The sequence below is a fragment of the Bos indicus x Bos taurus genome, chromosome 8, assembly GCF_003369695.1.
Source record: "Bos indicus x Bos taurus breed Angus x Brahman F1 hybrid chromosome 8, Bos_hybrid_MaternalHap_v2.0, whole genome shotgun sequence".
NCBI lineage: Eukaryota > Metazoa > Chordata > Mammalia > Artiodactyla > Bovidae > Bos > Bos indicus x Bos taurus.
The window spans coordinates 67,028,894-67,086,491 of NC_040083.1; the positions used below are offsets into that span (position 1 = coordinate 67,028,894).

Below are 57,598 nucleotides of genomic sequence, written 5' to 3' on the forward strand. Positions count from 1 at the left end.
TTCTTTGCAGCCAAAGATGGAGAAGCTCTATACAGTCAGCAAAAACAAGACCAGGAGCTGACTGTGGCTCAGACCATGAACTCCTTATTGCCAAATTCAGACTTAAATTGAAGAAAGTAGGGAAAACCACTAGATCATTCAGGTATGACCTAAATCAAATCCCTTATGATTATACAGTGGAAGTGAGAAATAGATTTCAGGGCCTAGATCTGATAGATAGAGTGCCTGATGAACTATGGAATGAGGTTCGTGACATTGTACAGGAGACAGGGATCAAGACGATTCCCATGGAAAAGAAATGCAAAAAAGCAAAATGGCTGTCTGGGGAGGCCTTACAAATAGCTGTGAAAAGAAGAGAAGCAAAAAGCAAAGGAGAAAAGGAAAGATATAAACATCTGAATGCAGAGTTCCAAAGAATAGCAAGAAGAGACAAGAAAGCCTTCTTCAGTGATCAATGCAAAGAAATAGAGGAAAACAACAGAATGAGAAAGACTAGGGATCTCTTCAAGAAAATCAGAGATACCAAAGGAACATTTCATGCAAAGATGGGCTCGATAAAGGACAGAAATGGTAGGGACCTAACAGAAGCAGAAGATATTAAGAAGAGATGGCAAGAATACACAGAAGAACTGTACAAAAAAGATCTTCATGACCCAGATAATCACGATGGTGTGATCACTGACCTAGAGCCAGACATCCTGGAATGTGAAGTCAAGTGGGCCTTAGAAGCATCACTATGAACAAAGCTAGTGGAGGTGATGGAATTCCAGTTGAGCTATTTCAAATCCTGAAAGATGATGCTGTGAAAGTGCTTCACTCAATATGCCAGCAAATTTGGAAAACTCAGCAGTGGCCATAGGACTGGAAAAGGTCAGTTTTCATTCCAATCCCAAAGAAAGGCAATGCCAAATAATGCTCAAACTACCGCACAATTGCACTCATCTAACACGCTAGTAAAGTAATGCTCAAAATTCTCCAAGCCAGGCTTCAGCAATATGTGAACTATGAAGTTCCTGATGTTCAAGCTGGATTTAGAAAAGGCAGAGGAACCAGAGATCAAATTGCCAACATCTCCTGGATCATGGAAAAAGCAAGAGAGTTCCAGAAAAACATCTATTTCTGCTTTATTTACTATGCCAAGGCCTTTGACTGTGTGGATCACAATAAACTGTGGAAAATTCTGAAAGAGATGGGAATACCAGACCACCTGATCTGCCTCTTGAGAAACCTGTATGCAGGTCAGGAAGCAACAGTTAGAAGTGGACATGGAACAACAGACTGGTTCCAAATGGGAAAAGGATTCCATCAAGGCTGTATATTGTCACCCTGCTTATTTAACTTCTATGCAGAGCACATCATGAGAAACACTCGACTGGAAGAAACACAAGCTGGGATCAACATTGCCGGGAGAAATATCAATAACCTCAGATATGCAGATGACACCACCCTTATGGCAGAAAGTGAAGAGGAACGCAAAAGCCTCTTGATGAAAGTGAAAGTGGAGACTGAAAAAGTTGGCTTAAAGCTCAACATTCAGAAAACGAAGATCATGGCATCTGGTCCCATCACTTCATGGGAAATAGTTGGGGAAACAGTGGAAACAGTGTCACACTTTATTTTTCTGGGCTCCAAAATCACTACAGATGGTGACTGCAGCTATCAAATTAAAAGATGCTTACTCCTTGGAAGGAAAGTTATGACCAACCTAGATAGCACGTTCAAAAGCAGAGACGTTACTTTGCCAACAAAGGTCCATCTAGTCAAGGCTATGGTTTTTCCTGTGGTCATGTATGGATGTGAGAGTTGGACTGTGAAGAAGGCTGAGCACTGCAGAATTGATGCTTTTGAGCTGTGGTGTATGGAGAAGACTCTTGAGAGTCCCTTGGACTGCAAGGAGATCCAACCAGTCCATTCTGAAGGAGATCAGCCCTGGGATTTCTTTGGAAGGAATGATGCTAAAGCTGAAACTCCAGTACTTTGGCCACCTCATGCAAAGAGTTGACTCATTGGAAAAGACCCCGATGCTGGGAGGGATTGGGGGCAGGAGGAGAAGGGGACAACAGAGGATGAGATGGCTGGATGGCATCACTGACTTGATGGACATGAGTCTGACTGAACTCTGGGAGTTGGCGATGGACAGGGAGGCCTGGCGTGCTGCGATCATGGGGTTACAAAGAGTCAGACACGACTGAGCGACTGATCTGATCTGATTGGGGTCTGGATGCCAGGTTATTTTATAGATCAGAGAGAAAGAAGCAATGAGTAACTAAAATCAAAAGGCAGAATAGAGTGGGAGACGCAGTTGTGAAGTAAACCGAAAGGGTCTTCAGTCTTGCAAAACATCTCCAAGGGAATGGCCAGCCTTTGGAAGGGGTATGTTAATCTCTTCTATTCACAGGTGGGCAGGGACAAACTCTCTCTCTGCAAGTTGAGCAAAGGCACTTTAGTTTACAGTCAAGCAGAGGGGCAGGGTCCTCCAGGAAAGCCATTGAATATGATTATAATAATAAAAGCAAATCAAAGAAACAGTTTCCCACATGGAATCAGAATTGGCTTCCTCCCTCCAACACTATCTTGTAAATAGTTTCCAAATACATGACAGCTTGTCTTTCACACTCTGAAACAGTGCAATATGCTTTTTGAATGGTCAAATGAGCGAATACATTGGAGAGGAAGATAATAAAGTGAGAGAAATGATGGCACATAGTGCCCTATGTTAATATTCAATGGAATAGGTTTTATATTTGTTTTCAGAGTTTTTTTTGAACTTGAGGTCTCTTCATTCAGCGTTATGAAATTCCTGTTGACTTTTTCTTGTATGAAGTTGCCTTTCTTCCCTCTCCCTCCTTTCTTCTCTTTCTCCCTTAAATCTTGCCTTTCTTTGGGTCCCTCTCCCTGTCGGGGAACCCTCCTCCCAGCACGCTGGTCAGCTCCTCTCCCAGCTTGCTGGTTTAGCCCCGCCCACGCGGAGCCCAAGTCACGAGGCTGCGGGCGGGGCGCAGCCAAGGGGGCGGGGGCTCCACAGCGCGCATGGGCGGAGCGGGGAGCGGGCCGCCCCAGCTATATCTGCGCCTGCGCGGTGTCGCTGCGGGGCCAGTCGGGACGGAGGAGACAAGATGGCGCTGCGGGCGATGCGGGGGATCGTGAACGGGGCCGCGCCTGAGCTACCAGTACCCACCAGCGGGCCCCTGGCGGGGTCTCGAGAGCAGGCGCTGGCAGTTAGCCGGAACTACCTCTCCCAGCCTCGTCTCAGTAAGTATCAGAAAGCAAGACGAATCCTGTCTGCTCTTAGCCCCTTGCTCCCACTCACCTGCTTAACCAGAGGGGTGGGTGGGGTGGGGAGGGTTGTTTTCCGATCTCGCGCCCCTCTACCCCGACCTCCGCGTCTCTCTCTAGAAGGAGATTTTCAGTGACTCTTAATTTCCATGCCAGCGGTGGACTAAGGGGAAGAGCACCATCGGGAACTTCTTCCTGGGTTGGTGGGCTCCGGTCTGTTGCCTACCCTGTGCAGCTTCCCGAGGCTGGAGCCTGCTTAGGCGCTTGCTTCCTGTCCTGGAGGCAAGGCCGCTCCTTGCAGCTCTCCTGATCTTCTGCTGGCCTCTTTTGGATCTGCAAGGGTCAAGGGAACGCCCCTCCTCATCCCTTTGCCTCGGGTGTGGACCTCAGGGCAGGTTCTGAGGTCCTGCCGAGGGAGACGGTGTAGTGTCATCGCTGACGTGGTCAGGCTTTTCTCGGATGGAGGTCAGTCCCACAGGCAGAGGGAGATGTTGTTCGGTGAAGAGGCAGCCCCGCAGGAGGACATCTAAATACCAGCGAAAGCCAGAGCTGAAAAGTACCCCGCAGGTCATCCTAGTCTAAGCCTCTCATTTTACAGTGAGAAGCCTAAGGTTCTGAGAGAGACAGGGCTTGCCAGGCTTTAGACACCTAATTACTGACAAAGCAGGAAAATTCCCGATGTCTTCATTCCTGCTGGAGCTTTTTCCTTACCATTAACTTGAGTGCAAGATTGTCTTAAGGAAGACAAGCAGTTTTGCCTGTATATGTAGAATATATGCAAAACATATGCAGAGGCATGTTTAAAATGTTATTGTGAAAAAATCCTGATAACCAGGCTTAAATGGACTGCTCAGCCATTCCAACAGAAACTAATCATTAAGATTGTGTATCATCAGACCTTCTTTAGGCATTGGGGATGAGCCCTGAAAGTATACTCTTTACAATTTAGGAAAGCACCTGATGTTTCCCAACACTAGTTAATTGCCAGAGTGCCTATTTGTGGGTGGCTCTTGGGTTAAAAAGAATTTCAGATGAAGGGTTTCAGTCTGGGCGCTCTCCTCCTGACTAATCCCATCCTGATCAGTCACTGGGTCATGTGACAGCACTGCAGTGTGAAGAAGGAGGAAAGACTTGATCATAGGTTTGCTGAGATGTGCTCTTTTTTTCTTTTTTGGGATATAGTTGATCTACAACGTTGTGTTAGTTTCAGGTGTACCGCAAAATGATTCAGTTATATGTATGTATATATGTGTGTGTGTGTGTTTCCCTTTTTAGATTTTTCCCATTATACTGTTATTAAATTAATTTATAATTATAAAATCATAAAGGTTATTACAAGATATTGAGTATAGTTCCCTGTGCTGTACAGTATGTCCTATTGGCTAATAGTATATAAATTGTAATTCCAAACTTCTAATTCCCCCCCCCCACCATGTGCTTTTTATAATGGCAATTATTTGCATTAGAGAATACCAGTTGGGAGTTTGTGTGAGCTGAAGTAAATATTTCAAGAAATTGACAGAAGTTGCATTCATAAGAATACATTTGTGCCTAACAATTACAGATACTCTCAGTAATTGCATTTGTATGCTTTGATGTTCTTTGGGTGGAACAGATAAGACATTAGTGGTGCTTCTAGGAAAAGATTAGAAGAGGCAGTAGTCATTTTTCCATATAATTATTCACTCAGTCTCAATTCAGAGTATCAACTGAAACGTAGTTGAAAGAGTACTCCATGAGTAAGGTTGTGAGCTCTTAAGGGAGGTATGATTTCTGGACAGTCTGTGTGTGCTTAGCAGTGGCTGAAAAACTTCAGGAGATGAGATTCCCCCTGATAAGATGCAGGATTGCAACACAATGCTTAAAACTGAAACTTTGTGGTTCAGGAATCCTTTTTGTATCCTCAGTGCCTAGTCCAGTGCTCACACATAAAAGGCATTCTGTTTTGTAATTGTTGTGTAGCTTGTATTTAAACCCCTTATTCTAATAGTTTAGTGTTTGAATCCTTAATATGGATGGAACAGGAGTAGGGAGTTGGTGTACTTGGTTGGAGTTTTCCTTCTATGTCTGGATTATTCTAAAAAGCACAAATGATACCATACGTATGCTAATAGCTAACAGCATTTGTCATTTTTTTCTTACATTGCTACATTCTTGATTCTGGTTAACACTTTAATCACTTCTGAATAAATATTGATTAACCTTGTCACTTTTCTAATTAAAGATGTTACCATCCTAAGTGAAAAGTTATAGTTAATGTGTGTTTTTTGAATAAAGGAGTGGAATATTGGCAGTTCCACTGTACAAATAGGATGCTGGTTGAAAAATTGGGGGATTATGGGGCTGTTAACAAGGTCTGGAAAATGAGATCTGCAGACTTGAAATAATCTTGAACACATTGGTTAAATTTCTAGTCACAAGGAAATAAAACTTGATTTTCTTTTATACTTTGAGCAAGATTCAGTAATACACTTAGAGCTTTTGGATGTTAAACATTTTGATTTAATCTCCTGTTTCTTGAGATCCTAGGTCCGCCTGTCTTGCAGTTCTTATGTCATAAAGTAAACCTAACCTCAGTGAAAAGTCCAGTAAAGGAATCATTGGCCTGGCCTTTTTCTAGAACCTCTCTCTCCTTGCCCCCTGCAAGGTGTGGGTCTCTACTTTTCTTGCACAATAGATGATGATGATTCTGGTTTTGTTTTGCTGGTAAGGAAGAGGCTGAAGGACTAGATCCCATATTGTGCAATGGTTGTTGAATTTTCTCTTTGAAAGTTTCACAATCATTAAGAGTGTTAGATCTGTTGAACAGTCTTGTATCCTGTAGGAGGAAGAGGATGTCATCTGACCAAGTATGTGCTTCTTAAAACCTTTGTAGATTTGGGGTTTAAGATGTTGTCTAAATATTTATCACCTCCCTAAATATTCAGGATCAAAGATGTAACCATGTCTGCTTTGTTGTCAAAAGTTCTAATCATTTCTTGCAGACCGAAGTTCTTGTTTGTTTGGAATTTTCAAGAGAAGAGTGGTCATTATAATTGTCAAACACAGGCATATTTATGTAATTTGTGAATGGATTTTGATATTTTGAAGAAAGCTTAGTGTCTTTGGCAGCTTTACTCTAAACAGTTGTCTTTGCTTTGGGCTGTTAATAGTAATGGTGAGGTGTGTGTGCGTGCTTAGTCGCTTCAGTTGTGTCTGACTCTTTGCCACCCTATGGAGTATAGCCCACCAGGCTTCTCTGTACATTGGGGTTCTCCAGGCAAGAATACTGGAGTGAGTTGCCAGGGAATCTTCTGACCCAGGAATCGAACCTGCATCTCTTATGTTTTCTGCATTGGCAGGTGCATTCTTTACCACTAGTGCCACCTTGGAAGCTCAATAATGATGTGGAAAGCTGGGCAAATGTTGAGAGATAAAAGGTGGTGTTTGATGTTGTTTTCTCTGCTTGTCTTCCCCGCCCTCCCCCCACCACCGTTTTTTTATTATGGAAAGGAGCTATAGTTTGTATATAAACTGTCTTCTCCCCGTTTGTAGTCTAATGCTAGGAACTGTGTTATCTCCATATTTTTAAATTATACTGGAGACTAAGGGTTATAGAGTACAAACTTAGAATTAGGAGAAGGGGGCACAAACAAACAAAAGTAATTTTAGCCCTCGCTCTTTGATTTAGTAACAGGTCTCTCAGAGATGTAGTTCAAGTGTGGAATGTGTATGTCAGCCTTGCCTGCCTCCCAGTGTGTTGTTGTGAACTGAAACAAGGTAGCTTATCTGAAGATGTTCTGCAAGGGTGGAGCAGTTTGTTTTGGTAATATATTCTGTTTAGTTTGGATTATGCCATGTATTAGTTTATTTTGTATCCAACTTTAATTTAAATCAAGCATGTTGCTTAAACTCTGCTTTTTATCTGAAGTGGTCTTCTGGTGCTTACCAGTGAGAGAAAACTGCTGAAGCATCTCCATCAGTTTCTCCCTTTTCTGTTTTAACTTTTCTAATGCCTGCACTCCATTGGAGAAAGATTATTTTTCAGTAATGACACAAGAGTGTCGCAGATCACAGAAAAGGACCGGTTCAGTTTTAGAATCTGAGCTGTAGCACAGAGTTAAAGAAAAAGTGACTGGAGGTGGACTGTATACGTTCAGATCCTTAGGGAAGTTACTTAATTTCTGGGGGGAAAAAACACTTGGAATAATAGTCATTAGCTCATAGACCTGTTATGGAGATTAAAAAAGAATTCCTGTCGAGTACTTATTAAATATTATTGGTGGTTTTGGTATTGATCAATTTGAATGGTTCTTGGCTTTTTTGAAGGCTACGTACATTGTTTTAAATTTTGAGACTGTGATGAAGTAGAATCTTGTCTTCTATAATAGCAATCAACTTGATTCACTCTTTCCAGGAAAAGCAATCATTAGTGGTTTTTTTCTTGGTCATACTTTTGTCTTGTGACTGGCAAAACTTCATAGTTTTGAATGAGCTTGAAATTAAACATGAGATTCTAAAGGATCATTGTTGAAGAGGTTAAAAATTCAAAGAAGTTGCAAATTTTTTCCAGAAAGTAAAAGAGAATTTCAGAACCTGAAGCGTTTTACTGATGTTACAGTCAGCAGTTGCCTATAAATCTCAAAACTGAATTCCCCTACCCTCACTGGCCCACTCTCTCCTCCTGTTCCCAACTGTTAAGGTTTTTGAAAAGGTCAGTGTTTTAAAAGCCAGGTGCTAAGAAAATGTGTTTCTAATGTAGTTCACTTTGCACATCCTCATAGCAATTCTAGAAAATCATTGAAAATCAATATTTGGAATCTTAAAATGAGAACAACGAGGGAAAGAATCTAAAAAGAGTAAATTGTGTGTGTGTGTGTGTGTATGTAACTGATTCACTTTGCAGAACATCTGAAACTAACACAACATTGTAAATCAACTATATGCCAATAAAATTTTTTTCAAAATTATATACACAAAAGTATTCTTAAAAAATGAGAAAAATCAGGGAATTCCCTGATGGTCCAGTGGTTAGGACTCTGCACTTTTAGCTTCCTGGCCTGGGTTCAGTCCCCGATCAGGGAACTACAGTCCCTCACACCAGGTGACACTGCCAAAAATAAAATAAGACAAGGAAGAAATTGTTTCAGGGGTAGGAATTATTTTTAAAACAGTAGGGAGGATGAATCAGTAGTATGTTAACTGTTTTTCAGGTTGGTGGCAGTCAGTTATAACATGTGTAGTATTCTCTACCTGGTCTGTAGCTGTAACTGTGATGTACAGGCAAAGCGAGGGAGGAGGGAGGAGGGTTCAGGATGGGGAACATGTGTATACCTGTGGCGGATTCATGTTGATATATGGCAAAACCAATACAATATTGTAAAGTTAAAAAAAAAAAAAAAGAAGAAGAACCTATGAAAACAATGCATTGAAAGCGCTTTTGTATTTTTATTCTTGTATAAAGTTATTTGCTGGCTATTGTTGGCCTCTAGTTCAGTCTGTTATTTAAAATCTAATATATGAATTATTTGGCTTGAATTCATGTTTGGGGCCACGTTGTTATCTGTATGGATGTACAGCCTTGAATGTGAATAATTATTGTAAACTATATTTTACAACTTTTTTTCTGACTGTATTACATTTTGTATTTGGTCGATTTAATCATATCATAATTTAATGAATCTGTTTATTCTTTTTTTTTCCTCCAAATATCTGTGCTTTAGATACAGTCACCAGGATGAATTTCCACGTATGCTCGGTAGTCTTGTAATAAAAAAGTGTTAAAAAAAAAAAAAAAGAGTCCAGAGGATTACCATAAAAGTAGTAGAAAATATAACAATTGAGATCTTTCTAATAATCTCGAATTGCTTGCTTGCTTGGGTGTACAGTCATATCCTACCTACTCTTTGCGACCCCATGAATTGTAGCCCACCAGCCTCCTCTGTCCATGGGATTTCCCAGGCAAGAATACTGGAGTGGATTGCTGTTTCCTCCTCCAGGGGATCTTCCTGACACAAGGATCGAACCCACATCTCCTGTGTGTCTTACATTGCAGATGTATTCCTGACCACTTGAGCCATTTGGGAAAATCTTGGAGGCATAATTAACTTGTTTACGTGGACATCCGTTCAGGTTGTGACTTCCTTTTTATCGAAGGTTGAAGAAAAAAAGAGTATGTAGGGACTTCTGTTCGGAGAAGGCAGTGGCACCCCACTCCAGGACTCTTGCCTGGAAAATCCCATGGATGGAGGAGCCTGGTAGGCTGTAGCCCGTGGGATCACTAAGACATGACCGAGCGACTTCACTTTCACTTTACACTTTCATGCATTGGAGAAGGAAATGGCAACCCACTCCAGTGTTCTTGCCTGGAGAATCCCAGGGATGGGGGAGCCTGGTGGGCTGCCGTCTATGGGGTCGCACAGAGACGGACACGACTGAAGTGACTTAGCAGCAGCAGCAGGGACCTCTGTTGATCATTACAGTTATAAATGTATTCAAGCAAATATTTGGTGTCAAGAGGTAAATGTCCTCAGAATGAAAACAAGTGTCCTGATAGTGCTTGCCTGCTCTCTCTCTCTGTTTGTACCAGAGCACTGCTTCCTGGCTAAAGAAATTGTGTCTTTAAATTCTGAAGCTCCTTGAGTGATCAGACTGCTTGTTTAAATGGTTTCCTTATTCTTGGGCATTTACATTCATGCAGAAATTTCTGTGTAAGACCTCATAAGAAATCACGCAAGTGAAAATTTCCCAACTAATTAACAGCTTCTTATAAATTATTTCATTTGTTTTTTCAGCTTTTCTGATTATGAAATTTAGTTAATTCTGACATTGTTGGATTTGCTCTCCTGAGTTCTGATTTATACATGATTACTATTAATTACACTTGGCAGGTATGGAGCTGTGTTGTTCACCGATGGCTACATCTTTTCTAAAATGAGGGATTTGGGTAGCTTGATGCTATGCATAATTTGCAGTAGAAAATGTAAGCTTCTACAATGACAGTAACATTTGACTTTTTTTTTTATAGGATACTTGTATGTTCTCTGGCCTTTTATCCCCCTTCATAAGCTCTTTTTTCACAGTTTTTATGGTACCATTTAATGATGGTTTTTTATCTTAACAGACTACTTTTTCTCAGATTTCTTTCATGAGTTTTGTCACTTTTGCTTAAAAGGGGTTCCCTTCCTCTTTTCTGTCTACTTTGCTAAGTGCCACCTTTTCTATAAAACCATTTTTCTTCTAAATAAGAACAGCTGCACTGTCTTCCCCATGCTCCACAGATCTCTGAACACCTCTGTTAGAATCCTTAACTCCCCTCCTCCTCATAAAATTGTGGACTCTTAGAAACTCTCTCTCTTTGCCTTTGTTTTTGTAGCCTGGGTCCTTGAAGCAGTGTCATTTATAGTAAGAATTCAACATGGTTTGAGGTTTGCCTGGTGGCTCAGACGGTAAAGCGTCTGCCTACAATGCGGGAGACGCGGGTTCGATCCCTGGGTCGGGAAGATCCTCTGGAAAAGGAAATGGCAACCCACTCCAGTACTCTTGCCTGGAAAATCCCATGGACGGAGGAGCCTGGTAGGCTACAGTCCATGGGGTCACAAAGAGTCGGACACGACTGAGCGACTTCACTTTAACTTTCACTTTCAACATGGTTTGGGTTGAATGAAGGGGAATTATGAAAAGTTGTACAGATAGGGGCATATTTATGAATTCAGTGAAAACTTTCATACTGTTTGAGTTGCTCCATTTAATAATGGATGTGACAAAGTAGAGGATTTTTGGTAATACCAGAGAGGTAATAGAGACTGTGTCCTGTTTGACTGGCACTGACTGTTTCTGTTTCTTTCCAGCATACAAGACAGTATCAGGAGTTAATGGTCCACTAGTGATCTTAGACCATGTTAAGGTAATGCCACTGTCCTTATCACCTAACCATTTATGCAGTTAAAAGCATAGTACTCAAAACTGTAGTTTTTTATAATTAAAAATGACAAATTTTAAGCCATTCCTTGGTCTGAATGTCATTGCTACATAGGAGATAAGAATTTTAGAGCAGAAGTCAGAAGATAGGATTCTAGTACTGAATCTGTTGTGGATTCTGCTTGTGGCCTTGAGTCCCTTATCTGCAAAATTTTTAATTTGTTTAAAAAATTAAATTTTAATACAATTATTTTACTTAATTAAAATTAAATTTTAATGAATTAAAAAATTTTTAATTTAAAAATGTAGTTCTACCTCCTAGGTTTATTAGGGAAATAACTGTAATATTTGTAAGTATGTTTTATGACTTGTAGGATATTAGATATACAGTATCTTATGGCTCTTGTCACAGTATTATAACTACTTGTTACATATTTGTTTTCTTTTCTCTACTAAATTTTAAGGTCTTTAAGTGAATAAACAATGAACTTTATCTTTGAGGACCTGACACTGGTGTTCAAGTAATGAATAAACGACAGGTTATCTCAACAGCGGCTAAAACCATAAAGTGAAGAATAGCTTTTACCTATTCAGTTTGTTGAAAGACTCTTTTGTTACATTTTTTTTTTTTTAGCCACACCTATATAATAAGAATTATCTTAGAAAAAGAGGCATGTAATACAGTTTATAATTGAGTACCTTGGGTGAAGCCTCCTGAGTTCTGTGATTAAAATATCTTCAGAGGAAATAATTTGTGTAATATGCCCAGTAATTCTGCTTTGGTTGTTGTTGAGAGTGGATTGGGGAAAAGGTACCCATTTATTAGTTGGTTGAAAGAAGTAATGACGAAAGTATGTTTGGCATGTGGCCCTTCTAGATGCAGAAAGTAATCAAAAGACATTTCCTAAAAGAGTGCAAAGTGCATTGTCTGTTCAGCTTTATTTAAGTTAATATTTTTATGCATGACAGGGTACCTATACAAATCAGATTAAGCATGTAGCTTACTCCTGGCCATAGCTAGTATGCAATTTGATTCAGAGCTTCAGTATGTAGCACTGAAGTTGTACATGTATGCAGATGTCCATTAATGTTTTGTGAAAGGATGGAGCATACACTTTTCTTTTTTGAGAAAGTATTTGGAACATTATTTGTTTTAAATACTTTGTTTTATTTAAATATTTTAAAATATTTTTATTTAAAATTTTTTTAAATAAAATTTTTAATATTTTGTTTTAAATATTTGTTTTAAATACTTATCTTTGTCCTTTATTCTTTTTGATATACTTCTTCTTAGATAAAATTGGGGGCTTATATTTTAAAAATATGAAGCATAAACATACTTTCAAACAGTCTAAAAATACTCATGTTTCGAGTATATTAAATGTTGAACTCAGCACCAAAAATATACAGTACAAATATGTAAATGTCTAATTGGTAAGGACTGTGAAGGGTAAGTACAAGATACTATGAGAGTCAGTAATGGGAAGGACTTCGAAAACATCTTGGAGGAAGTAATTTTAAGAAAGCTGAGAAAGTTTTATTGAATGTTTGGGGTATAACTCCAACTGAGGAAAAACTGGTAAATAAAGCTTAGGTAGTTGTAAGAATTTATATGCCATAATGCATATACTAGGATCAAGGAATATATAATTTTATACAAATTGTATCAGAATAGATGATGGAGACTGCTATATTTAACTCATTTTCTGAAGGTAGCACATCTTTCATTCCCAAACCAGAGAAAAGATAGTATCAGAAAAGAAATAGTAAAGTTATTCTCACTCACAGGCACAGATTCCAAACTGTGAGCATAAGTAATTTTATCCGGTATATTTTTGGTATTTACTGAAAAAAGCATAAGCTTTCTCTAGCTTAATCTATGAATGACCTGAATTATACTGACATTTTCTAATATCAAATCATCTTTGTATTACTAGGATAAATTCGACTCTGTCATAATTCTGTTGACTTTTTAAAACATGTTCTTGCTAATATCCACTAAACATGCTCTTGCTAATATCCACGTATTGGATATTAGCAAGAGCATGTTTTAAAAAGTCAACAGAATTATGACAAAGTCGAATTTATCCTAGTAATACAAAGATGATTTGATATTAGAAAATGTCAGTATAATTCAGGTCATTCATAGATTAAGCTAGAGAAAGCTTATGCTTTTTTCAGTAAATACCAAAAATATACCGGATAAAATTACTTGCTTCTTTACAAAACAAAAAAAAAGAAGAAAAAGAAGGTGGTTTTAGAAGTAAGGGATAGAACAAACTTTCAAAATCTCTTAAAGGCTATCCACCATAACCTACCACAAACAGCATCCTTAAGGGGAGACTCTGGGAACATTCCCATTTAAGTCAGGAACAAGATGAGGGGGCCCATTGTCACCACCACTGTCCGTCTTTGTTTATCCTTTTGCTTGAACCCTGATCAGTGTTGCGGGAAAAAGAAATTAGGGGATATAGGGATTAAAAAGGAAAAGGCACAACTATCATCATTTCTTGGTACTATGATTAAACGGAAAACACAAGTCATTCAGTGGACAGACTGTTAAAAACAGTGGTGGTAAACAGTGTTGCTGGATACAGAAGATCAGTCTGTAGAAATCATTAGTGTTTTGTATGCCAGGAGTAACTACTGGAATAACTAGTAACTTTTTACAGAAAACTGTGAAACTTCGTTGAAAGACATAAAAGAAGACTTCAAATAAGAGGAGATTCCATACCCATGAATGAAAAGACTCAGAATTCTCCCCAGGTGACAAAATCAGTTAGAAGCAGATAATAAAGATTTGGTGCAGGAGTGAGCAGGCATTTCAGTGGAACAAAATTAAGATTCTTAAAACCAGCTCTTCTCACACCTGAGAATTTGACTTGATAAATGATAAAGGCTACATTACAAGTCACTGGGGGCTATTTGTGTTACTCAGTACATAAGAGTTGGGGCATTTGGCTTCCTGTATAGAAAAGAAAAATGAGAAAAATACAGTTACTTACCAGAAATAAATCCAAATGGATTAAAGACCTAAACATGAAAAATCTATCAGAAGACAATATGGAAGACCATTTTTATTTGTGATTTTAGATTGGAAGGTTTTCCTACAAAAAAGAGGCAAATCATAAAGGCAAATAAGTCATTTTATTGCAAAAACTTCTGTATGATTAAGATTACCATAAATAAAATTTAAAAAACAGACTGGGAGCAGATACTTGGAAAAGGATTAATATTCAGAATCTATGAGACTTATCTAAAAGTAAATTAGAATAAGCAGATTCAGTTGAAAAATGAGGAAAATATGTTAATAAGCCAGTTACAGGAAGTGAAGTCAGAATTGTCAGTGAATATGAAAAGATGCTTAGTAGAATCAGAAAAATGCAAATTGAAAGATACTATTCTTTATTTTATCAAAATGGTAAAAATTAAAGTTTGATGATATAAGATTGGCAAAGATGTAGGGAAAAGATACTTTTCTATGCTACTAGGAAATTGTAAAGATTACTCCTTTGCAGAGTAATTTCGCAGAAAAATGGACACAACCTGTAACCTGCCACTAGGTAACTAAATACCGTAGGGAAACTTAGACCCACTTGCATGAGACGCCACATGTGAGAATGTCCATTGCAGTATGTTTGTACTAGTATAAATTTGGAACAACCTTGAACACCAGTGATAGAAGAACAGCTGGATGAAATGTAATATCAACTTGACTTTATCTTAAATATTACCATGACGGACCCAAAATATTCAGGCAAGTGGGAAAAAACCAAATTGCAAGATGATATGTTTAGTATGTTCCCTTTTAGGCAAATGAAACATTAACGGTACATTTTTGGAAACATGCAATTTAAAATATTAAAATGGACTAGAGGAATACACTTCTGGTTAGGAGAAGTGTATATTGAGGGGGGTATATTAGCATTATTTATAATGAGTAATTATTTTGTTGTTTAGTTGCATTTTATTCCTGTTCTCCAACAGCACAAGATGATTAGTGATTAAACAGCCCAGAAGCAAGCATCATTGCTGAGTAGAGGGAACATAGTTGTTAGTTTTATCATCTTTCTATAGTCTGAAAACTTAAAAATATACATGGAAGAAAAAAGAATTAACTGCTGTGTTTCCATAGAATCAAGATTCTTCTTTCTATGCCTTTTGCTGTGTTTGCCAGAATGTGTGCCAGCAGTGAGTGTTTTAAGGACTTAAACTACCTGAGGATATTGTAACCTCTTGATGTATACCTGCATGTATAGGGGATGTGTAGGGATTGCACAAGCATGTGTGCTGTGATAGAGCCTAGAGAGCATTTGGCTTCTAGAACATTGGTTTATTGAGCCTTTGTTTTTTTACTATTTAGTTTCCCAGATATGCTGAGATTGTGCACTTAACACTACCTGACGGGACGAAGCGGAGTGGGCAAGTTCTAGAAGTTAGTGGTTCCAAAGCTGTGGTTCAGGTAAGCATTACTTGAAAAATCTGGCCAGTTGAACATTTTTCTAATCACAAAAAAGCATAAGAAACACCAGTAGTGTTTTCTGGTGATTATCACATAAGTATACAGATCTTCCTTGACTTACTTGTGGGGTGACAGCTTGATAAACCTGTCAGTAAGTTGAACATACCATTTAAGTTGAAAATGCATTTAGTACACAGAACCTACTGAACATCACAGCTTAGCTTAACTTCCATTGAAGGTGCTCAGAACACTTAGATTAGCATGCAGTTGCATAAGACCGTCTAGTGCAAAGCCTATTTTATAATAAAATGGTACATATCTAATGCATTTCTACCACATGACCCCTCTGTTTCTTTAGAGATTGGTTACTGACTGTAAGGGAAGAAAATGAATTTTTCTTGTTGTCTTGCCAAATGTCTGCCACCTATGTGCATTCTAGCCCAATAGCTCCACTGGTAAAATGGCTTTTTTTTTTTTTTGATTGGTAAAATGAAGCAGATAATCACATAGAAAGACAGAGACAAAAAAACAGAATTCACAGCTTGTGGGTTGAAACCAAAACAAGATCTGAGTCTGTGTCTGTAAATTGTCTCTGATAAGTTTAGTTTTTAATGTTACTGACTAGAGAAAGTGGCAGTTTTCTAGAATAACATATTGCCCTAAAAAGTAATATGGATGGCATCACTGACTCAATAGACATGAGTTTGAGCAAGCTCTAGGAGATGGCCAAGGACAGAGAAGCCTGGCGTGCTGCAGTCCATGGGATTGCAGAGACAGACACAACTAAGCGACTGAACAACAACTAAAAAGTAATCTAAAGCAGAGGTCAACAGAATTTTTGTAAGGGGCCAGATAGTGCATGTTTTTAGGCTTTGTGAGGTTTTATCTAAGGTCTCCTCTGTTGCATGGTCTTTACACTTTCTTTCCCTTCTTTTTTTTTTTTTTAAAGAAAACCACCCTTTAAAACTGTAAAAACAAACAAACAAACACACACACACACACACATTCTTAGCTTGCTTAATAGGTTTGGCCTGCAGGCATGACCCTGGTTAAGAGGTGGAGGTTTGGTTCATCACCTATCATGAACACTTCTTTGTTAGTGATAGTAAAAGTAGTATATACATTTATGTATTTTACTTTATAAGGGCCATTTAAGAGGCAAATAAATTTTAAGCACTTATGATCAAATTTCTTTTACTCTTCTGTTTTCTTTCTTGATAGGTATTTGAAGGGACTTCAGGTATAGATGCCAAGAAAACGTCCTGTGAGTTTACCGGGGATATTCTCCGAACGCCAGTGTCTGAGGATATGCTTGGTAAACAAATACTGTTATTCATTCTGAGCAGAGATCTGTTTACTTTTTAACATACTTCCATGTAGTTTTTTTAAGTGAATGTTTAAAAACACAGTTAAAAAAGTGAATATTTGAGTCATTGTATTCTCTGTACTGCCTTGTCATTGTTTAACAGGTCGGGTATTCAATGGATCAGGAAAACCCATTGACAGAGGTCCTGTTGTCCTGGCTGAAGACTTCCTTGACATCATGGGTAGGGACAGAAAATGGATTTTGTGTTTAGAGGAAATAACATCTGTCTTATACCTTTGTCAGAGAAAGGATGATTTTTATGATACTTAAGTAGATAACCAACATGCTTCATATTTAATTAGTTATTTTGTTAATTATTTAGTAATTTTATTTTTCCCAGAGCTTATCTTAATTTTTTATGTCAAATACTACAAGATATTGTAAAATATTACTATATATTACTATAATATTACAATGTATCTGAAATATAAGTAGTAGAGCCATAATGGCTTTGAAATTAGGATTTCTCTCTTGCTACACTATATAATTTATTAATCTACAAAATATTAATGGAAAAAAGTTTCAGATTTCAAAAATAACTCATTTTTTGAGTAGAAATAAATGCTTTATATGACTGTAGTCTTAAAATATATATGTATCAATGTTCTCTTTTGGAAATGCATTAGGCCAGCCAATCAACCCTCAATGTCGAATCTATCCAGAGGAGATGATTCAGACTGGCATTTCGGCCATAGATGGCATGAACAGTATTGCTCGGGGGCAGAAGATTCCTATCTTCTCTGCTGCTGGCTTACCGCACAATGAGGTGAGAACTAGAATTTATTTGATGTGAAATTTAAGAAGAAAGGATCTCCAAATGTTTCACTGTTAGTGAGAAACCAACTAAAGGATTTTCAAGGTAAATACTCAGTGTTACTGTTTATATCATCCAGTTCCATTGACTCTCTTATCCATGTGTATCTGACTTCTTCCTTACTCTTAGGAATCTTTGCAAAAATTGCAGAATAATTTTGTTAGGGAAAGACCTTTAAGACATCCCAATTTCATTTGTGATTTAATTCCCAAAAGTGTAGGATAAAGGTTATTTTGTTATAGAAAATATTATTTTAGCTTTCAACCCTGTCCTTTTATACTCCCCATCAGATTGCAGCTCAAATCTGTCGCCAGGCTGGTTTGGTAAAAAAGTCCAAAGATGTAGTGGACTACAGTGAGGAAAATTTTGCGATTGTATTTGCTGCTATGGGTGTAAGTATAATCTTTTCCTATTTTAGAATGAAATGTAAAATTGCTTATGTTCTTAAAACAGTGTAGAAAAATACACATGTATCATTCAATTTATCTCTAGGTAGAGAAGTTTCAACTTGGTATTTTGGGCAAACCATGGATTAGTATTTAGCAGTTGACTGGAATATAAGAATAATTCTCTTTGTGCCCAAAGCTGACTGTTTACTCTCTTGGCTTTTGTGAATGTTTTGGGAGTACCTGAAGCTTTAGAAGAAGGAGCAGTGCATATCTATAGCTTGGCCTTCATTAGAAATAAATGCTGGGGGAAAAAAGAAAAAGAAATACTGAGAATCTTGCGTCTCTGAGCACTGATGAAGTCATTGCTATTTAGGTAAACATGGAAACTGCCCGGTTCTTCAAATCTGACTTTGAGGAAAATGGCTCAATGGACAATGTCTGCCTGTTTTTGAACTTGGCTAATGACCCAACGTAAGTAAACAAATATGCTGTTTCTCTCTGTTTACACAGGCTTCTGGTCAAAAATATTACCTTAGACTAGGGAGGTAAAACATAATGAAAGCTTCATGGGCCTAGGAATAAGATAACCATATGTAAATTCCAGCTCTGCTTTTTGCAGGTCACTTGGTTTTGGGCAAGTCATTTAGGCTCTGAAGCTCAATGTCTTCTTTTGTAAAATGTGATAAATAATACTTGTCTCACAGAGTTGTGCATATTAAATGAGATAATAAGTTACTTAGCACATGGCCATACTCAGTAAATGACTTTTTCCTCTTGCCTGTAAAATCTGGCCCCTGTTGTTTCCTCCTTTCTCCTTCTCACTCGCTTCCTTTCTTGCTAGATTTTGAGAACTATGTAGTTCTGAGAAATTATGGGGCATTTATAAAATAGTCAATTTAGCTGTGTAGCACTGAGTAAATACATAAAAGAACTCTGCCTTAAGACTTTTAAAGTAGTAATTGCTTCACCTTCCTCAGTTTGTGTAAAACTTTAAATGGGAGATTGTACTGTTATTTCCGGAATCATTTTATTTTGTTTTTGGCCTTTTTGTCTGCGTGACATAGTACTTAATGTTTCATTTCAGTATTGAGCGAATTATCACTCCTCGATTGGCTCTAACCACGGCCGAGTTCCTGGCCTATCAGTGTGAGAAACATGTATTGGTTATCCTAACAGACATGAGTTCTTATGCTGAAGCACTTCGAGAGGTAATTTTTCTCTTAATTACAGTAGGTTATCTTGTTGCTCTGCAAGTTTTCATTTTTTTTTAATCATTTTTTAAAATTAATTATTCATATGTTAGTGTAACACCTTAATCAGGAAAGAAAATACTATTTTTGTCAGCCTAGTTGAAATGATTGAAAATGAGATTTAAATTATTAGCCTGTTTATCATACTGTCACTGTCTCCATTGATTAAGACTGGATTCTCAGGACTTTTCCTGGTGGTCCAGTGGTTAAGAATCCACCTTCTAGTGCAGGGGTCGTGTGTTTGATCCCAGGTGAGAGAACTAGGTTTCCACATGCCACGGAGCAGCTAAGCCCGTGTGCTGCAACTAAGATGTGACACAGCCAATGAATGAGTGATTAAATAAATACTAAAAAAGAAAAAGATTGGATTCTTAAAGAGAGTGAATCATGCAAGCTATTTAATCAGCTACTCTACCAGGAAGTTCTGTCTCTCTGGACAGTCCATTTTTAGCCCTTTCCAGGAATTTCATTTTCAGTGATGTAAATTTTTATTTATTTACATAAATAAAGACTATACTCTGGCAGAACCCTCTTCAGAACTTTTTTCCCTTCAGAAAACTCAGTATTTAGAAACAATATAAGATTCTAGCATCCAGAAGTGTGGGGTGTGTTCTGATGCAAGTTAGGAAATTTTGAATGAGTTGCTCTTTTAAGTATGTAAAAAAGAGAAAAAGACTTCTGAAGAGACTTGCTATATAAATATCTAGCTTCTTAAAATTCCTTAAGATCTGTCACCATATCTCACTCTGCTTTGGTGCTTTTCCATTGAAGGACTTTTTTTCTCCCATCCATCCATCCACACTTACATAAAAGGCAGTGAAAATAAGTATTAGTGAAAATTTTTAAGAAAGACAATTTAAAAGCCCTTAAAAAAAAATTATTAGATTCAACAGACAGCTGTTCTGTCAAATAGACACTTAAGTTTTCTATATGTTTATCTTGCTTTCTACATGATCTCCTTTGATGTTCAGTTGCTAAGTCATGTATGACTGTGACCCCATGGACTGCAGCATGCCACATTGATAAAAACTGGTCTGCAGGCCACAGTTTGAGTAGCTCTGATGGAGCGTACTCTTGGAGGTACCGAAGTAGCACTTAGCAGTTGGGCTTCATGCTTTAGGGTTCTTAGTGGTTGTAGATTAATATGTATACATAATATTCTAGTGTGCATGTTTCCGAGAGAAAGACCTTTTATTACTGTTCTTGTGCAGTGATCTAGGGAAATTATCTGGCCCTTGATTCCAGTTGTAAATTGGGGTTAATATTAACTTCTTCATTAGAGTTCTTGTGAGGATTAAATTAAATGATGTATGTAAAGTATATCTGGAGAAGGAAATGGCAACTCACTCCATTCTTGCCTGGGAAATCCCATGGACAGAGGAGCCTGGCAGGCTACAGTCCGTGGGTTTGCAGAATCAGATACGACTAAGCACACACACATAAAATGCATCAAATGATTTATGTATATATATATATATTTTTTTTTTTCCCTTTTGATTTTTTTCAGAGTTAGTCTATGTAAATCTGCAGGATACATAAGATGAAATAAATCGTGTGAACTGAGAGTGTTCTCTTGGTTTTAAAATGGACTTCCTTTGATTTATAAAATTGCAAGCTGGATTTTCTTCTGGCAAGCTATTTAAAGATTCTTGTTATGGCAATAATGATTTTAACAAAAAGCTTCTGGTCCCCACTTGTCAACATTTCTGTTGTAGAATAATCTGAAATTTTGTTGCTAGATTTTTCTTAATGAGACAATACTTAAAATGAACAAGATGATATTTCTGACTTTGTAATTTGGTCTATTCAAACAAACGTGTTCTAACCAAGCATTAGTTCTCATATTCTGGTATGTGATACTATTCTCCTTGACTCACTGTCAGGTTTCAGCAGCCAGGGAAGAGGTTCCTGGTCGACGAGGTTTCCCAGGTTACATGTATACAGATTTAGCCACAATATATGAACGTGCTGGTCGAGTGGAAGGTCGAAATGGCTCTATTACTCAAATTCCTATTCTCACCATGCCTAACGATGGTAAGTTTTGCGTCTTTGGATTATAGCAGGCCTGATCATTGTAAAGGGCTTTAATTTCAAGAGAGAATATCACTATCGTTTTGAGAGTATTCTCCAGGAGTTGAGTTTACCTATTGATTTGTTTCTAATAAAATTTTTTCATTTCAAAACTACCTATAATTATTCTTTAGTAGAAAAAATTTTCTTGTAATTTTAATTTTTATTAATTAGCTAGTATTTAGTGTCTGCTATTTGCAGTCCACTGGTCCAGATGTAAGGAAATTTTTTAAAACGTATGAGCTCTTCTTATTGTAAACTACTCATTCTACTTGGATGTTTTCTTTATATATGTGCACCAGTAATTTAAGGTAGCTTAGGTGCCAGATAAAGAGCACAAGTAGCAAATGCCACAAGACTGGAGGTAGAATGACTGACAAGGCTTGTTAAAAATTACCATGTCTGTAAGCGCACAGTGCAGTGCCTGCCTGGGTGTCCGCCCAGCAGCTCCTGGGTGAGACTTTCAGCATTCCCCTTATGTTAGTGTCTTTTTGTCTTTATCTCAGTTTTTTTTTTTAATACTTTTACAGAATATTTTCAGAAACAGTAAGAACTATAACTGAGCACTGTTTCAAGTGTTTTTGTAAATATTGACTCATTTGATCTTCACGGTGACTTTGAGGTGTCTGCTCTGCTGTGAGGCACGGGGAGGTAAAGTGTCCCGAATAGGAAGTGGTGGCTTTAGAACCCAGGCAGTCTGAGTACTACCTCAGACGTGACGATGATTTGTTCCAAGGAAGTAGCTACAAGATTGCTCTCTGAACAGACTAGGGACACCTTGCTCTGTAGGGCCTGTGGTGCTGCCTGTAGTGCTGCGTTACTTGTTTAGCCTGTTTGTATTTCCCATGTTGAAATGTTGGGTACCCATCTGGGATAACTTATGGAAGAGTGCTGTCTCAGTATACATCAGATGGTCAAATCTCTGCAAGCGAACTTTGTGTTTAAATGGAACGTTATTTATACTTGGGGGAGAGGCAGCACATCTAGGAGAAATAGTGCTTTTTATGAATGTAACTAATTTAACTTGCGTCAACACGTATCTGTGCTGCAACCAAGTAAGTTAAACTGGCCACTGTGGTAACCTCTAACCATTTTGGCTGTTTAAATTCTAAACTTTATTAAAATCAGATAAAGTTTTGAAATAAAACATTTCAGTCACAGTAGCCACATTTCATGTGTTCAGTAGCCACATTTGACCAGTGGCTGCCATATTGCATAGCACAGATAAAGAATTTTTCCATCATCACAGAAAATTATTTTATATAGCACATATTATTTTATATTTATATATTTTAAGTAGTACAGATCGACTTCCTGTGGGTTTGTTTATATGAGATGGACAGTAACTAACATCACATGTCTTCCTCTGGTAGATATCACTCACCCAATCCCTGACTTGACTGGATATATTACAGAGGGGCAGATCTATGTGGACAGACAGCTACACAACAGACAGGTATTGAACACTTGTGCAGTGCCATAAGCTTACACATCTATTCTTCAGTTATTCTTTAGTGTCTCTGACTTTGCTCTTAGGAATTATTTATTTAGAAAACACCAACTTGAATTGTTTTTAATATGACTATGAAACTGTCATTTCTGTAATACTAAAATCCTAGTGTGGAGAAGACTGCCAGAATTAAGAATTAAATTTCCACTTTCCTTATGCCTTAAAGTAGAGTCCATTGTCTCAAAGAACTCTTTTCGGGTCTTTATTCCAAAATGGCATGGTCCACCAGTTTTGTTACTAATATAAAAATAGATTTTTCAGATTATTTTCCTTTTTATTGTTATTTTTAATTGAGGTATAATTGACATAACATTTCATTAGTCACAGGTGTACAGTGTGATGGTTTGATATTTGTATTTGTTGCAAAATGATCACCACAGTAAGCCCAGTTAACATGTCACCTTACATAGTTAAAGTTTTTTTTCTTAAGATGAGAATTTTGGAGATCCAGTCTTCTAGCTACCTTCAAATACGCAGCACAGCATTATTAGCTTACACAGCCACCATGCTGATCATTCCATCCATGTGACTTACTGACGTCACCACTTACCCTTTGATCTCCCTCACCCGTTTTTCCCACCCCCATCCCTTGCCTCAGGCAGCCACCAGTTTGTTCTCTGTGAGCTCAACAATTTGTTTTTTAAGATCTCATGGATGTGAGATTATACATATTCTCCTTTTTTATACATTATACATATTTCTCTTTTATCTTTTTCTCTCTGACTTATTTCACTTAGCATAGTGCCCTCATGGTGCATCCATGTTGTCACAAGCAGCAAGATATCATTCTTTTTTATGCTGAGAAATCAAAAATGGAATCTTTTAATTATTCTTTAATAGATGCCAGCATCTAATAATGAGCTTTTTGATGAAATTGTTAAATCTTTTTATGTGTAATTTTATGAGAGTTCAGAACCATTTTGGATTTGAAATTTTGAAATTTCAGTTTTTTTAATATAATCTTGTACTGTTTTGTAGATTTTACTTTTTGGATTTGATTTCGCAGAAGTCTTAAGCTTTAAAATATTTCTTCCTTATCAGGAAAAGATATTAGGACTCATCTAGAAAGCAAAAGCAGCAGCTTTATCCAATTTAAATAATAATAATGAGCTTCACAATCCTTTACTACCAGTGAAGCTTGAATTTTGTACTTAAATATATTTTCTCCCTTCCCATTTTACCCAAGATTTATCCACCCATTAATGTGCTGCCCTCCTTGTCGCGGTTGATGAAGTCTGCTATTGGAGAAGGCATGACCAGAAAGGATCACGCCGATGTGTCTAACCAGCTGGTATGTGTGTGCTCTCCAGAATGAGTGCTTTCTTAGTTCATTCCTTCTGCTTTCTTAACACCTCTTGTCTTTTTTCCACATCACTTTTCTTCTCCCCCATTAAAGCAGGAGTGTAATATAGAATAGTGGAATATCGGTGGAATTCATTAGAGCCTAGTAGTTTTCTCATAAGGATAAATAAATGCTCATGACAAAGATCAAAAATCACATGCCTAGGAGAAGGAAATGGCAAACCACTCCAGTATCATTGCCTGGGAAATCCTATGGACAGAGGAGCCTAGCAGGCTACAGCCCAAAGGGTCACAGAGAGTCGGACATGACTGAGTGACTAAGCACATAGCTACTTAGGTCTTAGAAGCTGGCCCTTTGGTGTGGCTCACTGCTTCTATCTGGCGTGGGGCCCAGGGTCTCTCCCTGAGTTGCCAGTTGTCAGCAAAGAGGAGACCTTTCCCCTCTCTGCTCAGTTCGTCCACCTGACAGCTGTGTAAGGACTCATGTGTCCTGAGTGAGATAGGTCTTCCCACCTGCTCCTCAGGTCCTTGATCCCTCCCACCCCATCCCCTCTCCAGTCTCAGATGCGAATAAAGTTTAAAGACAAGGAAAAAAAAGAACCACATGCTTGAGACCTGCCTCCCATAGTGTATGAATTAGTTTTTAAGTAAAAAAATCAAGGCCTAAAGCCTTTAAGTTTTTATTAATAACCTTAATAGTAATTATACAGTATTTCTGAAAGAATATTCTACCTTATTTTTTGTTTAACATAGTAGGCAATCACCAGAACACTAAGGGGTACATATATATTCTGTGAAATCCTTGGTTTCTATAGCCCTGAGATTGTATAGCAAGCATAATTAAAGGAAAATGCATTTGACCTTAAAATAGGCATGATAAACCTACTAACATCATAAGTATTTTTTTGAATAGAATTTAGAGATGGATTTCTCTCATAGTGTAAGTTATATGAAAATGCTCTACAAAATGTAAGCTCATTGATACGTTGAGAGAGCATTTTTTTGTACATTGTTTGTAATGTTGATGTACTGTGTGCCTGAAGATTCCTTTCTGAGTGAGATTACTGTATAATAAAGTCTTTCTGACTTGCATATGAACTTTGTGAATTACATTTGGAAGTAGTATGAAATCCTGTGAAGATAGCTGTAGCAGTACACTTCTGTAGCCCAGATTATTCTTAATATTTATAAAACCTTATCTCTGCTTTTGTCTCTGTAGTATGCGTGCTATGCTATTGGTAAGGATGTACAAGCCATGAAAGCTGTCGTTGGAGAAGAAGCTCTTACCTCAGATGATCTTCTTTACTTGGAATTTCTGCAGAAGTTTGAGAGGAACTTTATTGCTCAGGGTAAGATGACTGTTTTCCCATGAATATAAACAGCATCCTAGGTAGTTTTGAGGACTTCTTTCCTAGTCTGAGAGAATTTACATTGGTCTCCATGCAGTTTTCCTTCTGATCGGAGAAGAGGTTCTTTCAGCCATTTGCCATGTCTTTCTTCTTAGCCCTCTTCCTTCAACTCCTTGATCCAGTTATTTGGCTCCAGTCTTACTCTTTCCCTTCTTACAACCAGCCTTCTGCTCTGCTGCCTCCCTTGTCCCTTCTTCTTAACCTCTCTGGAGTGCTCTTCTCTGGTTTTGGGGCTTTCAGACTTTTCCAGTCCATCTATCTTCATCTTCCTGATTTCCTATCTTCTTGCTTCTTAATTGTTAATGTTTCCAAAAGCTTAATTACCTCTTCTTTCTGTGCTTTTCCCCCTACACTGACTGACTTCCTGTTTATGAGCCTTTAGCCTCTTTCTGGGAGAAGGCAATGGCACCCCACTCCAGTACTCTTGCCTGGAAAATCCCACGGATGGAGGAGCCTGGTAGGCTGCAGTCCATGGGGTCGCTAAGAGTCGGGAACGACTGAGTGACTTCACTTTCACTTTTCACTTTCATGCATTGGAGAAGGAAATGGCAACCCACTCTAGTGTTCTTACCTGGAGAATCCCAGGGACGGGGGAGCCTAGCAGGCTGCCGTCTATGGGGTCGCACAGAGTTGGACACGACTGAAGCGACTTAGCAGCAGCAGCAGCAGCAGCAGCAGCAGCCTCTTTCTGAAGCTCTAATCCCACGTCTCTAACTGGGATAACTTTGTTTATGCCACTCCCTTCTCAGACTTCTCATGGTGAGAAGCAGAGGATTTTCCCAACTGACCACCTGCCTAGCAACTAATTCCCTTTTCAGTTTCTGTCTACCTCTCGCATGACCATTGTCCCAGTTAGCCCAGGCTCAGGAATTAGGGATTCTTAACCTTTTTCATTTATTTTCCATCATTAAATATTGGCTACTTTGCATTGTTCTCCTTTAAAACATCCTGTTCTGTTTTTTTTGTTGTTGTTGTTCCTAATGTAACTTAGGCCAGTGTTTCTCAAAATTGAACACACCTTTGAATCTACTGGGGAGCTTGTTGAAATGCAGATCTGATTTAGTAGATCTGGGTGGGGCCAGAGAGTCTGTTTTGATGTTTCTGGGTGATGTTGAAGCTATACTGACCTCTGTCCTCTCTGAGTCGGAAGACCTAGTCTAGTCCTTCTCTCCTCGTCCGTGGCCTGTGTCTTCACCAGTCTCCCCAGCTCTCTATACCATTGCTGAAGTAAATTTACTGTTAACTATATTGAGTGTCCTTCTGTTAAAAAGTCTGTGGTGGTTTTAATCACATAGCATGTGCAGGGCTTTTGAGCTGTTTTGTTTGGTCTGCTAATGCTGATGAACTCTGTTTTTTACCTCATTGGTATTTATAAAAGATGTGTTTTTATTAACATTAAAAATCCCCCAAATATGATTGCTGGGTTTTCTTAAAAAAAAATTAATGTAGAACCTTACTTTAAAGGATAACAATTAATTCTGGTAGAAAAAAGGACCAAGAACTCTAACTCCTTAGCCAAAATATGAGATTCATTTGCAGGATAAGGATGACTTTGCTATTAAAAATAATAATGGCAATAACAACTTTGAAAACCACTGCCCTATTCAGGAGCGTAATTGGCATTTAGGCTTCTTATGTGTCTGTACTAGACTCCTTCAGGCTGGCCTCTTTTTTCTGAGGAACAGTTTTCTCATTACTCCCTGGATAAAACCCTGACTCTAGTTTCTGTATTCCTTGGAATCTATTTAGAGCCCACCCAGTTATCAGAAAAAGGCATGTGTGTGTGTACACACGCTCATGACTACCCGATGTTTCTCCCTGCGGCTTTCTCCCTTTTCACTTATTCTTATGTCTAAACCCTCATTTCTACATTCAGTCACATCCAGTCCAGGGGGACCTAGCTGTTTGTGTCTCTTTTTTATACTTCATGCTCCCAGTGCTAGGCCCATAACAGAGTAAATTTTGAATAACTCTCTGGTAAGTTAACAGTAGTTGGCCTTTACTCATCTGATCTCAATTTTTTGTAAGGTCCTTATGAAAACCGCACTGTGTATGAGACTTTGGACATTGGCTGGCAACTGCTCCGAATCTTCCCCAAAGAAATGCTGAAGAGGATCCCTCAGAGCACCCTGAGTGAATTCTACCCTCGAGACTCTGCGAAGCATTAGCTGCTACTTCATCGCTGGCTCGATGCTCTTGTGAAGTACTGGTTCTATTTTCTTTATTCCTTTTGCACTCCCCCATCCCCACCTTTGTGTTGGAGTTTACTGTGTTACCCTGTAATTAAAAACAAAGACTAGGTAACATACTGTGCCAGTGTTGCAATGTTTTAAACTGCTAACAGACTTTAAAATATCCCCTGTTTAGAAAAACCTGGATCCTTCCAACGCTTTCTTCAAAGCAGCTGAGAGTTGGAGGTGGAGTTTTTCATCAATGTGTGTATTTGTACATAGTGGTGTACCTTACTGCCTAGTGTCCTCATTATTGGGGTCTCTTAGCCCTTGCCTCTCCACCCTGGCAATAGTATCACTATCTGAAGTTACAGTGCTTTGGTCTCCAAGCTAGGGACAAGAGAGGGGTCTGAAAGACACTTCTCAGAGCCAAGAGGCTTTCCTGAGCGCTGGTTTTAGATTTTGGTATGCCTCGGGGTCTGTGCCGCTGCTCTCAGCAGATGGTTTTTACTGCCCGCCTGCTCTTTCCTGTCTAATAGACTAGAAAAGGAGTTTCCATTTCCTCTTTGGTACGGATTAGCTTCAACCTCCATGTCTTACTGCTCTTCCTCCCTATGAATAACACAGAATCATGCCACTTTTGCCCTGCTGGCATCGCTCTGAGCGGCAAGATGCCCTGTCCTAATGATCCTTACTGGGTTTCCATGCAGAAGAATCATCATTACAATAATTAATAGAACTTTGCTTGGAAAGAGTTGGGATACAATTGTTTAAGAGTTAAAAAAAAAATCCTTTCTACACTTGGACATGCCAACAGTGGTTTTAAGTTTCTAGAATGTTGACCAGATGCTAGAAAGGCAAGTGGGGAAGAGAAAGCACTTCTGTTTATGGATTTTTTAATTTAATGTATGGATATTTTAAACTCTGTTAGATAGTAGCCTTTGGGAAATCCCCTGTTGGGTCCTGCTTTTCAACCTCTTTGCCTTTTCAGGGTAGTCTTGTGGCACAAGTGACAGCATTAAAAGCTTTAGCCTTTTAATTCCTCCTCCTTCCTGCTGCGAGCCCTGAGCTGTCTTCTATGCACTTCTGACGTGTCTCCTGTTGGGTCTCTGTGTTCTTTGTTCCTTGGGTGCAATAGCAGCTTCTCCGTGCATTCCATCTTTCTTTCAAGTTGTGTAAAGTTCTTCAGTTTTTTCTCTGAAGGTGTAGGGGGTGGGGGCGGGGGAGGACAGCATGATTATATTTTAATGTAGAAAATGTGACCTGGATATAAAATGAAAATAAATATTAAATTAAATGAAAGTTACCTATAGTGACTCTGTATCTTCTCATCAAAAAAGTAGTAGCAAAGAGCAAGTATATAATAATAATGCACCTCTTTGATTCACAGTTTTGAGCATCATAACCAATGTTGTGAACCAGGTCCTCTTACAGGGGAACCATGTTTTGTATACCTGTCTGCATTGTAGGTTGCCCTTACGAGCTCTTTTCTATAATACGTCTTCCACTGTATTACAGTTTGATTCAGGGTCGGGAGTCCCTAAGGTTGTTATAGCATTGTTTGTTGCAAACATTCTCCAGACTTTGAGAGCCTGTCTGCCACGAATGAAAGAGGGTAATAAATAGAAAGTGAAAGACATACTGAAGCAGGCTGAAACTTATTTCCAATAAAATCTGAAACAGGTGTCCAGTATATAAGGAAAACATAGCGGTTAAAGCACAAGAACGTGGCATCACGGCAGCCTCCCACTTCTTTCCCCTCCTCAACTCAAAGCGCATTCAGATGTGGAGGAAAGGCTCTGTCATGGCAAGAATAGGGAGACCTGGGTTCTGAGTCTGGTGCTGCCGCTCAGCATGTGATCTTGCTAAGTCACTTAACAGATCTGTGTTCCTTGTAGGCTTATTATATGGACTTGAGGTTTTGTATGTGAAACACTAAGACAGTGCTGGGTCCATGGCAGGCACTCTTACAGTGGGCCACTTTTAATAACAAAGCTTTATTAAGGCAGACTTAACTACTCTTAAATGATACTCAGGATTAGTTAGTTAAGTAGCGCTCTTGTTAGTTTGTTACCTTTTAGTGAAAACATTTTCTTAGTGTACCTCTTTGTGCCAGTGATAAGACTTAACTAAAAGACCAGTTAAAGTTATGCTTTAATGTGGACTCTCACTGTGATTGAATTTTTTAAAGAGAAAAAGTTTTCTTTGCAGTTGGCTTAGAGTATTTGGGAGGTCTCTTCAAAGTTCAGGCTAACTAAGCCATTAAGCATTTATTGCTTGCAGTTGACTGTCACTTCAGTCTGTAAGGTTTCATGTAAGTGAAAAAATGTTTTCTGGCTAATAAATGCCTCACTGAGATGTTTTATTCTCAGCAGCTGTGGATGGTGTCCGATGTCTGGGGTGAACAAAGCATTGTCTGCTTTTGAAATTTTCTCTTATACCAGTAATGGAAAGTTAGCTTAGTCCAGTATTAGGGAACAACAGAAAATAGTTTCCTAGGCCTAACTGAAAATACAGTTTAAAGATGACCAGAAAAACTCAGCAAGGCAATTCTTGAAGGACAGAGAACGTAAGTACAAAGAAATGGGTTTTGGGGACTTCCCTACTGGCTAAGACTCCATGCTTCCAATGGAGGGGGGGCCAGGGTTTGATCCCTGGTCAGGGAACTAGATCCCACATGCTGCAGCAGATCCAGTGCAGTCAAATAAATAAAGATATATAATTTAAAAAAATTTTTTTTTGTTTTTTGTTTTTTAATGAAAATCATATTCCTTACTCAGCTACCAACTGTAGTTTTATTCCAGACTTTCTCCAGTCTGGAGTTGAATACCTGCCTAGCAGTCAAGCAAATGATGTGGAGTCCTAGCCTGCATTCGCCCTGCAGTAGCAACAGGGAACCGATGTTGAGAAACAGAAGTCTTGCCAGTGACTCATCAGCCACAGAGTTTTGTATCTTTGGCAAGAATGGCAAAACCTGCCCAAAAAATGTGGTAAATATTTTCAGACAGCTGGGCGACTTGGGCATTGTTGATCCCCCTCCTGATCAGTCTACTGCTGTTCCCTGTTAAGGAAAGAACAGCCTCTGCCTGTGGCTGCCCTTGAGGCTAAAGACAGATGACCATTGTTCAGTTGCTCAGTCGTGTCTGACTCTTTGCGACCCCATGGACTGCAGCACACCAGGCTTGCCTGTCTTTCACCATCTCCCCAAGTCTGTTCATAACTCATGTCCATTGAGTCAGTGATGCCATCCAACCATCTCATCCTCTGTCACCTACTTCTCCTGCCCTCAATCTTTCCCAGCATCAGGGTCTCCCAGTGAGTCAGCTGTTCGAATCAGGTGGCCAGAGTTTTAGAGCTTCAGCTTCAGCATCCGTCCTTCCAATGAATATTCAAGGTTGATTTCCTTTAGGATTGACTGGTTGTCTGGGCTTGGTCAGTCCCCTGGCAGACCTAACCTTGAGTGGAAAACAAGGCAATTTGCTGTGATTAGTAGCAATAAGTAGTACACATATGACAGACTACTTTTCTCCAAACTCTAGAGCATTTTATACATTTAATAAATCTGTGACTTGTTCAGGGTCCTGCAAGAAAAGCAGAACATGAGCTAGAACCAGGATCCTTAAACCAAGTTTAGAGCACTTTCTAGAGTGCTCTTTTAACAGCCAGGTGTCACTCAATAACTGAAACAGGCATCTAAAAATCTGGCCGTTCTCTGGAAACGAGGACTACAGGTAGTGGCTAAAGTTCCAGTATTTTATGGGATTTGGTGGTACTGTGGATATAAACAAAAGCCTTGATGGGCTCGGGTCAAGAACCTTGGTGCTCACACCACAAGCTAAGCTCTTTGAGACAGCAGACTCAAAAGGCTATGAGGTTACTTTTCAGTTCAGTTTAGTTGCTCAGTCGTGTCCCGACTCTTTGCGACCCCATAGACTGTAGCACGCCAGGCTTCCCTGTCCATCACCAATCCCTGGGGTTTACTCAGACTCATGTCCATTGAGTTGGTGATGCCATCCAACCATCTGATCCTCTGTCATCCCCTTCTCCTGCCTTCAATCTTTCCCAGCATTGGGGTCTTTTCAAATGAGTCAGTTCTTCGCATCAGGTGGCCAGAGTATAGGAGTTTCAGCTTCAACATCAGTCCTTCCAATGACTATTCAAGACTGATTTCCTTTACGATGGACTGGTTGGATCTCCTTGCAGTCCACAGGACTCTCAAGAGTCTTCTCCAACACCACAGTTCAAAAGCATCAATTCTTTGGTTCTCAGCTTTCTTTATAGTCCAACTCTCACATCCATACATGACTACTGGAAAAATCGTAGCTTTGACTAGACAGACCTTTGTTGGCAAAGTAATGTCTCTACTCTTCAATATGCTGTCTAAGTTGGTCGTAACTTTTCAAGCAGTTGTATTCTTCATTCCCACTAGAGGGCAGCAGCTCCTGAACAGTCAGGTACATGCAGACACTCCTTGAAGCAGAAGGGCAGTCAGGGTTCACTGAATCACGTGGTATTTTTTTGGAGCCGCATGTTAGCCTGGGTGCCATAATGGAACACACTCTAATAAAAATAAACCAAAACTTGTACAAAGAGGCTTACACTGTAGAATCAGATCTAGAAGGATCATAAGGGTTTTCTCTTATGATCCAACCCTCCTCAACTAAAAGTCCTTTTAAGCCTCTGCAGTGTTAAGACCAAGCTTCTGGTGAGGCTGGAACTGTCTCAGGAGGCAGTCCACTCGAGGGATGGACCTCTCTCGTGGTTGAAATCTTCCTGAATTGAGGTGAAACTTGTCTGTCTGTAAGCCTTCCCAGATGGCACTAGTGATAAAGAACCCACCTGCCAGTGCAGGTAGATGTAAGAGACATGAGTGTGATCCCTTAGTTGGGAGGATCCCCCTGGAGGAGAGCACGGCAGCCCACTCCAGAACTATTGCCTGGAGAATCATGGACAGAGGAGCCTGGCAGGCTGCAGTCCGTGGGGCTGCAAAGAGGCGGACACGACTGAAGCTGCATAGCACACATGCATCAGACCACATAGCGGTGTCCTAGACCTTCCTCCCAGGGCTCTTCCATGTGAAAACACACCACCGCTCTCAACATAGTTGCCACTTCTATATCTTCAGTCTAAATGTTTCTAGATCCCTCAACCATCTTTCACTTCATGGGTGATAGGATTACAAACCTAGAAAGCATATTAAAAAGCAGAGACATCACTTTGCCTACAAAGGTCCGTATAGTCAAAGCTGTGGTTTTTCCAGTAGTCATGTATGGAGGTGAGAGTTGGACCATAAAGAAGGCTGAGCAGTGAAGAACCGATGCTTTCAAACTGTGGTGTTGGAGAAGACTCTTGAGAGTCCCTTGGACAGCAAGATCAAACCAGTCAATCCTAAAGGAACTCAGCCCTGAATATTCATTGGAAGGACTGATGCTGAAGCTGAGACTCCAAAACTTTGGCCACCTAATTCAAAGAGCTCACTCCCTGGAAAAGACCCTCATGCTGGAAAAGATTGAAGGCAGGAGGGGAAGAGGGTAACAGAGGATGAAATGATTTGATGACATCATCGATTCAATGAACATGAGTTTGAGCCAGCTTCGGGAGATGGTGAAGGACAGGGAAGCCTAGTGTGCTAGAGTCCATGGGATCACAAAGAGACATAACTGAGCAACTGAAAATAGCAATGAGGATTATTTATCCCTTCAGTAACTGACCCAGATCTAATACAGAAAAGGGATCTTTGTATTTCAGTTTTAGCTTTATGTCTGTAGATGGTCTCTAAAATATAGAGGCTTAACCCATGGAAATCAAGTTCTCTCCTAAGTGAGGAGTTGGTGTTGATCTTCAGGACCAGTTATCACTGAGGCTAATGTTTTTGGAAACCTCAGTATGCTGAAAGCTAAAACATTTTAATCTCTGGTTCTATTATACTTTCCCCCCATGATCTGCCGCTCAGCAGCAGTTGGGTGTAACCCAAACACGAAGTTTCTTTAACAGTTTACTTACTAAATACATTACTCACTGTACAGATAAGATTCAAGTACAGATAAGTACAAAGACATAAGAATCCTGTAAACCTCTATCACTCAGAAAAACTATGAACATTTTGTCCTACAGAATCCCTTAACAGTCGTCCCTTTGCCAACTGTGGCTTTGCCCACCCATCTTTCTAAGCCAAAGCCCTTGGCAATTATGGCTTCTTTCTCCCACAGACTGAGTATACTGACTGTGGGACTTATGTCAAGAAGAGATGTGTTTCAGCTATAAATTCTCAGTGTGCTGTGCTCAGTCACTTCAGTCGTGTCCAACTCTTTGTGACCCTAGGGACTATAGCCCACCAGGCTCCTCTGTCCTTGGGATTCTCCAGGCAGGCAAGAATACTGGAATGGGTTGCTGTTCCCTCCTCCACGGGATCTTTCCAACCAAGGGATTGAACCCTCATCTCTCGCTTCTCCAGCATTGGCAGGTGGGTTCTTTTCCACTAGCACCACCTGGGAAGGCCCTTAAATTCTCAATACATACACTTACAAAACAGTGAGCCACATGGTTTAATCAGAGTGCCATCAGAGTTAAAGCAACACAGATCATGGATTTCTCCAACCTCTGTGAAGGGAATTATGGTCCCCTAGCAACCCCATGGACGTAGGGGCCTGGTGGGCTGAAGTCCATGGGGTCGCGAAGAGTCAGACACGACTGAGTGACTTCACTTTCACTTTTCACTGTCGTGCGTTGGAGAAGGAAATGGCAGCCTGCTCCAGTGTTCTTGCCTGGAGAATCCCAGGGACGGGGGAGCCTAGTGGGCTGCTGTCTCTGGGGTTGCACAGAGTTGGACACGACTGAGCGACTTAGCAGCAGCAGCACTACTTCTCGGGCTTCCTAAGGGCTTCAACAACCTGTGAAAACATCGGGCAGTTATTTGCGTTTTTGCCAAGGATTCTGAAAGATACAAGAACACGAGTGTGAAAGATGTTTTAAGCCAGTAAGGGCTGGCATGAAGGAATGTAATCACAGGAGTTCTCTGGTGGCCTAGTGGTTAGGATTCCGGGCTTTCATTGCCATGGCCCGGGTTCCACCCCTAGTCAGGGAACTGAGATTCTGCAAGCCAAGTGGTGAAGCAAAAAGAGAAAGGAATGTAATTATAGCTTCCTTCTGCAGACCATGCTTTCCAGGAGAATCTGACAAATCATTACCTGAAGCAGGAACACTGAAGGTCTGGCAGAAGAGTGGTTATGACTGCATTTTTCTAAAAATAGCAGCTTTATGGAGATATATCATTCACATACCATACAATTCATCCATTTTAAAGTGTCCCTTTTTTTTTTTTTTAGTATAGTTATGGAGTTGTGTAACTGGCCCTACAATCAATTTTAAAATATTTTGATATTCACCCTCTCCCCCCAAAAAACAAATCCTGTACCCAGCAGAAGGTATTCCCCATTTCCCCCAACCCTGTTAGTCCTAGGCACCCCCTCACTTCTCTGTCCCTGAGGTTTGCCTATTCTGACCATTTCATATAGATGGAATCATATAATATGTGGTCCTCTAATGACTGCTTCTTTCACTTAGCCTAATGTTTTCAAGACTTCAGTGTACATACGTCAGTGCTACTCTCAATTCATCCCACCCTCTCCTTCCCCTCCCCCAGCCCCCCATGTTCACAAGTCTGTTCTTTACATCTTCATCTCTATTCTTGCCCTGGAAATAGGTTAATCTGTACTACTGGACTTCCCAGGTGGCTCTAGTGGTAAAGAACCAGCTGCCAATGCAGGAAACAAGACATGCGGGTTCGATCCCTGGTTCAGGAAGATCCCCTGAAGAAGGGCACAACAACCCATTCCAGTATTCTTGCCTGGAGAATCCCATGGACAGAGGATTCTTTTGGGCTACAGTCCATAGGATCGCACAGCGTAGGACACGACTGAAGCAACTTAGCACGCACGCACATACCATTGTTAAATCAAGTTATCACAAAATTCCTAACCTTTTCCACCATTTGTTTCTTTTGGTAATCCAGGGCCTATGCTTTGCAAAGGTAGGTTTATTTTTGGGTCCCCACCTGGTGGGAAAAGAGAGAACCACATGATATCTAATCCCAAGAGCTCAGACTTGACCTCAGCTGTGTGCTGTACTTGGAGAAGGCAATGGCACCCTACTCCAGTACTCTGCCTGGAAAATCCCATGGACGGAGGAGCCTGGTAGGCTGCAGTCCATGGGGTCGCTAAGAGTCGGACATGACTGAGCGACTTCACTTTCACTTTTGACTTTCATGCATTGGAGAAGGAAATGGCAACCCACTCCAGTGTTCTTGCCTGGAGAATCACAGGGACGGGTGGGCTGCCGTCTATGGGGTCGCACAGAGTCGGACACGACTGAAGCGACTTAGCAGCAGCAGCAGCAGCAGCAGTGTGCTGTACTTATGCCCAGCATCCCTCTTAAGACTTCTTCCTTCCTGTCTTGCTTATGTAATGATGGGTGTTTTTTTGCCCTTCATACATTATCAGACAAAACTCTAGAGGATGCTGTTCTAGGATTTTATGACAGCAACAGAATTTTCACACAATGGGTGAACCATTTTACTCAAGGAAAGACCACTGTTAAACCCACAGTTCTACTTCTAGATCAGTTTTTCTACTGGAAATGGTCTTTTCTAGAACAAGAACAAGTTCGTTAGGAAGCCACTGCTCTTTCCCCCACATACCTGGCAGAAGCCTGGAATGAAGGAGCTCTTGTTTTTCCAGGGCTGGGAACTACAGGACATTTTTCTTCAGCCTGCCTGGTCAGCTCTGTTCTCTGGTCTACCCTTTACATAGGAAAGAGAAGGCACATAGGAAGAGATGGCATCACAGATTCAGGGGTTGAGAGCTTTTGGGGAGCACGGGGTTCTCTGCTGCTGCCACGTGAAGAGAAGGGATGTGAAACAGGATTTTACTGAGTCTCTTTGAAGATTCCAGCCATATTGCTATTCTCAGCCCTGCCCCTCGACCTCACCTCAACCCACCATATTATATTATTTACAACCATCCCAAGTTAGGCTGAGATAACATTGTTCCCCTTCACCGGAGAATCATGGCAGCCAAGCAACGGACCCGGATTTGACGGCAGAACTGGGATTGGAACCCCGGGGGATCCTGAAGTCCAGTCGAGTGTCCTTTTGTCATTCTGTATCTCTGTTGTGGATAGAAGCCATCGGATGGTGGCAGCCTAAGTGGAAAATCATGCGCTTTGGAGCACAACAGACCCAAGCTGAAATCTATGGTCTGTACTAAACTATGAGAATGTAGGCAGGTCATTTACCAACTCTGAATTTTATCATACAATAGAGACAACACCTACTCTAAACTATTAAGGATTAAGTGAAAACACTACAAAATACCTAGTCGAATACATGGGTTTGAAAAAAATCCTCCTTATTTTACTAATGGTAACTGATCACAGCTATGGAGAAATTAAATGCCTGCTTCTCAGTGATTAAGTCATTTAACCTTAGTTTCTTCAACTATAAAACAAAATGAGCAAGAACCATCCTTATACTGTAGGGTGGTGGTAAAAATCAAAAGTCATTAAGAGGACTTCCCTTGTGGGCCAGTGGTTAAGAATCCGGCTGCCAATGCAGGGCCACAGGTTCAATCCACAATCTGGAAAGATTCCACCTGCCTCTGGGCAGCTAAGCCCATTTGCCACAACTACTGAAGCCCACACACCCTAGAGGTGTGCTCAGCAACGAGAGAAGCCGCTGCAGTGCGAAGCCTGAGACCGCAACTGGAAAAAGCCCACTTGCACCAACAAAGACCCAGCACAGTCAAATTAAAAAAAAAACGATTTAAAAACTCATGATCTCAAAACGAGGAAATATTAAGGATCCATGTTTCTTGAAAGAATTTCTGATCTTAAGATGCTTTAAGGGACTTCCCTGGTAGTCCAGTGGTTCGGTTCAGTTCAGTTGCTCAGTCATGTCCGACTCTTTGCAACCCCATGGACTGCAGCATGCCAGGCCTTCCTGCCCATCACCAACTCCTGGAGCTTACTCAAACTCATGTCCATTGAGTCAGTGATGCCATCCAACCACCTCATCCTCTGTCGTCCCCTTCTCCTCCTGCCTTCAATCTTTCCCAGCATCGGGGTCTTTTCAAATGAGTCAGCTCTTCACATCAGGTAGCTAAAGTATTGGAGTTTCAGCTTCAGTATCAGTCCTTCCAATGACTATTCAAAACTGATTTCCTTTAGGATGGACTGGTTGGATCTCCTTGCAGTCCAAGGGACTCTCAGGAGTCTTCTCCAACACCACAGTTCAAAAGCACCAATTCTTCAGTGCTCACCTTTCTTTATGGTCCAACTCTCACATCAATACATGACTACTGGAAAAACCATAGCTTTGACTAGACGGACCTTTGTTGGCAAAGTAATGTCTCTGCTTTTTAATATGCTGTCTAGGTTGGTCATAACTTTTCCTCCAAGGAGCTAGTGTCTTTTAATTTCATAGCTGCAGTCACCATCTGCAGTGATTTTGGAGCCCATAAAAATAAAGTCTGTCACTGTTTCCCCATCTATTTCCCATGAAGTGATGGGACCAGATGCCATGATCTTAATTTTCTGAATGTTAAGTTTTAAGCCAACTTTTTCACTCTCCTCTTTCACTTTCATCAAGAGCCTCTTTAGTTCTTCTTCACTTTCTACCATAAGGGTGGTGTCATCTGCATATCTGAGGTTATTGATATTCCTCCCGGCAATCTTGATTGCAGCTTGTGCTTCATCCAGTCCAGTGTTTCTCATGATGTACTCTGCACATAAGTTAAATAAGCAGGGTGACAATATACAGCCTTGACATACTCCTTTCCCGATTTGGAACCAGTCTGTTGTCCCATGTCTAGTTCTAACTGTTGCTTCTTGATGTGCATACAGATTTCTCAAGAGCCAGGTCACGTGGTCTGGTATTCGCATCTCTTTAAGGTCTAGTGGTTAAGACTCTGCAATCCCAATGCAGATCTGGGTTCAATCCCTGGTCCGGGAACTAGATCACACATGCAGTAAGTAAAGACCCTACAAGCCCTGATGAAGATCTAAGGTCCTGTATGCTGCAACTGAGACCTGGGGCAAAGTTAAAAAAAAAACTACCAAAAAAAAAAAAAAAGGAAGTCTTAAAAAAAAAATACTTTGTGTATCCAGGGGAAGTTACACTGTACTGTGTCTATTATGTGTCTGTTGAGATACTTTCCATTTTGTTATGGTCAGTACTGAGGCGAGATACTAAATGACTTGCCCGAGGTCACAGAGATGGTATGATTGACTTGGCTATGACTCACAGCTTGTTCTTCAAAGACTTTTTTTCAGGATATAAAGGTCATGTCCAGGCCCTTAAGTCTTGTTATAGAAATGAGACCTCTAGCCATAAAGATGGGCCACACACAGACTTGGAAGAGCCCCATAGGGCTCCTGGAAATATTTGTTGTTCAGTTGCTCAGTCATGTCCAACTCTTTGTGACCCCATGGACTGCAGCATGCCAGGCTTCCCTGTCCTTCACTATCTCCCGGAGCTTACTCAAACTCATGTCTGTTGAGTCAGTGATGCCATCCAGCTATCTTACCCTCTGTCATCCCCTTCTCCTTCTGCCCTCAATCTTTCCCAGCATCAGGGTCTTTTTCAGTGAGTCAGCCCTTCGCCTCAGGTAGCCAGTACTGGAGCTTCAGCTTCAGCATCAGTCCTTCCAATGAGTACTCATGGTTGAGTTCCTTTACAATTGACTGGTTTGATCTCCTTGCAGTCCAAGGGACTCTCGAGTCTTCTCCAACACCACAGTTCAAAAGCATCAATTCTTCAGTGCTCAATCTTCTTTATGGTCCACCTCTCACATACCGTAAGCAAATCTGAGAGATGATGGGCTCAGGATTGCCATCTTTTCCAGAAAAGCAAAACAAAATAGCAAACCCTCCTGACCCTGTACTGCCTTCTCTCCTTATCCACCGTCACTGCTCCCAAATGGATCAGGAGAGAAGCCTCCAGAGGCCTGGTGAGAGGCTGGTCACCTGGCATCTGTGTGGTCCCATCCTTCTCGCCCACGGGGAGTATGTCTCATTTCTGCTGTGTGCTATCCACCCAGGAGTGGATCTCAGAGGACAGGGTGGCCGTGATGAGGGAACCCTTGAAGCCTCAGGACAAGACAGGTTCCCGTGCTTCCAAGAAGGCATAACCCTGCAGGCTACGGAGTCTCAGTGGCACATCCCTGTCCTCTCCAAGAGAGGTTCCCTTGCCCAAGGCGAAGCTCAGGAAGACAGCCTTGGCATCACCCCTAGGCAGCAGCTGAGTGGAGAGAGGCATCCTGAGACAGGCACATCTGAGAGCTGAAGTGCTCCTGAACTCAGTGCCCCAAAAGCGGAGAGGGCTTGCCTCTCCTCAGCCCAGCCTGACCAGTTTATTGAGATGTAATTGACATACAGGGCTTCCCTGGTGGCTCAGTGGTAAGGAATCCACCTGCCAGTATAGGAGATGTAGGTTTCATCCCTGCATCAGGAGGATGCCCTGGATAAGGGAATGGTAACCCACTCCAGTATTCTTGCCCAGAGAATCCCATGGACAAAGGAGCCTGGCTAGCTACAGTTCCATGGGGTGGCAAAAGAGACACCACTTTGCAATTGAACAACAATTGACATATAACATTGTACAAGTTTCAGTTCAGTCGCTCAGTCGTGTCCGACTCTGCGACCCCATGAATCCAGCACACCAGGCCTCCCTGTCCATCACCAACTCCCAGAGTTCACTCAAACTCATGTCCATCAAGTCAGTGATGCCATCCAGCCATCTCATCCTCTGTCGTCCCCTTCTCCTCCTGCCCCCAATCCCTCCCAGCATCAGAGTCTTTTCTAATGAGTCAGCTCTTCTCATGAGGTGGCCAAAGTATTGGAGTTTCAACTTTAGCATCAGTCCCTCCAATGAACACCCAGGACTGATCTCCTTTAGGATGGACTGGTTTAAGGTATAACAAAGTAAGAATTTATGTATCTATTGTAAAAACATTGCCACAATAAAAGATCCTTCACGTCACAGGGTTATAACTTTTCTTCCTTGTGATGAGAATTTTGAGAGTTACTCTTTAAGTAACTTTTTTTTTTTTAAGCAACTTTCAAATATGCTGCTGTTGACTACAGTCATTGTGTTGCACGTCAGCATCCCCAGGACTTACCCTGAATGGGAGCTCAGACCCTTGGATCGCCTTCCCCCAATTCTCCCTCCCCACCCCTGCTTTTGGCAACCACCTTCTAGTCTCTTGCTTGTAAGAGTTCAGTTTTTTTTTTTTTTTTTTCAATTCATGTATAAGTGAGATCATGAAGGAGGAAGCAGACAAAACAGGCTTCGTCTTGAAAGCAGGACCCCATCTCAGGCCAACTGTGGACTTTGAGCTATATGCCCAGTATCTATGGAAACGACATACTAACCGGAAAACCAGGCCCCCTGATGGAAGAACCCCAGGGATCGTACCTATACTCTCTGTTGCCTCAAAGAATACGCTAATTATCTGTGTAACTGAATAGAATCATAAATTCTATTATGCTTATTGGGGTATGACCACAGGCCTATTGATAATTGTCCACTGGTAACTACCTAGGCTTAAGGCATATGAATCATGGGTTAACTTTGATTGTATCTTTCTTTTCCTTTGTTCAGACTAGTTTCAGGGAGTTTAGGGAGGTGGGTTTGGGCACGTACACTTAGGGTATGTAAGGTTTTCAGAAAAACTGGTCGGGGTCCTTGGCTAAGAGGAGACTCTGCCTTGGGCCCGCCGGTGTAATAAACTGCACTCCACTATCTGCATTGTCCTGAGTGAGTTTGTTTCCCAGAACGCATAGCTAGAACAATCACACAATATTTGTCTCTTATTTCACTTAGCATAATGCCCTTCAACTCCATCTGCATTGTTGCCAAAAGAGCCTGGAATTAATTCTGAGATAGCTGTCTGATAACATCATAGCATCCCCGTGCGTGTGCATGCTGAGTGGTTCAGTTGTGTCTGACTCATTGCGACCCCATGGATGGTAGCCTGCCAGGCCCTTCCATCCATGGAATTCTCCAGGCAAGAATATGGGAATGGGTTGTTATGCCCTCCTCCTGGGCATCTTCCTGACCCAGGGATCAAACTGGCATCTCTTATGTCTCCTGCACTGGCGGGCGGGTTCTTTACCAGTAGTGCCACTTGGGAAGCCCATAGCACCGCAGGGAATACCAATTCCTTCACAGGTTTTCTAGAAAGGGTCAGATATATCCTTCTCAAGCTGTTCTCTCTTCACGTGTTCTCTCCTCCCCTCCTGTCTCCTTCTCCCCAATCTACACACTCGTCGCCAAACAGTTGAAGTGAGATGTCAGTTCTGACTCCACATTGGAACTGCTTCTTTGACTTGCTTTCCATTGCTTTTGTTACTACAGTCATACATGATGGCCTTCCTCAGAGAATCCTGCCCCTCTGCTTGACTGTTAAACTGCCTTTGTTCAGAACCCTGTCCACCTGTATGCACATGGCAGGAAGAAAGAAATTAACACATCTCCCGGCCTGAGGCTTGTCACTCTAGGAGATATTTGCAATAATTAAATGGTCTTTTTACTTTCTTTCCTCACCTCCCCCCATCTCTGATCTATAAAACAACTTGGCATCCAGACCTTGACAAGATGGTTATTTTGAGACGTCTGCTCAAAATAGTCTGCAATCTTCTCAGTCATCCCGCTTTCTGAATAAGGTCATATTCCTTGCAGCAACACCTGGTCTCTCAGACTCATTGGTCTGTTGTGTGAGGCGAGCAGAGCAAGCTTGGCCTCAGTAACAAAATTAACAGCTGTGACCCACACTGCAGGCTTGGGAGTGCCCGTTCAGCCAGCGTTTCTTATGCTAGTTGGAGGGCATGAGGCAAGTAAAGTTCATATCAGGCAAGCAACTGAAACTTCTACTTTAGAAAACTCTCCAGAAAGCACTGACTCTTTTTTTTCAAATAGATCAGATCAGATCAGTCACTCAGTCATGTCCGACTCTTTGCGACCGCATGAATCGCAGCACGCCAGGCCTCCCTGTCCATCACCAACTCCCGGAGTTCACTGAGACTCAGGTCCATCGAGTTGGTGATGCCATCCAGGCATCTCATCCTCTGTCATCCCCTTCTCCTCTTGCCCCCAATCCCTCCCAGCGTCAGAGTCTTTTCCAATGAGTCAACTCTTCGCATGAGGTGGCCAAAGTACTGGAGTTTCAAATATATACAGTATTATTATTTCTTAATCTTAGTTTGACCACATTCCTTGGCATGTGGTATCTTAGTTCCCCAGCCAGGGATTGAACCTGCACTCTCTGCAGTAGAAGCAAGGAGTCTTAACCACTGGACTGCCACAGAAATCCCAGGAAGCACTGACTCTTTTCTGAAGCCTGTTCTGAGGCTGGCATGGCCTGGGTTGTGAGGAGAGGCTCCTCAGCTACAAACCCATCAAGAACCAGGACTTGAACTCCTCTGCACTTTGAGGTCCATGTAGGTCACTCAGCGTGTTAGTTGGGAAAACAGATTAGCCATATGCTATTAGAAGAGGTGTCTGTGAAGCGGTAAATGTCCTCTAAATGCCGTTACAGGAAGAAAAGCAAACTGGAAAACAAAAACAAAACCCTAGTGGTTCTTGGTGCATTTCCAGTATCCACCACAAGGTGGCAGTGGGCTACAGGAAAATAAGGGGCTCTTAAGGGCAGGTGTGCTTCCCTTGTGGCTCAGCTGGTAAAGAATCCGCCTGCAATGCAGGAGACCTGCATTTTGATCACTGGGTTGGGAAGATCCCCTGGAGAAGGGAAAGGCTACCCACTCCAGTACTCTGGCCTGGAGAATCCATGGACTGTACAGTTCATGGGGTCCCAAAGAAGCAGACACGACTGAGCGACTTTCACTTTCACTTTATGCGCTGAGCCTATCAGTCTGGATGTTATTGAAGAGCCCTACTGGGCACTCATATCCTTCTCCCTTCCCCTCATGTGGGAGTCATCCTAGGCCCCTCCTTCCCCTACCCTCATTCGACCCCTGGGTCTCACCACAGTCCCAACAATCCTACACCCCAAGCTCCCTTCTGTGTGCATGTTTTTTGTTTCTTGGTTTTTTATTTTTTTAGGGATTCATCTCCTCCCCTAGGACTGGGTAGCAATGGCTGAAATTTATATATTTACTCTGTGTCAGGCAGAGATGTAAACATTTACCCAACTCATTTAATGATCACAACAGTATGATGCTGGCATGAGTCACCCTGTTAGACAGATGAAGTGGGTGAATGGAGATTAAGAGCGGCTTTCTTGATCACATGGATTAAAAGCCCTGGGTGATTTCCCTGGTCGTCCAGTGGCCAAGACTCCATGCTCCCAATGCAGAGGGATCGATCCCTAGTCAGGGAACTAGATCCTACATGTTGCAACAAAAGATTCTGCATACTGCAGCTAAAATTGATGATCCTCATGCCACAACTAAACCCTGGAGCAGTCAAATAAATATATATTTTGTAAAAATGCCCAGAACCCAGGCTTTACCAGAAGCTGTTTCCCCAGAGGTGGAGCCCCAGCCACAGAGTAATCCACACCTTCTTTCACAAACTCTTAACTCTCTCACAGCAAAACTTCCAGGGGACTAACACAACATTGTAACGCAACTATGTGCATGCATGCATGCTAAGTCATTTCAGTCTTGTCCGGCTCTGTGCTACCCATGGAGCATAACCTACAAGACTCCTGTGACCATGGGATTCTCCAGCCAAAGATACTGGAGTGGGTTGCCATGCCCTCCTCCAGGGGATCTTCCTGACCCAGGGACCGAACCCACATTTCTTATGTCTCCTGCATTGGCAGGCAGGTTCCTTGCCTCCAGTACCACCTGGGAAGCTGAAAAACAACTATACTCCAATAAAAATGAACAAAACAAAACCCTCCCAGGAATTCTCAGTTACCATGTAACAAAACCCCAACACAAGCTGGCCTTCCATCCCTCCCCAAATGGCAGACAGTGGACTTAAGGCAGTGAATTTTCTGGAGGCAGCTCCTTCCCACCTCCTAGGCCCTGGGGTCCCAAGCGTGCTTAGTTTCCCTGCCTTTTCCCAAGTAGGATGCCTGCCTCTAGGCTCAGATCTTTATCTGGTCAAAATCCTATTCTACCCTCAAGTCCTATCATGGGATGAACAATGGCCTCTCGAGAATTCATATATTAAAATCCTAACCTCCAGAGCCTCAGAATGTGACCTTATTTGGGAAATGAGTTCATTGCAGATGTAATCAGTTAGATGAGATCATAGCAGAATGGGATGGGGGTCAGGGAGGCTGGCCCTAATCTGATATGACTGGTTCTTACCAAAAGAACGTGAACGTGTTAGTCCCTCAGTCCTGTCCCACTCTTTGCAACCTAGGCCCCTCTGTCTATAGGATTCTCCAGGCAAGAATACTGGAGTGGGTTGCCATGCCCTTCTCCAGGGGTTCTTCCTGACCCAGGGATCTATCCCAGGTCTCCCGCATTGCAAGCAGATTTTTTTTTTTTTTTACCATTTGAGCTACCTGGGAAACCCGTCTTACAAAATGAAGGCCATGTGAAAGCAGTGATGTAAAGAGAATGTCTTGTAATGATTATGATGATGTAGCTACAAGCCAAGGGATAGTGAGACGGCCATCAAGCCCCCAGGATCTGGGAGAGAGATACAAAACAGATGCTCCCATACAGCCTTCAGAAAGAACGTACCCTGCAAATATCTTGATTTGGGGCATGACTTTAACATGTTGAATTTCTCACCCTCAGAAATGTGAGGCTGTACATATCTGTTCAGATGCACAGCTTGTGGTACTTTGTTATGGCATCCTTAGGAAAAGAATACAAGATTCCAATACTTCCTCTTCAGAGCCTGCAGGCATGTCCCCTGCTGTGGATCAGGACTGTCCTCCGGGGGGGCCCGAAGGGAAGGGGCAGTTATCAGCTGTAGGAAGCCTTTAGTCTGCAGGCTCCAGAGTCTTGGTGGCCCAGCCCTGTGCCCTCCCAGAAAGGTGCCCTCCAAGGAGTTGCCTTGGTAGCCTTGGTATCACCCCCAGGTCACAGCTGGGCATGCCCTCGAGGGGGAACCCCACATCCTGGCTCTGGCTGAGTTTTCAGACCACAGGCCAGCTGCCCCTGCTCATGGCTTGGTCACCAGTGATGTCAAGTGTCCGAGGGCCTGTCTACCTTCGGGCTGAGCACGGTGCAAGGACAGTGTCCTGTTAACCTGAGCCAAGATAGATCCAAACTGGGGACCTGAATGAAGCAGGGGACCTGGGAAGTGGCTGGGGCTGAGAAGGGCAGATCAGTGGGATAGAAGGAGGAAGAAGGAAGGGATTCCATATATATGCATGAATATATGATACTTGTTTTTCTCTCTGACTTACTTCTCTCTGTGTAATAAGTTCTAGGTTCATCCACCTCATTAGAACCGACTCAAATATGTTCCTTTTTATGGCTGAATAATATTCCATTGTATATATGTACCACAACTTCTTTATCCATTCATCCTTTGATGGACATCTGGGTTAATTCATGTTGATAGGTCAGAAACCAACACAACCTTGTGAAACAATTATCTTCCAATTAAAAATAAATAAAAATTTAAAAAGCCATAAAAATGAAAAAAAAAGAAGGAAGGGAATGATCAGATTTTACTTGGTCTCAGCACCAAGGATGGCCCTGAGGCTGCTGGGTCTGCAGTTCCAAGTTCCACACTGGCCTGCCTTCCCCAGGGATAGTGCTTTCTGAGGTCCCTTGGGTCCTAGTGGGGAAAGACCTTGTTTAAAAAAAAAAAAAAAACACTTAATATTTATTAAAAAAGAAAACACTTAATATTTCTATAAAGAAAGCTGAGCACTGAAGAATTGATGCTTTTAAACTGTGGTGTTGGCGATGACTCTTGAGAGTCCCTTGGACTGCAAGGAGATCCAACCAGTCAATCCTAAAGGAAATCGACCCTGAATATTCATTGGAAAGACATGCTGAAGCTGAAACTCCAATACTTTGGCCACCTGATGCGAAGAACTGACTTACTGGAAAAGACCCTGATGCTGGGAAAGACTGAAGGCAGGAGAAGGGGATGACCGAGGATGAGATGGTTGGATGGCATCACCAATTCAATGGACATGAGTCTGAGTAAGCTCTGGGAGTTAGTGATGGACAGGGAAGCCTGGCATACTGCAGTCCGTGGGGTCGCAAAGAGTTGGATACGACTGAGCTACTGAACTGAATATTTATTTATTTTAAAACTTTATTTATTTATTTTTGGCTGCTCTGAGTCTTTGTTGCTGAGCATGGACTTTCTCTAGATGCAGAGAATGGGGGCTACTCGTCATGGCAGTGCGTGGGCTTCTCATTGCAGTGGCTTCTCTTGTTTCGGGGTATGGGCTCTAAGGCATACAGGTTCAATAGTTGCAGTGCTCAGGCTTAGTTGCCCCACAGCATGTGGACTCTTCCCAGACCAGGATCAAAACCGTGTTCCCTGCATTGCAAGGCAGATTGTTTACCATTGGACCACCAAGGAAACTCCCTGCTAAGTGTTATTTATCTGAGATCTACATACACATTCTATGCCCGGCCCTAATGACTGATCCAGGGGGGTATTGTGATTCCCATTTTACAGATGAGAAAACTGAGACTTGCATTCCTTAACTTGACCACAGTCTCATGGAGGCTGGGTTGACAGTAGTCACCCTATCTGTTCTATGATTCCCAAGCCCTGGATTATGGAGCAGAACCCTCTCTCTCCGCATGTTGGCTGTAGGCTGTGGCCTTGGTTTTCTTTTTCTTTTTAGCTGCACTGAGTTTTCATTGCTGTAGCGGGCTTCCTCTAGTTGCAGTGCTCAGGCCTCTCATTGCAGTGGCTTCTCTTGATGTGGAACACAGGCTCTAGGCACTTGGGCTTCAGCAGTTGCAGCAAGCAGGTTCAGGAGTTGCTAGTCCTGAGCTCTAGAGCATCTGGGCTTTAGTTGTTGAGGCACTTTGACTCAGTAGCTGTGGGTCCCAGGCTCTAAAGCACAGGCTCAGCAGTTGTGGTGCATGGGTTTAGTCAATCCACAGCACGTGAGATCATCCGGGATTGGGGATCAAATTGGTGTCTCCTGCATTGGCAGGCAGATTCTTTACCACTGAGCCACCAGGGAAGCCCTGTGGCCCTGGGATTTGAGGTGGAGTCACACGGTGTCACTGGACAGCCAGGTGGGACCCCCTTCTGCCACCCCGGTGCTCTGAACCTCCTTATCACCAAGCTTGCCCAGGGCCGCCTGGAAGTCAGCTGCCTTGAAACAAAGGGCCGCCCCGTGCCCTTCCTCCCCTCCCCCGTCACACACACACACAGCCCCGCGGGGACAGCAGGTATCAAAGCAAATGGGTAACAGGACGGCAGCTGCCGCCGAGCCTGGGCAACACTCGGTTTTCTTAATTCCCTTTCCCGCTAAGTGGTGATTACGAGACAGCCTGGGGCCTGATCCTTCCAGCCACCTGACTTCAGCCAGAGGGGCTGTGGGAGCGCTGGAGCAGCTGGCGGGGCGCATTTCCGGCGGCAGGGAGAGTGGCAGCAGCAGATGCCAGGCCCGCATTATCCCTGGAGGGGCCGCATTTGCACTTCAAAGGGGGTCAGGCCCCAGCGCCCCGTTCTAGGGAGCTGGGTCTATTCTGGGGAAAATCCAGTTGCTTTGAGTGAGTTCCCCACCCGGGTCCACCCTCTTTTTAACAGGAGGGCGGGTTTAAACAACCCAGGGAGTTACAGCCCACCCGCTGGGCCCTCTCAGGGACCCTCTGTCTGTCAGCTCTACTTCTGGTGGGGTCTATTCCAGGCTAAAGGGCTCTGGCGTTTAGCCCCCACTGTTTGAATGGCCTTTCATCTCAGTCCTCCCAACATCCCTCTTTAGGGGATAAATCACCAGCCCCCTATCCCCCACCCCACCCCACCCCCGCAATGTTGACGTCCTAACCCTCAGTACCTGGGAACATGAATTTATTTGGAAATAAGCTCACAGCAGACATAATTAGTTAAGATGGGACAGACCTCTAATCCAAGATGTCTGGAGTCCTTGCGAGAAGAGGAGCGAGACACAGATGGGAATGGCAGGCAAAGACAGAGAGGCGCAGGGAGAACACAGCCAGGGGGAGATGCAGGCAGAGATGGGAGTGATGCTGCCACCAGCCATGGGACACCAGGGAGGCAGAAGCTGGGAGAGGCGGAGAGCAGGTCCCCTAGTGCTTTCAGAGGGAGCATGGTCTTGCCAACACCTCAATTTCAGAAACAGACAAGACATGAACTTGCCCAGTTCTATCCCCCACTGCTAAAAAGCCACTGTCCTGGTTAGCCTCTGGGCAATGGGGCTATAACAGGCACACCAAGCTCAGGTGTGAGGGTCTTTGCATGCTGTAAATGCTGTTGTAAGCAGATAAGGATGTGGGGGCGGGGGGCGGTCCCTAGAGAAAGAGAATCAGACATGGCTCTCTCTCGACAGAAGAAAGGCCATTTTGGGGCTGAGTCATTTTGTGATCCAAGCCTCCCACAGTGACACTGTTGAACCATTTCAGTCGTGTCTGACTCTTTGTAATCCCATGGACTGTAGCCCATCAGTCTCCTCTGTCCATGGGATTTCCCAGGCAAGAAATCTGGAGTGGGTTGCCATTTCCTTCTCCGGGAGATCTTTCCGACCCAGGGATTGAACCCGCATCTCTTACATCTCCTGGGTTCTTTATGACTAGTGCTACCTCGGAAACCCTTAGGTCTCAGTAATTAGTGATTTTAAGGGAAGTAAGGGAATGGCAGAACAAAGGGAAAGTAGTCAAAGAGCAACAGTCCAGTGATAAAGCAGAGTCCTAGTTCCTCCTCAAAGAACATATGTATTTTTGAGTTCTGCAGGGACTAAGACCCACACCCAAGTAGAAGATGGAATGATGATGCTGACCCTCCAGACTCTCATCAGCTAAAGCCTGGATTCTGTTCATCTTTGCCCCAGTTCTATGCTGAATTCTCTTCTGCTTAAGCCCCTTAGTGAATATGCATGTATCTTTAGCGTAAGTGTTAGTCACTCAGTTGTTCCTGATTCTTTGTGACCCCATGGACTGTAGCCCACCAGGCTCCTCTGTTCATGGGATTCTCCAGGCCAGAATACTGGAGTGGGTAGCCATTCCCTTCTCCAGGGGATCTTCCTGACCCAGGGATCAAAATCGGGTCTTCTGCATTGCAGGAGATGTGATTCTTTACCTTCTGAGCCACCAGGGAAGCAAAATTTCCCCAATTTTGCTGTTCAGGGAGGCGCTGGTTTGGGAAACATGCCCAGTGTTCTCCTGACTTGCTGTTAGAAATGGGGCCTTCCTTCTCCTGCTCCTTGCCTCGGTTGCCTTTGGGCTCCGCATCCAGCAAGAGGCAAACCCCATTTTCAGGTAACACTGAGTCCTGTGAGACCCCAACCTACTCCCGGGAGTGGGTAACCTAACAGATGGGGTTGTGTCCCTACCCACAACCCAGCCCCCCACCCCCCAACCCCCTGGCTATGGCAGAACCGCCCTCCTCCTGGTCCTCCCCCGTCCTGGTCCTCCCCTTCCGGAGATGCTGGCCATCAGCTTTCCAGGGCAGGGCTAGTCCAGCACTCAGACCTGCAGAAGTTGCTAACATTTTTAAAATATATATATATTTATTTGTATTTATTTGGCTACATCTGTTACAGCATGTAGGATCTTCATTGCAACACACGGGCTTCTCATCGTGGTTCCCATGCTTGCCTGTGGCATGTGGGATCTTAGTTCTTGGACCAGGGATTGAACCCGCATCCTCTGAATAGGAGGGTGGACTCTTAACCACTGGACCACCAGGAAAGTCCCACTGCTAGCATCTTGGCAGGGTAGGGCAAGAGGCTGTAGAGCTAATATTTCTCAAAGTGTCTCTGCTGGCCTCAGAAGGTGCAGGAGAGATGAGGGGGACCGACAGACAAGCAGGAACCAAAGGGAAGTGTTGTTCCAACAGTCACTCGCCGTCTGGGTGACTAGACCTCATCCAGGGCACCAATGAAGTGGGGACAGCATTCCTCACAGTGCAGGGTCACTGTGCATCCTGGGAGCTATGGACCGGCAGCTGTACCACCAGCATACTTGCCCAGCAGAGTCTGCAGTCATCGGCCTCTCCCCACCAAGAGAAAGGAGGGCCAGTTATTGTGCTTGCCCTCACAGGGACACAGAGCAGGAGGACCCCGTCCCAGCTTCTTTGCAGGATGCTGCAGCAGCCTTAATGACCTCTGCCTCATTAGGCTGCTGAATGGACATTCGCTGCTCTCCCCAGGCCGGCCTCCCCATTGTCTGGCCATTTGTCCCCTGGCCTTTTCCCTTTCCGTTATGAACAGCACAATAGCCTGGAAATGGCCACTTCCTCTGTCATTTACTGTCTGGGACAGCCTCACCAGGCAGTCTGAGGATGAGAGCTTCGCCAAGTACTCTCCAGATCACCAGGGCCAAGGGGGTGGGGGACCCAGACCCTTGGAGGTTAAGGGGTTTGATCAAGGTCATTGTGAATTGTGGTGCTGGAGAAGACTCTTAAGAGTCCCTTGGACAGAAAGAAGATCAAACTAGTTGATCCTAAAGGAAATCAAACCTGAATATTTATTGGAAGGACTGATGCTGAGGCTGAAGCTCCAATCCTTTGGTCACTTGATGCAAAGAGCCAACTCACTGGAAAAGACCCTGATGCTGGGAAAGATTGAGGGAAGGAGGAAAAGGGGGCAACAGAGGATGAGATGGTTAGATATATCACCTACCCAACAGACATGAATCTGAGCAAACTCTGGGAGATAGTGAAGAAGAGGGGAAACTGGTGTGCTGTAGTCCACAGGGTTGAAAAGAGTCAGACCAGCTTAGTGACTGAACAACAACAAGGTCATTTAGGGGAACAGGCAATTGAGACCTGCGGGAAGTCTGACCCCCATCCAGAGCCTCCCTCTGAGCACTTGCTGTGGCCAGAGAAGTGCCCAGCCAGTTTCAAAGGCCCCTGCCCAGAAGTCACCTACAGCTGAACTGGTGGGCTGGCTCTTGGGCAACCCTCAAAACACAGAACACAGCACTCCCCAAACCCCCTCCCTTGCCAGCCCCAATTCCTCCCCATTCTGAAAGTCCCAACCCTGGAGATTTGATTGGGACAACCCAAGGGTCCTTAAAAGTGCCCACCATCAGGTACATCAGACATATCCAACCAGTTTTCCTTTTCTTCTCTGTAATTGACCCAAATGTGTAAAAAAGTATGGTTCTCGGCAGGCTTCCCAGGTGGCGCTAGTGGTAAAGAACCCATCTGCCAATATAGGAGACAAAAAGAGATGCAGGTTCTATCCCTGGGTTGGGAAGATCCCCTGGAAGAGGGTATCTCAACCCATTCCAGTGTTCTTGCCTAAAGAATCCCATGGACAGAGAAGCCTGGTGGGCCACACTCCATGGGGTTGCAAAGAGCCAGACACGACTGAAAAGACTTAGCACACATGTATGGTTCTCAGCAGTGAGTGTTGCTGAGCATCTACAGAGTTGTATTTTGGATGTGGAAAGAGCAGAGTTGTGGATGTAACCTGCACTTGAGCCTTGCCAGCTCAGGACTGTTGGCTTGATCTTGGTGGCATCCATGAGGGCTTGGAGGCTGTGATGGAATAAGCTGGGATGGAGGCCCCCATCCATGAAGCTTTAGTTGGTGGTACTGGTGTTGCAGAAAGGGAGACCCCTTCTAGGACCCAAAAGTGGCCTCTTGCCTGACACTTGGAAATAAATTGTCCGAGGAGACACACATGCTGACAAAACAAGAGACTTTACTGGGAAGGGGCACCCAGAGGGAGAGCAGGAGGGTAAAAACCCAGGAAAACTGCTCTGCCACGTGGCCCGCAGTCTCAGGTTTTATGGTGAGGGAACTAGTTTTGGGGTTGTCTCTGGCTAATCACTGTGACCCAGGGTCCTTCCTGGTGGTGCACACATTGCTCAGCCAAGGTGGATTCCAGCGAGTATTCTGGGAGGATGCCTATGGGGTCACACAGAGTCGGACACGACTGAAGTGACTTAGCAGCAGCAGCAGCAGCAGCAGTAGGAAAGGTGGCCTCTCCTTTTGATCTTTCCTGAACTCTTCTGGTTGGTGGTGGCTTGTTAGTTCTGTGTTCCTTACCAGGACCTCCTGTGTAAAGTAACACACACATGGTTACCGTGGTGCCCGGCCAGGGCGGGCTATTTCCGTCAGTGCTTTCTTTAACACAGGGTTCTGAGGTGAGGGCGGGCGGTGAGGATGCAGAAAGGGAGGGGGGAGAGAGAGAGGAGGGGGTGTGGTGATCTGGTAGCCCAGACCCCTCCCCCCACCCCCCACCACAGGAGGAGCCTCACCCCTGTCCTGTCCAGGGTGCAGTGGCTGCCAGGCTCAGCCGAGTCCTTCTCTGAGTCTTGCCTTGTGTCCACAGCTGCAGTTCAGCCCAGGAGTGGGAACAGGAGTAAAGGCCCAGCCCTCCTGCTCCACCATGCACTAAGATTAGCAGAGACTCACAATGAAGTCTCCCTCCATGCCATCCTGCTGGCTTTCTTCTCTGCCATGCAGCCGGGAGAGATTCCTCCTCCAGGGAGACCTCTAGGGGAAACTCGTCTGTGTCAAAGGCACTTTTTGGAGGTTGATCTGTGCCCAGATGAGAGGTGAGGGTGAGAGAAGAGACCTGCAGGGCCTTTCCCCATTTAGAAGTGGCCTCCATCTCAGCCTTTCCCCCACACACCTACATACTCACACCTCTCGAGCCTTAATTTTCTTTTCCTTCATTTTTTTTTTTTTTTGGCTGTGTGGCATGGGGGATCTTAGTTCCTCAAGATTAGTTCCAGGGATCAAACCTATGCTCCCTGCATTGGAAGCTCAGAGTCGTAACCACTGGACCACCAGGGAAGTCCTGGGTCTTAACTCGCTTTTTAAAAATATTTATTTATTTATTGGCTGTAGTGGGTCTTTGTTGCTGTGCTCGGGCTTTCTCTAGTCGTGGCGAGCTGGGGCTACTCCTCACGTGGTTTCTCACTGTGGTGTGTCGGTTTCTCATTGCGTTGGCTTCTTTCGTTGCCTCCAGGCACGCAGGCTCCAGTAGTCGCAGCTCTTGGGCTCTGTAGCTTGGACTCTGTAGCTGTGGCACACGGGCCACACGTGGGATCTTCCTGGACCAGGGATCAAACCAGTGTCCGTTGCATTGCAGGGTGGGTTCTTAACCACTGGACCACCAGGGAAGCCTGTGGGGTCCCAATTTTCAACATCAACTTTAAAAACATCTAGAAACCAGAGAAAAGTAGCACTGTTTTTTTGCTGCTTTAACCTTCTGCGTGTGTGTATTTGTGTGTTTAAGAAACGTAAATTAGCTTAGTAGGCATTTCCTTTTCTGTTTTTTGGGGGGGCAGTTATAATTAAATTTATTTATTTCTAATTGAAGGTAAATTGCTCTACAATATTGTGTTGGTTTCTGCCATACGTCAACATGAATCAGCCGTAGGAATACCTATGGCTTTTTCTTTTCTCATAGAGGTATGCCCTTTGGGAATCTGTAGAATTCCCTATGAAGCAAAGATATTTGAAAGAAGATGGCAGTGTGAAATTGAGCCTGAGAACGTCTACTTTTCTCGGGTTCAGGAAGAAGGAGGAGGGAGGGAGTAACCAGATTGAGAAAGACAGGCTTTGGGCTGGGGTGGGGGTGGGGGTTGGTTTACTTCAGTTTTCCCGGAGCTGTGTCTCTTTGCAGTGCCAGCTCTCGTTTGGAGCTGGCCAGTTGGCATCGCCGTGGCCCCTCCCGCTTTCTAAGTATAGTCTTTGAGGCCCAGCCAGCTGGGAGGTAGAGCCAGAATTTCCCTGGAAAGCATTTGCTTTCACAGGCCTGGGTAGGGGAAGCTGGTACAGGAGGCTGGGGGTCTGGATGGTTGGCAAAGGTGCTCAGACTCCTCCTGTTTCTTGTTTTCTTGGGTGGGCCTGGTTTCCTTGGGCCCCCTGTCTGTACAAGAAGGGCTTGGAGGGATGGTCCTGGGGCTCCTTCCAGGCTGGACCTCTGGGTGGGCAGCCTCTCCTCCCATCTGCATGCTTACTAAGTCACTTCAGCGACCATATAGACCTCTCCTCTGTCCATGGGATTCTCCAGGCAAGAGTACTGGAGTGGGTTGCCATGCCCTCCTCCAAGGGATCTTTCTGATCCAGGGATGGAACTCGTGTCTCTTATGTCTTCTGCATTGGCAGGGGGGTTCTTTAGCACTAGCGCCACCTGGGAAGCCCCTTCTCCCATCTGATGGTGACCAAAGCAGAGGCCAGGAATGGCCGTGCTCTGTGCTGCTCAGACAGGCATTTGCAGGGGCTGGGGGTCAGGTGGCCCCCAAGGGAGCCTGAGCCACTCAGATGGGAGTGAGGGAGAAAGGCAAGGTAGCCTTGAGCAGCTGACCCCCTTGCTGAACCCCTGTCCCATCTGCCCCCCATCCCAACCCTGAAGCCCAGCAATCTCACATGACCTCACTCATCTCCAGTTTGGGAAATACTTCAGAAACCAGTTCACTTCCTCTGGGGTCCCTCTCATGGGATATTGATACTTCTGAAAGCCCAGCCTAAGGACAGGCATTGCTAACAGTGGAATTTCAGGACTCTGTAAGGGACGAGCCTGATTGAGGGGAGGTGGGGAAGAGGAGCTCAGAACACAGCCTTTTATGGCGCTTCCAGATCTGCCTGCTGGTAGAAAGAAGGGTGAAAGGAAGAGACAGGCTCATGCCAGAGCGAGAGACTGGGCAGTGGCCACAGTCAGGCCTGATGCATTGGGGCAGAGGGTAGGGGGCTGGCTTCTCCGAAACACAGCTGGTGTGTGTGTGCTCAGTCATACTCAACTCTTTACAATCCCATGGACTGTAGCCTGCCAGGCTCCTCTGTCCATGGGATTCTCCAGGCAAGAATACTGGAGTGGGTTGTCATTTCCTTCTCCAGGGGATCTTCCCAACCCAGGGATTGAACCCGTGTCTCCTATGACTCCTGCATTGGCAGGCAGATTCTTTACCACTGTGCCACCTGGGATGCCCAAACACAGCTTCTTCATGTATAAAATGCAGCCTCCAGTGAGGGGCAAACTTCATGTGGATTTGGGAAGTCATCCAGCCCCCACCCAGGAACTGGTAACTTCCCTTTTGGGAGTGGACTGCACCCACTGGTCCCCACCCCACCGTCTGCTTGCTCCGTTGTTCTCCTCGTTCAGCCTGGAAGAACCAATTAAGCCAAGGGAACGCTGGGCCTTGAACCCTCCGGCTACATACTGCCTTGCACTTGGCCCCACAGCCCAGGAGGGTGCCACCGGGTGACGGATGCTGGCAGGCAAATTGTCCTGTTATTTTTTGGTGCAAGGAATTTAATTTGCCTCACCTGTCACTGGTTACAAAAGCTGGCGTGAGCCTACTTACCGCTCAATTAGCCATAATTAAGGCAGTGGAGTTGGGAGCATGGGGAGAGTGGAAGGGAGAATACGATGGGGACTGTGTGTGTGTCCATGGGGGCACATGCGCATCGGTGTGTGCAGGGTGGAAAGAGGGGAGGGGCTGTGAGAGCAGAGGGGCTGCCCTGGGGAAGGTGGTGAACTGCCTTCTAACTGGCTCCCTCCAGGCATGGGGTTTGGCCTTTGTCACAGTCTGGCTGGGGCTCAGGCCTGCTCCATCATCACCTCCTCCCCCATCATCACCCCCAACCCCCCGTGCCACCCCAGCAAATCCTTCTTTGTTCCTTTCTTCCCTCAGCTGCGCCCTCTGTCCCAGGAGCTTCTCCCCACAAGTCAGCCTTCTGGAGTTTAGAGCTGGGGAGACAAAGCTGCGGGGTGGTGGGGAGACAGCTGACCAGAGTAAAGTCAGCTGTTCTCCAAGGCAGGGAGCTTTGCTGGGGCTGCAGGAGCCTGGGCCACCACTGCAGTTTATCCCAGCTTGAAGCAGTGACATTATATTAACAAATAATAATAATTATGGTGGGCTTCCCAGGTGGTGCCAGTAGTAAAGAACCTGCCTGCCAATCCAGGAGATGAGTTGGGTTGGGTTGGGTAGATCCCCTGGAGAAGGAAATGACAACCCACTCCAATATTCTTGCTTGGAGAATCCCATGGACAGAGGAGCCTGGTGGGCTACAGTCTATAAGGTTGCACAGAGTCAGATATGACTGAAACGACTTTGCATGCACACACAAGCATGCAATAACTATGGTAACAATAAAGTATGATAGCAGTATAAAAATAATAGCAATGCTCGAGCTAACTTTTATTGGACATCATCTCACTGAATTGTCAAAACCACCCTTCAAAGCACAAGGAGGTTAAGTCACTTATCCAACATCACACAGCTCAGTAGCAGCAGAGGCTGGAGGTGAACTCAGCTAGCTCTGAGTCTGCATTTGACCCTTGCTGTGCTGCCTCCCATTGAGGCTCCTTGGCGGGGTCTCAGGGTAGAACACAGGACTGGGCAGCAAAGTGTGTTTTATTTATACACTTATTTATGGCTGTGCTGGGTCTTTGGTTGCTGCATGGACTCTGTCTAGTTGCAGTGAGCAGGGCCTACTGTCTAATTGTGGTGCACAGGCTCCAAGTTGCAGTGGTTTCTCTTGTTGTGGAACTCGGGCTCTAGGGCATGTGGGGTTCAGTAGTTGTGGCATGGAGGCTTAGTTGCCCTGAGGCACATGGGATCTTAGTTC

The 57,598-nt window shown here is 43.2% G+C and overlaps 1 protein-coding gene across 1 annotated transcript; it reads left to right on the forward strand.

The window, feature by feature from the left end:
- Window positions 1–3,062: 3,062 nt before the first annotated feature.
- On the forward strand, window positions 3,063–29,557 carry ATP6V1B2 (ATPase H+ transporting V1 subunit B2). The gene is made up of 14 exons (XM_027549786.1): window positions 3,063–3,252; window positions 11,106–11,161; window positions 15,539–15,637; window positions 16,859–16,952; window positions 17,107–17,184; window positions 17,630–17,769; window positions 18,108–18,209; window positions 18,580–18,677; window positions 19,291–19,414; window positions 21,340–21,490; window positions 22,900–22,982; window positions 24,223–24,327; window positions 25,558–25,687; window positions 27,776–29,557. The coding sequence occupies exons 1-14, from the start codon at window positions 3,117–3,119 to the stop codon at window positions 27,913–27,915; spliced, it is 1,536 nt and encodes a 511-aa protein (XP_027405587.1). The 5' UTR covers window positions 3,063–3,116; the 3' UTR covers window positions 27,916–29,557.
- Window positions 29,558–57,598: the final 28,041 nt, after the last annotated feature.

What these genes read in the sequence shown, in the direction of transcription:
- ATP6V1B2 (XM_027549786.1), top strand. Translation starts at nt 3,117, where the DNA reads ATGGCGCTGCGGGCGATGCGGGGGATCGTGAACGGGGCCGCGCCTGAG. An exon ending in GTTCCAAAGCTGTGGTTCAG is followed by an intron (nt 15,638 to 16,858) that starts GTAAGCATTACT and finishes CTTTCTTGATAG; the next exon opens with GTATTTGAAGGGACTTCAGG. An exon ending in ATGCTGAAGCACTTCGAGAG is followed by an intron (nt 19,415 to 21,339) that starts GTAATTTTTCTC and finishes ACTCACTGTCAG; the next exon opens with GTTTCAGCAGCCAGGGAAGA.